The sequence below is a fragment of the Arachis ipaensis genome, chromosome B8 (assembly GCF_059453495.1).
Source record: "Arachis ipaensis isolate K30076 ecotype BB chromosome B8, ASM5945349v1, whole genome shotgun sequence".
NCBI lineage: Eukaryota > Viridiplantae > Streptophyta > Magnoliopsida > Fabales > Fabaceae > Arachis > Arachis ipaensis.
In genome coordinates, this window is record NC_142443.1 from 117509344 (window position 1) to 117581432 (window position 72089).

Consider the following 72089-nt stretch of genomic DNA (forward strand, 5'->3'; position numbering starts at 1 on the left):
TCGAATTATTTTGGATAATTAGCTTTACATGTGAGTTATTTTTTTGCATGTAAATCGTTTGAATAATGATCACAGGTTGAAGAAAAGCTCACATTTAGGGGGAGCCAAGTGAATGAAAGAAAGGGAGAGTTCAAATTAAAGATTATATCATCAAAAAGAAGTTCATTCAACTCTACTCATTTCTTTTATATACAATTTATTTTATAATGTTTGTTATCAAATGGGGGATTATTGAGTTTAAAGAAATAATAGATTAATTGATGATGACTAAACATTATTATTGAGTTAAAAGGCTGATTATGTGTGTGATTAGTTTGATCATTGTGCAGAATTATAAGCAATCAAAACTGGTCCAATAACAAGCTTTAGGCCCAATTGATAATCCAAGTCCATTCACTCACTCAAGGCCCAGGGGAATGGTTGCTAACTAAGAAATGAAACTTCATTTCCATCTGTACCAAATCAAAGCCACCGAACTAGTTCTCTTCTATCTTCTCTCTTCTTTCACCCACGTGAAGAACTCCAAAAGGGAAGCAAGAAAGAGAAAGTCTAATTAGGGGTCAAATCAAAGGACAAAAAGTGGATTACCAAAATCAAGCAAGTCAAAGGCTAGGATTCAGAAGGTAAGATCAAATCAAAAGGTAAATAAAAAAATCTTTTCCATCTTGGTGCTACATTGGTAACGTGTTGAAAACACTTTGCTCCTACACTCACCGAACTGGAAATCTGAGAAAAATGGAGGTTATGAAGCTCTGATGTATATCAAGGTTCAAAAATCAAACTTGGAGCCAAAGTTTCTATATACGGCTCAGATCCTTGAAGAAGATTGATAAAGGATGAAAGATAAGCAGCTAGATTTTGATGCATGTAAGCTTTAATCGCAGCTGTTGTCTTTTGCGCTGCTGTTGCTGTGATATTTGAGGAAGAAAAAAGTCAATTGTTCAAGCCAAGGTTCAAGCTTTGGAAGCTTTACTCCTCTATTAAAGAGGGAAACGGCCAGAGATTGATTTAAGGAGTGAGAACACAGTTTGGGTTTTCATAACTTACAAGCTATCCCTTTCTTCTCCTTCAGAGTTTTACATTAAATTTTTTATTCTTCGGTGTTCATCTTTCTTTGTTTCTTTTCAATGGAAAAAGACATTAAGTGAGGAATTAGTAAAAGCCATTGAGAGAAAAAGCAAAGTGAGTTATCAAGAAAAATCCAGAAAATTATATCAAAGCTCTTTTGTATGTTTTTCTGTTTTGTACACATGATCTTGAGAGGATTTCTTTGCTAAGTTGGGTGAGTACTTAGTGGTTGTAAGTCTAGGAACTAAACCTAGCCAAATCTTGCTTGGGTAGAAGCTAGATTTGCCCCAGATAGGATTGTGTTGAATCATAAGAAAATTGGTGTTTGTAATCTTTGAAAGATAGTAAAAATTCCACCACTATTATAGGAAGACTGGATGTAGTCACATTGCACATGGTGAATAAACTAGGATACATGGCTGTGTGAATCTCTCTTATCTACTCTTCTTCTATTTTTCTTTCATGAGAGTTAAAACAAAAATGTCTCCTGCGTAACACCATACCACACAAGGCCTTACGATGCAGTCGTAAGTCAAAGGTGGTGAGGCATTACGGCCTATATATAAAAATAAAGTACATATGTATGGATTAAAGAAATATAATATAGTTAGGATCCTGTGAAGAAAGATGACAGAACAATAATCGCATCGCACTCGAAACGCCAACGATATACAGAATGATAGAAATATAATTTAAAAGGAGATACATAACAAATACTAGTCTCGACCTGTGAAGACAGGTCGGCTAGAAAGTATAATACAAACTAGAAGTGAACAAAATACAACCTGTTTCTCCCAAAATCAATCTCTAAGAGGGATATACAATTACAAAATACAAAAGTGGAGAACAACAACATCTAACGTAATAATGAAAATCCAAAAGACAGTCTTTGCTTCCAAGAGGAAATTAGCACACTCAACGAGGTATATCACATCCTGCATATGAAAAACAAAATTTGATAACAGGTGAGAACCTGAAGGTTCCTAGTAGGGTAATAATTCCAAATAGAGACTATGTAAAAAGATATGAATTCATTAGGCAATTCTAAACTCCAATCATTCAAGGTTCAATCCTAGGGTCCTTTCTAATCCAAATAGAGTTAAGTTAGTAAGTCTCATCCCTTATCAACTATCTTTAATCCTAATTCTTTTCAACACTAAACTATTAATTCTCTCAATGTCATTATTATTCATTTTTCAATAATAAGCCCTTCCGGTTTCATCAGTCTCTAACAATTATTATTAACAAAATTCAATCTCAATGGTATCAATTATTGTCATTAGTCTCCACAGTTTTAGTAAATCTCAACAATCTCAACACAAGTCATCAGTTATACTAGTACTCTCAATTTCTCAACCCGAAGTAAGTGGGGCGAACTACACCCTTGCATCTACCCAGGGAGCTTAAATCATCTCAATCAATACTCATTTCCATCATCCAATCATTCAATCATTAACATCGCATCAAGAACATCCCTCAGCTTTATCATCGCCAGTATAAAGGATCTCTTAGTTGTTCAAACACATACAAAACAACACAAAGAATACACAAATAGAGGGAACAGATAAAGCAAGTAGTTCAAATAGCATATAGATACAATTATTCAACAAAGCAAGCCAAATACTAGATACACACCCAACCAATACACACAAATGCAGATGATGCATGTCTATCCCTAAACATGCCATGATCTCACGTGTTGGTTGGTTGCCTACACCCGACAACTTCCCTAAGATAGGCATTACGTATAGCCATCCTTATCTCAGAAAATATCCCCTCCATGAGCATTACATATCTCCATCCTTATGGGGGATCATTCATCCAGTCTCCAGTGAGCGTTACGTATTGCCGTCCTCACGGAGCCGTACCCGCAGTCTCACGTGGGCATTACGTATTGTCGTCCCCACTGAGTTGTGCCATCAATCTCAAGTTTAGTGAGTGTTATGTATCACTGTCCCTACTGATCAAATTTGTTTCCTCCATGAACATTATGTATCGCCGTCCTCATGAGAACCCTCCTTTAGGTATCAAGTGGGCATTACGTATCGCCCTCTCCACTGGGTCTCATGCACGTTATCTCAAGTGAGCGTAACATATCACTGTCCTTATGAGATTGTGCTCAACATCAAATCTCAAATCACAATCATGACACAAGAGAGGAAATCCTTCATTCTTAAATTGCCTAATCTGTGAGCGGAAAAATGCCACCATCCTCATCAATCCAGCCATTCAGGCCGTAAACAGTCTACATCCATATCTTTCAACAATATCATTAGTTATTAAACTCATTAACCTCAATTCAGTATCAACTCATCAAGTCTCAAGTTCATTAACTCAAATTCTCTATCAATTTACCCATTTCATTCTCATAAGCAGGATAATATCACCATTCTCATCGCATGCGGGACGAACCACCATCCCCGCAACCACGTCATTCGGTTTAACCAAGCGTTTATTTGGGAATAATTTAATTTAATCCATTCCATATACTCACACTCATTCCAGAGCCCAAAATCTAGGTATCAGACCTTAATTGGGGGTTTGGGTAGGTTACAAGCTTGCCGGGAAAGTCAAATGGTCAAAACCAGAGTTTAATTGAGAAACATAGTTTAATTGAGAAAACTGAACTTGTGCATACACATCATCTTTGTGCGTATGTATGACGACCCCTGTGCATACGCACAACTTGCAAAATTCCTAGACATGCGTATGCATACTCCTCATTCGTACACACGAGCATTTTTCCTTGCTCTATTCCGTGCGCACACACCATACTATGCGCGGGCACACATACCAGAAATTTTGGTTGCTGCATAATCTCAGAATTCAGTTTTTTTTTTGTACCAGTTTTCATTCGTTCATATCTTTCTCTATAAAATTCCAATTCCTTCTATTCTTAAACCATTTTAGAGATCATTTAACTAGCTTTAATTTAAGATAGATTTTACCGCAATCCAAGCTTCGAACACCAAGTTATGGCACACTAAAATTAGTCAAAATTCATTTTTTTTACCAAATTGCCAATTTTCACCAAAACTCCATTCAATTCATTTTCAAACCATTCCAACGCCAATTCCACGCATATCAATACTCATTTAACAAGTCCTACCCATCCCAAACCTAATCAAATAAGCTCCAACATAATAATTCCAATTCCATAAGTTTTCCATCAATAATCAAACTAATAAGCCATTTACATAATCAAATCCTCATTAATCCAACAATAATTCACTCCAATACTATTTCTAAATACTTCAAACACTCACTTATAAATTTCTATCCATTTCGAGTCCAATCATCTCAATTATAACTCATTTAGAACATTCATTCAAATACACCCATTCACAACAACAACATACAACACTTCTTAATTCATCCAAAGCTCGTTAATTTAGAAATCAATTCACACATGGCAATCACCACTTACCATGACTTATCTAATAGGAGATATCTCACCCTATCTCGGTCTCTGGCCCATTTTCCATACCAACGCCTTAATAGGCAATCAAATTACCGTCATAGTCAAGCACACCACAACAATTTAAATCATGCATACTCATACATACATCCATATCAACTAATCACAACAATAACCAATTTCAATCCAATCCTATCCTAGATTTTCACATAATGTTACATGGTGCATATCCAAAACTAAGACCCTTACGTCTTTTACGGCAGTTCACGCCATTGAATTCTTTCCCCTTCTGGCAACTCCAAGCCTCACCCAACGTTAATCAAGCCTCTATAAATACTCCGTAACTAAATTAACCACAAAATCGTAATACAACTCAACCCAAGCAAGCCATCATTCTTCATGTAATCTAGTTACACCAAATTAATTCACATTTCAAGTTAGGATTTCATTTAAAATTATTGATAATGAAGGAATTAGGCTTTCTTACCTTAACTCACTCGAATTTGAGATGGAACTCACTTGGAATCCATATTAGAGTACCCATAAATAACCAAAATCACAAATTTCAACTCACATATATCCCAAAAATGAAAAATTCAAGGGAACAAAAAACTAGGAAAGAATTTCAAGATTTCTTACCACAATGTTTAAATAGAATTAAAGAAGATTCTGAGATGAACGCGTGGTCACAAACGAATCGTCAATTGGAGCTCCGGATCAAAATTTATGGACGAATGAAGATGGTGATAAATAGTGCTTGTTAGGGTTTTCTTCCCCCTTCTCTCCTTCTATCCACCTCTCTCTCTATCAAATGGTGATTTTGTGCTGAAATGGTTTTAAGTGTGAGATTAAATAATGTGGACTTAGGTCCGATGAAGCCCGGTTTAATTGTTTTAACCTGTTGGCCCAACTTTGGGCCAAAACCTTTAAGATTAATGCTTTTATTCTCATCTTAACCATTTTTACTCTCCTAAAATATAAAATTTTAATTTCCTAATCATTTTTACTCTCATTTAATTTATTAATTAATTATTTATCATATTTTTAGGTTTTACATCCTGCATTATCTCAGAAGTCATAGATATTCAAAAAGGATTGCTCTATTTCTGAAAGCGTTGTGTAGAGACAAAATAAAATTGTCTCCTAAATTTCTACTTATCAGACACTTTAGTAACTAAGTCAGAATTAAAAGTAAGAAAAATTATTTAAAAAGGGGTTATAGATTCAACCCCCTTCTCTAAGCCATTCTGAAACTTTCACACAGGTTGAACAGATAGAAATTCCAAATAAGGAGGAGGAATAGATGAACTACTTCACTAACACACAAGACACGCTGACACAGCCTGCCATTTGCAAACCATATGATTGGCTCAATCATTTTTTCATATTGAATCTCGAGGCAATGACTCCAGATTGTTCGTTTTTGTCAAGGAGGCCTCAAAGATGATCCCACCAATGAGTTTGAGATTGGGCAATAGTATGAAAACAAGGAGGAAGTTATTATGGCAGTTAAGATGTATAGTATTAGGAGGGGTGTAGAGTATAATATAATAGAGTGTGACCAATTAAAGTATGTTGTACAGTGCACTAAGTTTGAGTCGGGTTGTCAATGGAACATTCGCATATCGTATCGCCAAAGGCAAGAAAAATGAAAGGTGAGGAGATACAATTATTCTCATACTTGTATGCAAACATCAATGGGCCAAGACCATGAAAGTTTGGACTCAAAGGTGATTGCTCAACCTATATTCACAATGGTCAAAGTAAACCTAACCATAAGCATAAGAGTTCTGTGAGGATCTATTGAGAATCATTTTGGTTACAAGGCATCGTATAAAAAAGTTTGTCTTGCAAAGCAGAGAGTCGCTGCTAGGATATATGAAGATTAGGAGAAATTATACAATGAGCTTCCTCGTTGGTTATTTACAATGCAGATGTACTTACTTGGTAAGATTCATTATATTGCCATTAGTTTCGTGTGCTTAATTAAATAAACACTTATATGTTCTTGCAACAAATGGCAATTAGTTACTTGGGTGCAACTTGTAACAGAGTCTTTCCCTAGTGATGTTGATAGTGTCATGTTTCATCGAGTGGTTAGGACATTCTCTCTTTATGTTGAAGCTTTCAGACATTGTAAACCACTTATTTTCATTGATGGTACTCACTTGTATGGTAAATACAGAGGCATTTTGCTTATGGCTACCGCCAAAGATGACAATTTAAACATATTGTCTATTACATTTGTCGTGGTTGAGGGAGAGACGAAGAAGGCTTGGTTGTTTTCTTTTTTTGTCTTATTTGAGATAGCATATCACACTGCAGCCTCCTCTACTCTTTCAAAACTAATATCTGCATGGTCTCCACTTGTATTTTGGCTATTAGAGGCTCTATCCACGCAAGCCATAGCAGAACCATGCCTAGGATGAGCTCTACCACATCTCCCTCCTCGATGCCGTACCGGTGGAAGCTCTACATCCTCGAGCTGATGTAATTGTAGAGCCCTCTGGTGATGAATCGGTAGATCCTCGGAGATGTATCCAATCACCGTGAAGCAATGGTCGCCCTAACCAACCAACTCTATGTGTGCCTATTGGAAGTACCATCTCAAGTATGGCTGTGAAGGTGCAGATCGAATGCATGATATATCTGCAGTCGATGGTCACCCCGAGCTACCCACATCTCATACCAACCTCCCAAGAATTTAGGTACCACTTGCCTCTACCAAACCGACTATCATGCCTGTGCATCTCGTCATATTCAATGGCCTAATTGGGATGTGTTGTAGCCCATCAAACTGCCTCACCATATGGTCTACCTAGTGCCACTCAACAATAACAAAACATAATAGTCGGCACAATACAGCAAAAGAGGCTTCATCCTTAAGAGCCTCTGTAGAACGATATCTTAGATAAGTGGGTCAACATATAGCGTCTAGTCAATCTGTTTACGGTTACCAAGAAACCTGATAAATATCACAAAAGATTTCAAAACCTAATCCCAATCACAACACTAATAGTATTAAATGCAAGTTTAAACATTACTTACATTATAAATACTGATGCCATTGAGGATGCATCTCTATTGTCAAAGCCTCATCTTTATTCTGTCATTAAGTAGCTCAAACCCCACCCACGTATAATATCATGAGTATTTAGAAATCACACAAATATAATGCTTAACTTAAGAAACAATAAAGCAGAACACATAAGGCAAAACTACCTCTCAATCAGCAAAAATCGGCACTGGTCAAATCCCTCTAGTCGACAAGGGTATATTATGATATGCCCAAGAGATAAGCAATCCACAACATTCACCTATGTTTTGCTGCTTATAATCCGTGTCACGACACATTTGGCGGTACAACCACGCTAGCACAGGTGAACCCTATGACAACCTCCTACGTCGATCAAGATCCTCCAATAGAGGTAGCCACTTCATGTGAACGTGAGAGTCAGACACGTCTGGAAACAGAATGCCTCCAATGATCTGCATTATGTATCCTTCGGTGTACCGCAACAGGCGCTCCTCTATCGGCTCTGCCTCCAATTGTCCACAAATAGTATCACAAAACCATGTGAGGTTGATGGTCCACTTGCTCTATGACTGTTTGTCATTGGGTCCGGGTACGACACCTAGCAGCTGTAGACAGAGGTCCTTAATAAAACATCCATCATAGAACTGCTCCCAACCACCCATGTAGTCGCTCACTGGATCTCCATCAATATTGAGTCCCAACTCATACGCCACATCTTGTAGGGTGATAGTCATCTCCCCACAGGGCAGGTAAAAAGTATGGGACTCAGGACATTATCTCTTGATTAAAGCAAAGACCATTGCTTAGTCATGGTCCTACTCTAACATATATGCCACGAGCTCAAATTCATCACGTCTGAGGTGTGTCCTGATCTCCTCGGACGAATGCGCTGGTAAATTCCTTTTCGTTGGCAAAATCTGAGAATCTTAACAAAAAGTCAAGGAGTCATATAAAATTGAGGTTACAACTAATAAAGACAAATTTTAAACATATAAAGACATAAGTTATAAGATATACTATTCAGCCAAGTCTGCCAGCAATATGGTCAATCCGATCTCGTCTATAAAAGGTGTTTTGTTGCCTACAAGTTTTGTACCATCCAACTACACTATAATAAAATAAACTAGAATAAAATAATTTAAAATTAACTAATATAATTTTTTATCAAACATAAATTAATCTAAATACCTATCATATCATAATTTAACTCTAAACCATAATTGATTCGAATGAAACATTAATCTAAATAAAATTTTGCATAAACATCTATTAATTTTCTAACATAACTACATAATCGTTAATCATGAACTAATTATCTATCTAAATAATTATTTCTATAAAAACTACTTTTATATGAAATTTATTCTAACTAAATAAATATGTTAAAATTATAAAATAATATAAGAATAAAATTACTTTAAAACGAATAGAAGAACAGAATTATCTGGAGTTGACGAGTTACGAGGATAAAAAAGTGAAATAGAATAAAAATGAGAGACATAAGAAACCAGAGGAATTGAGAGAGTGGAGTTGAAAAGTGAAAAGTGAAAAGTAAGGATGATGGGGTGGGAGGACCACGAGTTTATATATTTGGGCAACCCCTCCCCCCTTACAAAATTCGCCGAGGAATACGGCGAACATCACTTACAATGTGAAATTCGTTGAGGGGCGGCGAACCTTGTGAAATTGACAAGGTTTGTCGAGGGGCATGGCAAATTTGCCTCCAACACAAAAAAAATGGATTTCAAAAAATAATGAGATTTATTTTTCTATGAAACTAAAGCATTTTTTATTTTATTTTAAAAAAATTTTCTATATTTTAATGCCGTTTTTGTTGACTAAATAAGGGTTAATAGTCAAACTAGTTCTTAAAAGATGAGACATTCTCCAAATTTGTCCCTGAAAAATTTTATCAATCAAATTGGTCCTTCAAAGATTATGAATTAATCATATTTGTCATTCAGTTACTCTATTAATAATTTTCGTCTACGATTGATTATGTGAAATGTTAATTGATATTAAACATGACACTTAACATGTTTAATTGAATGCTAATCAAATATGTTTATGGAAATCTATTAATTTAGTCACTAAGTCATATTGAAAATATAATTTATATAATTAAAAAATTTAAATTAATAAATTTTCATAAATATATTTGATTAATGTTTAATTAGACATATCAGATATTATATGTAACACCCTACCATACAGAGTCTTATGCTTAAGTCATAATCCAAAGATGGCAAGGTATTACGACCTCTAAAACAAAAATCTAGTACGTATAGTAATGTGAATAAGGATTATAACTAGGAGCCTTTGTAGAAAAAGGGGTAAACAAAAATCGCAACTCGAAAGCGCAACACTCCGATCGATAACGCAACGAGCAAAGGATAAGTTAACGCGAGATTATATATATACAAAAGAGTGTCAAAAACGGGAATATCAAAACTCAAATCCGGATGCGAAGATAACCAGTCCGAGCATAGCAATATATATATATACATATAAGTAAAATAAGGAAACCCCAAAGGAAACCCAAAGGGACACAAATACAGAACCCTATTCTCCAAAAATCTCCTATAAGAGGAGTCATCACAGTTTGTATTACTTAGTGGAGATAAAAGTATCTAAACAAGATATATAAACCAAAACAGAGTCCAGAGAACAAAGGATCTTCGCTAATCCAGAAGTCTCCAGCATGCCTCAGCGAGAAACCTCACGTCCTGCATCTGAAAACCACAAAATCCGCATGGGTGAGAACCAGAGGTCCCCAGCATGGTAACAACTTCCACATATATAATACATAATAATAAAGGAAAGCCGAAGGCAATCCTAGAACTTCCTCCAGATAATATCAAAGCTTATAAACAAACTAAACCGTAAGTGGCAACTGACTAAAGATCCTTCAGTCTAACTAATACTTCCCTTTCCAATTCCTTCAGATCTCCCAACCACCAGCAGGAGTGTAATATAGCAAACACAGTTATATCAGACAAGAGATTTACAAATAAGAACAGATAAGGCATTTAGATAATTAGCAAGTAATATGCAGTCAAATAGGCAATCTCAAACAATTCATATAGTATGTATATGATGAATGCCTGTCCCTAGTGGCTGATGATATCATCTGTCGGTTATAGAGCCAACCCGACAAGTCCTGGTAGCTAACCATTGGACTGTCCCTCTGTCGCGCATCCCCAACTCGAGTTATACTCATCATAAACTTGATCATAATCATGATCTATATCCATCACCCTCACTGGTGAATATTTACGGGGGCGAGCTCATCCAGGCCTTTCACAGTGCCCGGCCACACTTACGACATAGGGTCAAAAGAGCTTCGAGTCTCAACCTGGAGCACGTGGTGGCTAGCCACTGCATCTTCCCAGGGAAACCCTCATCTCCGATGGTGGAAGTGCAAACATTCACAATTCATTCAACAGCATATATGCATTTATACTTAGCCATAATCATGGCTCCGCCGTAACACGGCAATAATCTAGTCATCCAGCTCACGGTTAAATCCATAACCAGCCAATTCATTAACAATTACGGCCCTTCGGCCCATGGCACAACAAGCACTTCCACCGCCATCCTCCGCATCTCACATAATCATCTTTGATCCTCATTGATCATTCATTTTTCCCTTGCTTCACTCGCAAGTTACCACATTTACTAGCCCCTTGCCTCATTGCTAGACATATTATAATGATTTAAGACATAAGTGGTGAGATTGGAGGCTTAGAAGTATGAAATTTGGCTTTTAAAACTCAAAAATCAACTTTGGGATGAAAACAAGGCCACGCGTACGCGCACTCCACGTGCACGCGTGGATGGCCACAAAATCTCATCGACGCGCAAGTGTTATACGCACGGACGCGTGGGTTGAAAAATAGCCAAACGACGCGCGAGCGTCAACCACGCGTACGCGTGGGTGCTCTTGCGCCCCAGGCACAAAACTGGCATAACTCTGGCACAACTCTCGGGAAAATGGCTGGGCATTTGGTGCAGCGCATCGACGCGCCTGCGCACACCATGCGCACGCGTGGATGGTGCTTTCTTGAAGAACGGCGCGTACGTGCCAAGTGCGCCTACGCGCAGAGGGTCATTCTGCTAAAAATTTTCTAAGTTAAAAGCTGCAGAATTCACAGATTCAACCCCCAATCTTCCGACGGACATAACTTTCTCATTTTAAATTGTTTTTCACCCGTTCTTCGAACGGCATGGACATCCCGGGTCCAATTTCATTTCTAAATAGATTTGGCACAAATCAGAGATCCGTAGTCCTAGTTATGCCCCGTCAAAGTATGCCTAAAGACCATATTTTCATACAAAACCATAAAGTGCCATTTTCAAAACAAGCCACTTTCAACTCTTTTCAAAATCAATCAAAACATGCCAATTTCATCCCTTTTCTTTGAAATCAACCAAAATATACCAAAATCAACATCAAGCCATCCTCAACTCACACATTGACATTTTACCAAATTTCCCAAAATTACCATCTAACCCTTTTAACACTTCTCAATCAAATGACTAAAGGACAAACATAATATCATGTCATACATCCTCCCTCATCCTAACTTCCAATAATACCATTTCCAATCAACCATCATTATACATAATCAACATCATACTCATCATCAACATGGTACCACCCACCAATTCAACCTTAATCATTCATCAAGCATATATCACAAGATGCATTTTCTCATATATCACAAAATCAAGGCATCAATATTCATAATCACATATATGATCACATCATATATCTCAACCATTTAACAATATCAACCATTCAATGCCTATCTTAGGGCCTCTAGCCTAAGTATTTCCTACCACATTACATATTAGATACAAGAAACCGAGACCATACCTTAGCCGATTTCCCAAGCTCAACCGGAGCACTTCCAAACCACTTGTCCACAAGCTCTCAATGTATCAACACCTTCAAGAACAGATTTTATCACACAAAACCCTTTCCCAAGCTTTCCAAAATCACCAATCAAGCTCCAATATTCACATATACACAACCTAAGCCATAATCATCATATCCATACACAACATCTCAATACCCAACATCATAGAACAAAAAATTACACTAGGGTTGAGAATATTACCACATCCAAGGTCTAAGGAGACAAGATTAACCTTCTCCTTCAAGAGAGTTGGGTCCTATAACATCAAAGAGCCCAAAATCTCAACATTTCATCCATGAAACTCGAAAACAAGGGCTGGAATTTCGAAGAGCAAAACGTGGCTTATCTTAAGGTTGATTATATGGGTTTTGTAGAGCTCTTCGTGGTGAACGCGTGGCCACAAACGGTGCGGCAATCGGAGCTCTAGATCAAAAGTTATGGTGGTTTGAAGATCAACTAAGGGAGAGAACTTGAGAGAGTGTTCTTCCCACCATGGCCTCCATTTTCAGCGTGTGAGTGTCTCAAGTGAGGAGAGAGAGTGCTGAAACTAGGGTTTTGGTTTAGTTTAGTTGGGCCAAGGGCCCACTTTGGATCCGGTTGGCCCGTTTTGGTCCGTTCGGTCCAATCTTGGTCCGATTTCTATAAAATTGGTACCAAAATTCTCGTCTCAATCTCCTCTATCATCTTTAGCCATAGAAATCACATTTTTGGCTTTCTAGAATAAATTCACATTTATGGGTTAATTAGCCGTTAATTAACCGGGTCTTACATCCTACCCACCTAGTTGGGAATTTTGCCCACAAAATTTGAATTCAATTACCTGAGAATAAGTGCGGATAATCCGTTTGCATCTCCGACTCAAGTTCCCAAGTGTGTTCCAAAGCCAATTTGACTAATGAAACCTCTTTTCCACTCAACCGTTTGATACTAGTATCGTCGATTCTAACTGGAGCCGCTGGAAGCGTCAAATCTTCTCTTAACTGAACCGACTCAGGTTCTAATACATGGCTAGCATCAGGAGTGTACTTCCAAAGCTGTGACACGTGAAACACGTCGTGCATGGTCGAAAGATGAGGTGGTAGAGCCATCAGATACACTACCGGTCCAATCCTCTCCAGGATCTGAAATGGACCAATGTATCGAGGATTCAACTTCTTCGCCTTAATCGCCCTACCTACTCCTGTGGTTGGAGTAACCTTCAGGAAAACATGATCTCCTTCTTCAAATTCCAAGGGCTTCCGCCTCTGATCAGTGTAACTCTTCTGGCGACTCTGCGCCGTAAGCATCCTATCTCAGATTTTCTTGACTTGTTCAGTGGTCTCAGCTATCATCTCCGGCCCCAATAAGCCTTTCTCTCCAGCTTCATACCAACATAGCGGAGATTGACATTTCCTTCCATACAATGCCTCATACGGAGCCATTCCGATGCTCGCATGGTAACTATTTTTGTATGCAAACTCCACTAACGGCATATACCGATCCCAACTCGTCGGTTGATCCAAAACACAAGCTCTCAACATATCCTCTAGTGTTTGGATCGTCCTCTCGGATTGACCATCTGTTTGTGGATGGTACGCTGTACTCAAGCTTAATCGGGTTCCAAAAGCTTTCTGAAATGCACCCCAGAACCTCGAAGTGAAACGAGGATCTCTATCAGAGATTATAGTAGCAGGTACACCATGGAGTCTCACAATCTCCTTTATGTATAACCGAGCTAGCTCCTCAAGGGTGTAAGTCATCCGAATGGGCAAAAAGTGAGCTGACTTCGTCAGTCGGTCCACAATCACCCAGATAGCATTAAAACCAGTCATAGTCCTTGGCAATCCCGACACAAAGTCCATTGCAATACTTTCCCACTTCCATTGTGAAACCTCTAAAGGTTGCAACATCCCAGAAGGTCTTTGATGTTCAATCTTTACCTTTTGGCAAGTTAAGCACTTTGAAACATATTCCGCCACATCATTCTTCATACCTGGCCACCAAAACATCGCCTTTAAATCATGGTACATCTTAGTACTTCCCGGGTGAATGGAGAATCCGCTTTTGTGTGCCTCCTTTAAGATATCTTGCCTCAAAGTGCCAACATCGGTACAATGATCCTACCATTGAATCTCCATAACCCATCTTTTTCTTCCGACACTCTCCACTGTTTTCCTTGCTCGATAGCCGATAACACCTTCCATAACGCTTCATCATTTTCATGAGCCTTTAGGAGCTCGGACTTAAAATCACTCGAGATTTTTAATCGGCTCAAACACAAGGTTCCAGATACTTCTCGAGCATCAATTTTTAGACTCTCGAATCCCTTGAGCAACTTCTCCTCTTGAAGCATCATCCAAGCCGCATATAACGACTTCCGACTTAACGCATCCGCCACTACATTTGCCTTTTCCGGATGGTAATTCAACTCAAAGTCGTAGTCCTTCAATAATTCCATCCACCTCCTTTGCCTCATATTAAGCTCTTTCTGATCAAAGAGATATTTCAAGCTCTTGTGATCGGAGAAGACTTGGAACTTAACCCCATAGAGATAATGCCTCCACACCTTCAAGGCAAATACGACCACAGCGAGTTCCAAATCGTGCGTAGGGTAACTAACTTCATGAGGTCTCAACTGTCGTGAGGCATACGCCACCACTTTATGATGTAACACCCTACCATACAGAGTCTTATGCTTAAGTCATAATCCAGAGATGGCAAGGTATTACGACCTCTAAAACAAAAATCTAGTACGTATAGTAGTGTGAATAAGGATTATAACTAGGAGCCTTTGTAGAAAAAGGGGTAAACAAAAATCGCAACTTGAAAGCGCAACACTCCGATCGATAACGCAACGAGCAAAGGATAAGTTAACGCGAGATTATATATATACAAAAGAGTGTCAAAAACGGGAATATCAAAACTCAAATCCGGATGCGAAGATAACCGGTCCGAGCATAGCAATATATATATACATATAAGTAAAATAAGGAAACCCAAAGGAACACAAATACAGAACCCTATTCTCCAAAAATCTCCTATAAGAAGAGTCATCACAGTTTGTATTATTTAGTGGAGATAAAAGTATCTAAACAAGATATATAAACCAAAATAGAGTCCAGAAAACAAAGGATCTTCGCTAATCCAAAAGTCTCCAGCATGCCTCAACGAGAAACCTCACGTCCTGCATCTGAAAACCACAAAATCCGCATGAGTGAGAACCAGAGGTCCCCATCATGGTAACAGCTTCTACATATATAATACATAATAATAGAGGAAAGCCGAAGGCAATCCTAGAACTTCCTCCAGATAATAGCAAAGCTTATAAACAAACTAAACCGTAAGTGGCAACTGACTAAAGATCCTTCAGTCTAACTAATACTTCCCTTTCCAACTCCTTCAGACCTCCCAACCACCAGCAGGAGTGTAATATAGCAAACACAGTTATATCAGACAAGAGATTTACAAATAGGAATAGATAAGGCATTTAGACAATTAGCAAGTAATATGCAGTCAAATAGGCAATCTCAAACAATTCATATAGTATGCATATGATGAATGCATGTCCCTAGTGGCTGATGATATCATCTGTCGGTTATAGAGCCAACCCGACAAGTCCTGGTAGCTAACCATTGGACAGTCCCTCTGTCGCGCATCCCCAACTCGAGTTATACTCATCATAAACTTGATCATAATTATGATCCATATCCATCACCCTCACTGGTGAATATTTACGGGGACGAGCTCATCCGGGCCTTTCACAGTGCCCGGCCACACTTACGACATAGGGTCAAAAGAGCTTCGAGTCTCAACTTGGAGCACGTGGTGGCTAGCTACTGCTTCCTCCCAGGGAAACCCTCATCTCCGATGGTGGAAGTGCAAACATTCACAATTCATTCAACAGCATATATGCATTTATACTTAGCCATAATCATGGCTCCGCCGTAACACGGCAATAATCTAGTCATTCGACTCACGGTTAAATCCATAACCAGCCAATTCATTAACAATTACGGCCCTTCGGCCCATGGCACAACAAGCACTTCCACCGCCATCCTCCGCATCTCACATAATCATCTTTGATCCTCATTGATCATTCATTTTTCCCTTGCTTCACTCGCAAGTTACCACATTTACTAGCCCCTTGCCTCATTGCTAGACATATTATAATGATTTAAGACATAAGTGGTGAGATTGGAGGCTTAGAAGTATGAAATTTGGCTTTTAAAACTCAAAAATCAACTTTGGGATGAAAACAGGGCCACGCGTACGCGCACTCCACGTGCAGGCGTGGATGGCCACAAAATCTCATCGACGCGCAAGCATCATATGCGCAGATGCGTGGGTTGAAAAATAGCCAAACGACGCGCGAGCGTCAACCACGCGTACGCGTGGGTGCTCTTGCGCCCAAGGCACAAAACTGGCATAACTCTGGCACAAGTCTCGGGAAAATGGCTGGGCATTTGGTGCAGCGCATCGACGCGCCCGCGCACACCACGCGCACGCGTGGATGGTGCTTTCTTGAAGAACGGCGCGTACGCGCCAAGTGCGCCTATGCGCGGAGGGTCATTCTGCTAAAAATTTTCTAAGTTAAAAGCTGCAGAATTCACAGATTCAACCCCCAATCTTCCGACGGACATAACTTTCTCATTTTAAATCGTTTTTCACCCGTTCTTCGAACGGCATGGACATCCCGGGTCCAATTTCATTTCTAAATAGATTTGGCACAAATCAAAGATCCGTAGTCCAAGTTATGCCCCGTCAAAGTATGCCCAAAGACCATGTTTTCATACAAAACCATAAAGTGCCATTTTCAAAACAAGCCACTTTCAACTCTTTTCAAAATCAATCAAAACATGCCAATTTCATCCCTTTTCTTTGAAATCAACCAAAATATACCAAAATCAACATCAAGCCATCCTCAACTCACACATTAACATTTTACCAAATTTTCTAAAATCACCATCTAACCCTTTTAACACTTCTCAATCAAATGGCTAAAGGACAAACATAATATCATGTCATACATCCTCCCTCATCCCAATTTCCAATAATACCATTTCCAATCAACCATTATTATACATAATCAACATCATACTCATCATCAACATGGTACCACCCACCAATTCAACCTTAATCATTCATCAAGCATATATCACAACATGCATTTTCTTATATATCACAAAATCAAGGCATCAATATTCATAATCACATATATGATCACATCATATATCTCAACCATTTAACAACATCAACCATTCAATGCCTATCTTAGGGCCTCTAGCCTAAGTATTTCCTACCACATTACATATTAGATACGAGAAACCGAGACCATACCTTAGCCGATTTTCCAAGCTCAACCGGAGCACTTCCAAACCACTTGTCCACAAGCTTTCAAGGTATCAACACCTCCAAGAACAGATTTTATCACACAAAACCCTTTTCCAAGCTTTCCAAAATCACCAATCAAGCTCCAATATTCACATATACACAACCTAAGCCACAATCATCATACCCATACACAACATCTCAATACCCAACATCATAGAACAACAAATTACACTAGGGTTGAGAATCTTACCACACCCAAGGTCCAAGGAGACAAGATTAACCTTCTCCTTCAAGAGAGTTGGGTCCTATAACATCAAAGAGCCCAAAATCTCAATATTTCATCCATGAAACTCGAAAACAAGAGCTGGAATTTCGAAGAGCAAAACGTGGCTTACCTTAAGGTTGATTGCATGGGTTTTGTAGAGCTCTACGCGGTGAACGCGTGGCCGCAAACGGTGCAGCAATCGGAGCTCTAAATCAAAAGTTATGGTGGTTTGAAGATCAACCAAGGGAGAGAACTTGAGAGAGTGTTCTTCCCACCATGGCCTCCATTTTCAGCGTGTGAGTGTCTCAAGTGAGGAGAGAGAGTGCTGAAAACTAGAGTTTTGGTTTAGTTTAGTTGGGCCAAGGGCCCACTTTGGGTCCGGTTGGCCCGGTTTGGTCCGTTCGGTCCAATCTTGGTCCGATTTCTATAAAATTGGTACCGAAATTCTCGTCTCAATCTCCTCTATCATCTTTAGCCATACAAATCACATTTTTGACTTTCTAGAATAAATTTTCATTTATGAGTTAATTAGCCGTTAATTAACCGGATCTTACATTATATATGTTATTAATTAATATTTCATAGTATCAATTATTGATAGAAATTATTAATAAATTGACTGAAGAACAAATATAATTAATTTTTAATTTTTACTTGACTAATTTAATTAAAAAATAGAACAAATTTAAAAAATATCTCAATTTTAAGAACTAATTTCACTATTATTTCTGTAAATAAACCTTTAGAACTCATATAAAGAGTTTGTATGTTTTTATATTGTAGATAATTAAATAATCCTTTAAAATTCTTTTAGAAGAATTTCAAGTATATTAAACATATTAATATTGTAATAATTTTAATTATTTTAATTATAAAAAATATATGTAATATATATTAATCAAAATTAACCGTTAGAATTATTAAAATACAGTTATTCGGTGTACATGTGAAAACTTTCCAATCCTTTTAAACTCTACTCGTCATTTTTTAACCTCTGTGCAGCTATTCAGCTGAACCTGGCCCGAATCTTATACGAGATAACTAGATAAGACACATATATAAGGAAAGGTGACGCATTCAAGAAACGCATCATATTCAATTCCTCTGTGATTGTTTGCTTCTTGTTATTCTGTGTTTGCAGAGTTGAAAGATGCCGCTGAAGGTGTTGGAGGCCACAGTTTCGAGCTTTGATGGGGTCTTTGAGAAGTTCCGATCAGAAACTTCCAACAACAAAGCCAATCTCATCCTGTTCTTGGCTGATAAGGACCCTGCCACCTCTCTCAGCTGGTGCCCTGGTATGCTATTATTATTCCTCTTCTTTTCTTTTCTTTTTTCTTCTTTTTTTTTTTTATCCGGCGGTCTTTCCAGTTCGTTACCAGATTATGAATTTCATATAACATACTTGTGTTCAACCCAGATGGAATCTTTCAAAGAATTGTAATTGTTTTGTATTTTGTGTACATTCTTTTATTAGGGAAATCTTGAATTTCGTACACACCGATCAAATGTAAAACATAAAAAATAAAAAATAAATCGTGCATTCATAATGCACCGTTTTCCATCTATGGAGCATTTGACACTAGTGAGAATTCTCAGCACAGTAGAGGGAAGTCCTAATAGGTAGAGAAGAAGACAGAATCTTTTAAACCCTAAACCCCCAAAACTGGGAGAAGATATTTTTCTGATTGCTGGGGAAGAAAAGATGCTTTTTGCTTATGGTAATGATCACTATTCGTCATTTACCAATTTAAAATTTAAGATAAAACAAAACAAAATATGTGTTACTATAAAGCATTTGACACCATCGGTGAGAATTCTCAGCACAGCAGGAAGTCGTAAAGGGTTTTTAGTAAGATGTGCCTTTAGGGCACAAGTTAAAGTTATCAATTAAAGTTTTTATAGAAAAAGATGCAAAGTTGAATTTCTATGGCATTGGATATGAATTTATTAAAATAAAAGGTTTGAAAATTTCTTCTAATAGTAACCTTAACATGCTCTTAGGGCACAAAATAGTTAAATCCAATCCTAAAAATGGTAGAAAAAGACAGAATCTCTTAACCCCCAAAACTGGGAGAAGATATTTTTCTGCTTGTTGGGGGAAGAAAAGACTTTTTGTTTATGGTAGTGATAAGTGATTTTCCATTTACCGATTTAAATTTTTAAGATTAAACAAAATAAAGCCAAGATCAGATTATGTTGCTTAGACAAGGTAGATTTCCAAGTTCCAACAAATTCAGGCAGTAGCAGAATTCATGAATGGTGAACACTCACATGCAGTTATTTTCATGTGAAGTTAATAGTTGAGAGTCGTTAGATAATAATTTAGTCAAACATGTCAAATTATCTAACAGTTTTCAACTAATAGCTTCGTATGAAAATAATTGCATGTGAGTTTCTACCTTCATAAATATATATGACTGGTGACCTAGTGAAGTGTTGTATGTATCATTAGAATTATTCTTTTTAATATTTGATTCCGTATTCCTAGATTGTGTGAGAGCTGAGCCTGTGATCTACAAGAGGCTGGAGGCCTCACCCGACAATATTGGGATTCTGAAAGCTTATGTTGGGGACAGGCCAACATGGAGGAACCCGCAGCATCCGTGGAGGGTGGATTCCAGGTTCAAGCTTACTGGCGTGCCTACGCTGATCCGTTGGGAGAATGATGTGGTGAAAGGTCGCTTGGAGGACCATGAGGCCCACCTTGAAAACAAGATTGAAGCTCTTCTTAGTGACAAATGATTGCTTTATTTAGTTGGTATACCATATGATTTAATAACACCATCAAGTTCACTCTTTATCAACTTGGACTAGTTGCTTTGCTGCTGAACAAAATAATAGATGGTTCTAATGGTGGAAATCTTAGTCAAATTTGATAAACTCGTAGTGAGTGGTTCTCATATAGTGCTTATGGTTATGTTGTTGAATTTGAGCTTCAATGCTATGCTAAATATTGGCTAATCATCCATGAGACTCTTCCTGCTCTGCGTGGAAAATCTTTCTGAATTTGAAACTGCTACATAAGCATAGTCAATAGTTAGTGTTCTGAATTTGTTTCATGATAAGCAAGTACAAAAAGAGTGCGATATTGAAGACAGAGATAGAGATAAAGATGAAGACATAAATGATTTTGGCAGTAAGTTTTAACATTCGCACTGCCGCTAGAAGTTGTGCTGCCTCTTCCATCGGGGATTAGTTGGAAGTTGAAACAATGTTAGCCACCAATATTTAGCATTTTGTTTTTATTGTACCCACTTTTCAGTTTTCAACTACCAAAAGTGTTACTGAATTCAATGTCTTTGTATTTTCATGTAACTCTTAGAAAACGTTTTCAAACACTCACAAGCATAATTGTGAGAATCGAAGCTCAACCAGCAAGTCACTAGTTGAATGGTTAACTCGGTTTTATATAAATAAAAAATAAGAAGGTAAAATACTAAATTGATCCCTTTACGTTTGGGCGTAATCCTGTTTTGGTCCTTAAGGTTTAAAGTGTCCTATTTGAATCCAAAAAAATTTCATTTAAGTTCAATATAATCCCATTGTGAGGTCATTGTTAAATAATTAACTGAATATCCTACATAACAGTAGTACAAGAACAAGATTGATAATCTGAAGAACAAATACAAGCTCCGGAGGCACAAAATCAACAGTAGATGTATCAATATATTTATTTATTATTTTTTCTTACAATTTAAATGAAATATTTTATAGAACTAAAGAGAATGATAAATAAATGTATTGATGCATTTACGGTTGATTTTGTACCTCTAGAGTTTGTACTTGTTCTTCAAATTATCAACCTTGTTCTTGTATGCTGTTATGTAGGACATTCCGTTAATAAATTAATCAAAAACTTAAAATTAAAATTTGAAATACACTTCTTCACTAATATTTTAAGAATAATCAAGCCATTCTAAAATAATATAGAACAAAAATAATATAAAATCAGCAGCTATTTTATAAAAAAAAAATAATTTGTGACCAATTTGTCGATATAATTAAATAATTATATAAAATTTTATTATTTTTCTCTATCATAAGTATTTTTTATTTTTTATTTTCTTATATTAAAATAACTATTATTTTTAAATTTTAATAATTTATTAATTAGTTTATACCTATTATATTATTATCTCTTATAAGTATTTATTAAAAAATAATATTAATAAATATCATATAATTATAAAAAAAATAAGTAAATTTATAATTAATTTAAAAATGATTGAATTTATAATTAAAATTAAACTAAATTAATAGAAGTAAACTATTTGATAAAAGATTTTTAGATGTATTATAATTTGTATACATATTAACAAGAAGCATGACAAAATGGTGGTTGTTCATACATGCTACATTCTTAATTAATCGAGACGGGTTCAAATCTAAGCGGAAACATTTTGGAATTTACCCGAGTAGTTCGCTTGGACCATTATCACCGGATTTGACCTATTCATTTTGGATTTGATTGGTTTGTACTGGTTTTTTATCTAAGTGGTTCGATTGGATAATTTTTATCGGATTTGACCGGTTTTTACTAGTTCATATAGGTTCTTTACCCGAGTGGTTCAGTTGGACAATTATCATTTGATTTAATCGGTTCACTCCGGCTTTGGTTGGTTTACACACGGTTTCACTTCGAGTTTGACCAGTTTGTATCGGTTCTTTATCTGAGTGGTTCGGTTGGACTATTTTCACCGGGTTTGACCAGTTCATACCAGTTCTTTACCTAAGTGGTTCAGTTGGACCATTATCACCAGATTTGCTTGGTTTTTATTGGTTCATACCGGTTCTTTATCCGAGTTGTTTGGTTGGACCATTTTTACTGGGTTTGATCGATTTTTACCGGTTCACTCTGGTTTTGATCGGTTTCCTCTGAGTTAGACAGGTTTGTACTAGTTCTTTACACGAGTGGTTCGGTTGGACCATTTTCACCGGGTTTGACTGGCTATTACTAGTTTACTCCGAGTTTGACCAGTTCCTACCAGTTCTTTATCCGAGTAGTTTGGTTGGACCATTTTCACTCGGTTTGACTAGATATTACCAGTTCACTCCAATTTTGACCATTTTTCACCGGTTCACTTCGATTTTTATCGATTTTGATCGGTTTTTATCAGTTCACTACGGTTTGATTGGTTTGATTAGATTCTTTACCCAAATTGTTTGGTTGGACCATTTTCACCAAGTTTGACTAATTTTCATTGGTCCACTCTGGTTTTGAATGATTTCCATTGTTTCACTCTGGTTCTTATCGATTTTCACCAGTTCACACCGGTTTTGACTGATTCGATTCGATTCCTTACCTGAATGTTTCGGTTGGACGATTTTTACCGAGTTTGATCAGTTTTCACCAGTTTATATCGGTTCTTTACCCGAGTGGTTCGGTTTGACCATTTTTACCGGTTTGTAGGTTTGTACCGATTCTCTACCCAAGTGGTTTGGTTGGACTCTTTTCACCGGATTTGATTGGTTTTCACCGATTCATTTCGTTTTTGACCAGTTCGTACCGGTTCTTTACCCAAGTATTTTGGTTGGACCATTTTCACCAGGTTTGACTAGTTTTTACTGGTTCGTATCGGTTCTTTACCCAAGTGGTTTGGGTGGACTATTTTTACCAGGTTTGATCATTTTTACTGGTTTCCTCCAGGTTAGACCGGTTTGTACCAGCTCTTTACACAAGTGGTTCAGTTGGACCATTTTCACTAGGTTTGACTAGTTTGTACCGATTCTTTATCTGAGTGGTTCGGTTAGACCATTTTCATCAGATTTGACCGATTTTCACCAATTCATATTGGTTCTTTACCTGAGTGGTTTTGTTAGACCATTTTAACTGGGTTTGACCAGTTTTTACTGGTTCACTCCGGTTTTGACCGTATTCATCATCAACGTTACTCCTACTATGACTACACCTTGTATCTATCTTCAAATCCACACTCTTGGTTCATATGGTTCCACAAGGGAATTTCTCTATAGTTTCCCAAGTAGTTCCAAGTATGGTTTCAAGAGTTCGGACCAATAGAAGCAATTTTTTCGAAGGAAGCTAATATGACTTATGAATATTTTAAAAACAAAACCTCATTTTTAGATTGATATAAGCTGATTTTCTTCATTTCCATTATGGAAATATGCTGGATAATGACCTGGAAATATGACTCTGCAGGATATGAAGACACTCCAAGCGTGTAATATTTAATTCAAAACATAAAAGTAAAATGGTAGAATAAATTTGACCTTAACCTAATCAGTAAAAAGGGCCATTGATAATTGGATGACTATATCTAAAAAAAAAAAGCAGAACCCCTGAGCCAGAGTTTAGGATTTGAAAAAATATCATACGAGAAAGAGACTCGTTTCTTAGCCTATTAAAAACAAATGATGGCTGCCCTTGCAGCAATAACCTTAAAAGAAGAGATCCATAATTCCCTAAAAGCAATAAAAGCAGAACCATCAGATGAAGATGAAGAAGTTCAATCCAACCCAAAACTATACATACTAGACATCCAAGATCCATTTGTAGATTAAAAAAAAGTCCCAAAATCAGAAAAACAGACACCTGTCCAAAACCAAAAAAGAAGTGTCAAGACAGCTCAGAGATCAACAAAAGCACCGCATGCAGAAAACACCAAAAGTTCATCAGCAGAACACATCAACTCCAAGACAGAGTCTCTGAATCAGCCCACAAAAAGAGCAAACAGATTTGCAAAATCAGGGGTTAAATTGTAAAAGAATAAAGAGGATAGCCCGCTATAAAAGGGGAAGGGGGAGGGAGTTGTAAGGTATCCACATTTACATACAATCTCTCATACCCTGAAACACTTTTAATTAAATTCATCCATTAAAGATTTTAAATTAGTCATTTAGTCCTTCTGTCACTTTCGTTGCTAATGGCATCAAAATTTATTGATATGACACGTTAAGTGACACCACAACTGTAAAACCCGGTCAAACCGTAATTAATTAAATAATAAATTAAATAGGAGCAAATATTGTTAGAAAATCTAGCAATCAGAATTTGATAATTTAAATATGATATTTAGACTCAGTGAATTTTTCTGAGTCGGAAAACATAGTTTTCTGAATAAAAATGCGCACTGAAAATTTGACCGGTAGTACCGACTGCAATCTGTCCAATACTGTGGCTGAGAAAATTAATTAGAAGTGAATAGTTTTAAGAAATAAGAATTTATAATTTGGGAAGATAAAAATATTTAAAATACGATTTAAAACTCTAATCTTAGAGGCTTTGGCCCAAAATTGGGCCAACAGACTAAACCAAGTGAACCGGGCCCAAGTGGGCCCAAGACCCAACATGTATAAACATTAATTATGAGCATTTCAGCTCATTTACCCTAAAAAAAGAGGGTAAGGGCGCTGAAATGGAGAAGAGAGGAAGAAGAGAGAAAATCCTAACTTCATCAAACTTCAAATCATCATAACTTTCTCTCCAAAACTCCGATTGACGAGCCGTTTGCGACCACGCGTCACTCTTCTAATCCTTTATAATTCTATCTAAGTTTTGTGGTGAATAATCTACTGTCCTCTGCCCAGTTTTTGTTTCTCTCTTTAAATTCGAATTTGGTTTGGGTTTTGAGGAAATCTTGTGATTTTGGTTGTTTAGGAGTGCTCTAGTATGAGCCATTGGTGAGTTTCGTCAACCAATTTCGTGGATTAAGGTAAGAAACCACCCTCGTGATTTATCAATTTCATGAACCCTGGGTTGATTATAAGTGTGAAAATTGATTATGTTAGAGTATTTGGTGATTTTGGTGCACAATTGGAAGATTGATATTGCTTGAGGAGCTTTGGAGAGGCTTGGAGCTAAGGGTTGGTGGAGACTCTCAAGAAGAAGATCAATTATTTTGGCTACAAGAGGTACGGTTTAAGTTTCATTTAAGTACCGTGTGGTGTGATGAGAATTCTTAGGCTAGATGCCCTTAGGATTAAGTTTGGATTGTGTAAATGGTTGGTACTAATATGCATAGTTGATATGTAATGTAAATTAATGATTGGGTTGAGAATTGTGTGAATTTGTATGTTTGGTGTGTTGAGAATTTGATGAATTGGATAATGAATATCGGTTTGTGGAATATGTATTTAAATTGTGAATTTGGGCCGGAGGCCGTGAATCTTAGGCCGGAGGCCAAAAAGAGGTAAGTAAGGTAAGTTGATGTGTGTATTGTGTGATGATATAAGAGATTGGATGGACTTTAGATATTGAATGTGTGAATAATTAGTTTGGTCATTGAATAATATGGTTTGAGGAATTGAGGTGTGGAATTTGATAGTTTTGGGTGAGATTATGTAGATGAGGTATGTTTGATTTTGGTTGAATGTAATTATGTGGATGTGGTTGGGTTGTGGCCATTTGGATGAGTGAAAATGAATTTGGCTTGTGAACATTGGAAAAATTGGTAATTTCTATTTTTGGGTACAAACTGATTTTTGACCAATTTCGGCAGTGTGTAACTCGGTCTTCGGAGTTAGGAATTCTTCAAAATTAGATTTTTATGAAATTTTATTCAACGATCTTTCCAACGGTTCAGAAATGGTTAAAAAAGGAATTTTGTAGAAGAAGTTATGTGTGGCGGAAGTTTGAGGTTTAAAAATAAAATTCTGCAGCTTTTTCAGACTTAGTAAAATTTTTAAGAAAACGTACTCCGACGCGCACGCATCGCCGATGCGCACGCGTCATTCACGATTTTACTCTCTCACGCATGCACCTAGTCGACGCGTACACGTCAATGTATTGATGCAAGTGCCCCGTAGAAAATCCAGAGAGTTGCGCTGGTACTGTACTGGGTTTGTGCGAGGAGCGCAAAACGCACCCACATGTACGTGTCACTGACGCGCACGCGTCGCGCTACCTTTCTGCTTTCCATGCGTGCACATGGACGACACTCACGCGTCACTTCCTTTTTCGCTTTCCACGTATGCGCATAGGTGACGCGCACGCATGACCCAGTTTTCAGCAAAAGTTGATTTTGAGTTTTTAAAACCGAATTTCAGACTTTTAAGCTTCCATTCTCACCCTTTAAGTCTTAAAGCCTTATAGAGGCCTAGAAATGAGAAGGGACTAGGAAGGGTGGTAGCTTGAGGGTGAAGTAAAGGGAGAGTAATGATGAATTATGATTAATGATGACTGTATGAGTTGCTGAGAGTGATGATGTAAGTGCATTGTATGCCGTGAGCCAAAGGACTATATTTAATAATGATTATTGGCTTGTTATGGGTTATGTTATGAGCCGGATGGCTATGATAAATATTGATTTATGGCTGGAAATGAAAATATGGCTTTGAATGATTGTTTATCTTGAGCTCTCTTTCTCGAAAGTGCGACCCCAGAGAGATGAAGGAAGGTGAGGATCCCCTTCCTTGTTCCTCCTGGTATTGTAAAATCGCCCCCAGCGAGATGGTGGGAGGTTAGGATCCCCTCCTTGGTTCTTCCTGGGCATATGAGAATGTACCTCTTGGGTAGATGCAAGGGTTGTGGTTGCGCCCCACTTGCTCCAGGTTGGTTAGCATAGAGGCTCCCCGGATGGATGCAAGGGTTATAGTTTTGCCCCACTTGCCCCGGGTTATGACGAGTGATGTATAAAATGTGCAGTCCTGTGATGTATAAGTGACGATATGGTCATGATGAATGATTATGGAATGTTATGAATGAATATGAAATGATTATCTGAGATACGAGTTTCCCTGGATGAAAGCAGTAACTAGCCACCACGTGCTCCAAGTTGAGACTCGATACTCTGCTGATCCTATGTCGTAAGTGTGGTCGGACACTGCGAAAGTTCTGGATGAGCTCTCCCCCGTGGATAAAAACCAATGTGGGTGTTGTATGACTATGATTATGTTTATGTTTATGATTGAGAATTACTTGAGTTGGGATGCACGACAGAGGGACAGTCCAATGGTTAGCTACCAAGACTTGTCGGGTTGGCTTTATAACCGACAGATGAGACTCATCAGTCATAGGGCAGGCATACATCATTTGCATATGTTTGAATTGTTTGGGTTTTCCTATTTGTTTTGGATTGCTATATCATATATGCTATGTTACCTAATTATGTGCTACTTGTTCTACTTGTACTTTAATTGTGTATTACTTGCTTGTATTGCTTGTGTTTGTACAACTGAGAGGTCCTTCATGCTAGTGTCGGCGGACGCTGAGGGTTGTTCTTGATGAGATGAATTGCTGATATAATTGAACAATGATGATGATTATTGAATGAGATAATTTGAGCTCCCTGGGTAGACGCAGTGAAGTGATTTCACTTGCTCCAGGTGAGGATATGAGGTAACGATATAGAATTGCTGAGACAAAATAACTGGTGATGATGGTTTGGCTTATGATTCTGATTCTGATTTGTTGGAGAGTTAGAAAGTTGGGAAGCATGAAGAATATGAATTAGATTTAGCATTCTCTTATGACAGTGCCTGTTTATGGATTAGCGAGAACATAGGGTGAATATTTGGTGAAAGAAAGTTTATGATGCTTAGTGAGTTTTTATTGCAATGCATTGTATTTATTTGGAACTTTTACCATACTGGGAACCCATGGGTCGGATGTTCTCATTCCGTATATATCTCTTATTTTTCAGATACAGATCCAGGTGCTCAAAAGTGAGCTGTGGTTCATCTGAGAGAAGGCGAAGATCTTTATATTCTCTACTTTATATTTGCTTAGAATCTCTTCACCTTTATTTTGAAAAGCTTTATTATGTATTGAACTCTTCTGAACTTGCCTATAGAGGCTCTTATGTTTCTTTTGGGAGATATTAGGAGATACTGTTGTCAACTACTTTCATATTGTACTGTAGTTGGCCTAAACTTCGCGGGTCGCGACTCGCGACTAGTAGCTATTTACTTATATTATATATCTATATACTGTCCTTTTCTTATTCTCCTTTATGCCTTTAGCTGTATATCGCTTTCGACTTCACGTTTTATCTTTTAGTTGTCGATACTTGAGTGATACGACTTCGCGATTTTATTTTTACTCTTTTCAGGCTTCTCGATTAATACTCCTTTCAATCTTACTTATAGTTATGTATTAAAAATTCTCCTTAAGAGTCGTACCACCTTATTATCATTGACTTATGACTCGAACATAAGGATTTGAATATTAGGGTGTTACAACAACACATACCTAGTAGTTCTAATTAGCGGCTAACATGATAAGTTTATAAAACTATATCAAATCAACCTCAAATTGAGGGATTTCAATGTCTCAAGTTCTTCCCTTAATTAAGTTTTGATTTAATCTAATTTTATAAACTTATCATGTTAATAGTCAATTAAGATTCCTATATATGTGTGTATTGTAATATCACTTAACATGTCACATTGACAAATTTTAATATTGTTAACAAAGAAAATGACAGAAAGACTAACACAATTAATTTAAAATCTTTAAATGACGAATTTGATTAAAAAAATCTTTTAAGAACTAATTTAAAAAACAAATGATCTTTTAATGAATTTGATTATTTATCATTTTAAATTATTATTTAAACATAATAATTTCATAAGGTGGTCCTTCACTCTCTATTGTCTAGTTTAACTCCTTCAAACCCATCAAATAAATCTTGTTGACAAATAATTTGTTTAATATATGTTTCCAATATAGTGGCAGGAACTGATCATTATCAATCATTTGGCTAATGTTAATAGTATACAAATTAGCATACTTAATATTATATTATATTATATTTTATACACTACACTTTCTCTTTATATATTAAGTATTTGAATGTTATAATTGTTGATTATTTAACACTTTTGATTTGTAATTTACTTAGATATAATGTTCAGAATTCGCTTTTAGAGCATTGTATTTTTAATAAATTTAAGAAAAATAAAAAAGATAATTCGCTCCTGACAAATTCGTTTTTCAAAAATTAAAAAAATAAGAAAAAGACCATTTGCGCTCTATGAATTTACTTTTTAAAAATTAAAAAAAAATTGTTCCGATGAATTCACTTTTTAAAATTTAAACAATTTGCTCTATTATATGTTAGACTATGTAGAGATTTTTATTATTGTCAATAATTTACAAGATTTTTTTGGTTTTATTGATTTTTTGGTGTTAAAAATCCGAGATATCATATATTAAAAATGACGTGCGGTTGATCTTGAGAGATACACATACAATAACAGATATCATGACAAAAGACTGCAACGAGGATCCTTTCTTTTCTTCTTAAGTAGAGTTTCCGTTATCTTAAAAGGAGTTTAAAAGTAGTATTCAACAAGATTGTCTTTCTTAAACAATTTTTTATTTATTTTTTTAGTTGTTGTTTATTTTCTTTTCAGTCAAAAAAAATTAATTTTCTCTATTAAATTCTATTTGTCTTTGTATCTATGAAAATCACCAATAATTTTTATTTTTTGGAATTTCACCTCCCAACAAATATGTAATTTTTGTTTTTCTGTTAATGTATTCTCCTTTATTGAAAGGGAATTAGTAAAGAGTCAAGTTGGGAGAAAAACAAAGATTGTAACAAAATTTTTTAAGAGAAATGTGCATTGTACATGATAATTTTTATTCTTTTAAATATTTTTTTTATCTAATTTTTTTGTTTATCATAATATTTAATGGTGTTGCAGATTGGATCAGATTGAATATTGTCAAAATCTCGATCTAATCCACATTAAATTTATTGGATCGGATTCAATATTTATATTTTTTAAACTTGGATCTTATTCATACATTTACGGATTGGATATAAGATATTAGATATATTTGTAAAATAGAAAATATATTTAAAAAAACTTATTTCTTAAAAAAAAAATAATTCACTCTTTTAAACATGTTTATTCTTAAAATATTATTAAACCAACTTTCTTAAATAATAAAAATAAAATAATACAACATATATAAATACTAATTATTAATTAAAATATAACATAAATCATATATATTATTTATTTATTATTTGATGTAGATATGTAAATCAAATATGTAGATATAGATATGATATCCACAGTCCGATCTAATTAAAATATGGATCGAATTCGATCATTATGCGGATTGAACTATATTAACAAATTACAGATTAAAGTCAATAAATACCGTAAATTTATGAATATTCTTATCTATGAACACCTTTAATAATATTATTCTTCTAGTTAATTAATAAGTATTTTTACTTATATATGATTGAATAGCTTTCTCTTTTTACATTAAAAAAATGTAAAAATATTATAATGATTGTTGGGAGGAGACAATGAAACACTAATCAAGAATTGGTTATTATAGTGAGCATGAAAATGAAGCCATAAACATTTCTAACAAATGAAAAAAGTTACTTGTACTTTTATTAGAAAAGTTTCTTGTCCTTTTTTTTTTCTTTTTCTTTTTCTTTTATGCACATCAAGCTGACACATTCTTTTTTATTATTGGATGAAACATGAATTTTACATTTCATTCATTAATGAAAAAAGCTTCTCTGGTCAGTGTATGAATAAAGATTAATATATTTATAAATTATAATTACTTAATTTGTTTGGGCTTCAGTACTCATAAGACTTACAAAATTAAGGGGAAAAAAATTGGCAGCGGAAATAGTCTGGACTTTGAATATATATATATATATATATATATATATATATATATATATATATATATATATATATATATATATAACATGACTTTTATGATCTTCCTATTCTTGAATTTCTGGTATTCTTATAAAGAAATCCATATGCAGCTCATATTCAAAGCCAAATACAGCAAAATTAAAGTATTCTTCAATTACATATGCTATCAAACTTATCTAAATTCACTCAATGCTAATGCTAATGCATTTGCCACTAAATTTTAATATCATGTAAATAAAAATAAAAGTAGGAATTTGCAATCTATGATAGTGATAATATTATTAATACATGAACAACATTCAAGTAACCAAATAAAGGGGACCATAGTTATGTGAATTAGCATGGTTTCCTTGGTGAAGTGACATATAAGGTATCTCACTCTCCTTTCTCTTTGTGCCTTTAGAGAAACTTGTTAATGGGCCAGAATAGTAAGATGTTGAACTCCATTTCTTCCCTTCATCAGTGTTTTTGTTTTGTGTTATTGGACCAGAAACATGCCCATGATGCTTTTCACTACTATAATAAGCATTTGACTTAGTACTTTTATTTTTGTTCTCAGATTTCAACCATGAAACCAATGAATTCTTCCATGATTTCTTTCCCTTCTTGTTCTTCTTATTCTCTCTGAATTTTCCTCTTGATTCTTCAGGGTGCACTAATGATGATGAACAACTCTTCAGTTTTGCTTCCTTCCCATATTGTCTTGCTTCCTCCAAGAACTATATATAATCAAAAGAAAAATAATATAAAGTTAGAAAACATGTTATTCATGATATAACCCAAATAAACCTCCTAAGAAAAATACTAATAAATGCCAAAATATTTTGCAGCATGTTTATTGTGATAATCTAACTCAAAAGTTCACCTAAATCATAAAACAGTAAACTCGATCCAGAGATGTAGATGTTTACACTTGTAACAATTTTCAGGTTATCTTAAAAAATTTGATAATTTTATGAGTAACTTTATCAATTAAAACATATATGTTGAAATCTTCAATATATCCAAAATCACATAATCATATACATTAATATATATACAAAATTAAACTAAGAATGAAGCATATATATATATATATATGTTACCTGAGAAAAATCCTCTTGTAGATCAAATCCATAGTCGTCATAGTGATGATTTTCTTCATATCTTGGATGTGATTCATCAGAGTTCATCATTGTAAACAAAAAACTAATAAAAAACTTGAGCACAATCAGAAGAACTTCAAGAGAAAGATGAATTCAAAAATTTTCTAAGGTTGATGGTTGCCAACTTGGCTAGAAAGCTCTTCCTTGAGTGTGCTGCTTCCTCATCCTACCTAACAAGATTTATGTCATATAGTGGAAAGTAGTAGTCCTTCAACATAAAATAAAATAAAATAAAATAAAATTAGCTTCTAACTTATACAGCAAATTTAATTCACATGGGGTTGGAAAATTTACCATCTTTGATCACAAAAAGCAAAGTTCAACAGCTCCTCAACAAGACATCACAATCACAAGGCCAGTTTATGGAGAAATGACAGAAACACTCATGGTGGTGCAATTATATTAAGAAATTGATGTGATTTAGAAGGTGCAATTATATTATATAAATATGTGTGAATGGATATTATATATATTATTGTCTTATATATAACATGTTTCCTAGTACAACAAAATCAAGATTCATCAACAGACCAAACTGTTAGGCTAATAATGCCAATAAGAAAATGGTAAAGATTTAAGGAGACACTACTCATATTATTTATCATTATGAATAAATATAGAGAACTAATTTTTAACTAGTCGGTATTAACTAATTATTTTATTGTAAAATTATTTTTAACCTTATTTCTTTATAGAATTTAGGGTTTAGAGTTAGAGTTTATGGAAATTAAGGATTTAAAATTTAATATAATTTAAAAAAAATTGGTTATATTGACTGAGAAAAATTGACTTCTTAGTTAATTTCAATTATTATTAAGATTAATCATATACTATAAATAATTAAACTTACCATTCAAGGTAGAATTGAAGATCAACAAACAAATTGGAGAGAAGATTTAAATTTTTGAAAGGAACTTGGCATCCTTATTAGTTATTTCCTTGAGAGGAGGTTAGGTAACATCATTATAGTAAATCAATTTATTTTCTCTCATGGGGCCATTATATATATATAATGGCCTCCACTTCACTTTCGGTTAGCTTTTTTAATGGGGTTAGCTTTTTTAATGGGAAAAAACTAGTTTTCAAAAGGAGTTATTTAAAAAAAAAAAAAAAAAACAATAGTTTACACTGTTAAGGCATTCACAATGTTGAAGAGGGGAAAGAATAGGAAAATGAAATTAAACGAAAAATTGACCTTGACTTATATAGCCTTCACTCCCTTCAGATTTCAATGTACTTAAGGAGCTTTTTTTTTTTAATAATTGTATTCACTATTCTTAGATTGTCTTTCTTAATTCAACAATTAAAATTAGACAAATAATTTTGAGTTAATAGTCAATTTCGTCCTCGAAAGTGTCCTCGATTTTCATTTTCGTCTCCGAAAGTCAAAATTAATCAAAAACGTCCTCGAAAGATACCCGTGTTGATCACGTTCGTCCTTCCGTCTTCTCGGTTGATGAGATGGCAAACGGCCGCTTACGTGGCCCGTTAACTGCCAAGTTGGCCAACGCCAGGCTGTAGGATGTTGTTGCTGACAAGATAAGTTTTGGTTAAGCCATCAAATTAGTCCTTCGAGTTTGCAAACCCTAATCCTAACTCGAACGATAAATACATCGAGGTGATCACTTTCGGTGGCAGTAGAGGTAAGTAGGAGGCGTAATCCTGGCTGGCTGCATGGATGGAGAGAGGAGATGGTGGTTGCGGTGGCGGTTTGACACATGCATCGCACGACAGTCATGGATCCAGTGTTTCGATGCGAAGGAGGAGGGTGAATGCTCATGATGGATCATGTTTCTGTGGGCTGAAGACTGTGATTAAGAAATCTGGGACAGCTGAGAATCCGAATAGATTGTTCCATGCATGTCCAAGGTACCGGGTGAGTGATGGTAAAGGAAGTTAAAGCTTTTTCATGTTGTTATATGCTGTTGGGTGTTTTCTCATTTTTTTGTTTACTCGCATCTGAAATTGCAGAAGGGCAGTCACTGCAATTATTTTAAGTGGGTTGATGATGATGAATTTGAAGCAGTGGGTGTGTGTGGTACAAAGAAAGATGCAGGAGTTGATATGGATGTTGAAGGTGAGTATGATGAATGGAGGGTGAAGGTGGCATGGAAGTTGGCACTTTGGAAGTTGAAGTCAGAGCTTTGAAACTGCTAATGATTTTGCTGTTTGTAGTAGTTGTGATACTTTGTTGTTTCTTATGTACTTCTAAATGAACCCAATTATCCTCTATGAACATGTAATGATGTATTGAAATTGTTGAGTTGAATGGGAGTAGTTATTTGAAGTTGGAAGCAATTCACTGTCAAATGTGGATAATTTTATAAAATTTGGCAATTAATTATGTGTTTGCATGAATAATATTGATGCATAAACAAAATGAAGATAGTAAGTAATCTTAATAGCAACTTGTCATTGACATCTAATTGTCACATTGTCTTAATAGAGAAATAGCAGAACAAAGTCATAAAGTTCTTAACTGACAAATACATTGTTCATAGACTAAATTACCACACACAAAAGCAACAAACAGAATGTTGTTTCATACACAAAATGAGTCAACAACTACACATTCCTAACACATCAAACTTTGTCATCAGTCTTCCTTGGAGCCTTGAAGCATGGAGTAGGCACAAAGGTCATGAATTTTTCCAGCCGTTTAGCAGTTCCAGAACTTGTCCCCTTAATGGTCTCAGCAGAAAGAGCCACAGATCCAATTGTAATATGCTTAGGGGAGGACGTTAACCTTGCTTTTCTTTTGATCACTTGCAACTTAGGTGGCCTAGCAATCAATTGATCCTGTATGATCCAGTACCAGATGAATTTGTTACATGATTAGGCTACATTCATATTTTTTTAGGAGTGATGATAGATGATACTACCTTTAGGGGCTCCTGGGTTGGTGGGATGAATTCTGAGTCACTGCTGTCACTCTCTGAGTCAGCCTGAGTGGGTGATGGAAGGGAAGGCATAGGTGCCTCAGCTTCTGTACCAATATCAGTATCAGTAGGGGCAGCGTTTACTTCGGGTTCAGTACCTGCTGGAGCAGGGGTAACAACTGCCAATTGTAGCTGCATCTGCTTGGCATGTTCCTCAGCATCCACAGCCTTTTTCTTTGCGCACCCTCTTTTGTTGTGTCCAACTTCACCGCAGTACATGCACCGGATTGGGTTGTATTTTCTTTTCATTTTTGTCTTTGACCCACTCGGTTGTTCTTCTTTGTCCCTTCTTCGCTTCTTTGTTGGCCTCCCAGGTTTAGGCTTCACTGGGGGTGGGACTAGTGCTGGATGTAGCGTTTTTTCCCATAGATCTTGCCCCTTAACTGGATTGACATTAAAACAATAGGTACGCTTATATGCTTCCATCTTTAACCACTCATGGCAATATTCTTCAGGTCTCTTGTCATTCTTATCTTGTATTGCCGAAATTGCATGCATACACGGCATTCCTTTCAAGCCAAACAAATTGATACAGTTAACATACTATCATTAATGAAGACATTGTTAATTAAGTAAGGGAAGAAAATTGTTACCTGTAAGTTGTCAAAACCTGCAGGTGCATGTGTGCTTGCCCAGGTCAACCACCATATTCGTCGGCCAGCCATGTACTTCGTACAACTCCTCTTTTTCATCACCAGACCACTGAGGAGCCCAATGGCGGGACAGCACTGTCATAGCTTCCAACCTACTTTGCTGAACAGGAGGGAGAATTTCTTGGTAGTTCTGCAACTTCTTTCTGTTATCAACCATACTCTTCATGATGATTCTCCTAACTTCCTCAGCCAGGGTCAGGATAGGCTTACTCATTTCGTGTTTGATCTTTGCATTGAATGACTCACAGGCAATGTATCCCAGCTCCTTATAGTAACCCCTTACAAAAAATACATCAAGTGTGTCTCCCTCAACACCCATCAATACCTCTGTATTATCAGGTTCATAAATCATGTCTCCATCCTCACCCGTCCTAAACAACCCACCATGGTGAAAAACAAACGTCATGGGAGGACCCTCCATCTACAATGACAAACACGAAAACATCATAAACAAACATGACCGCCAACAACTGCTCTGTATCAATCACCACCTAGTACACCCAGTTGGTACCAATCAACCTTTAACCCAAAAAAAAAAACATGCAATCTCTACATCACTAAATTCAAACATCACTGACTATTGTCACAAAGCCATAGAGAGTAACACAATCTCATACACGAAAATGCTAAAACAACACTAATAAACCCTAAATCAGATGAACATTAACACCACCACAGTAACAATACACCACATCACAGAATAAGTAAGAAATCATATTATGAGTTCAATCCTTACCTCTCAACGTCTCAATGCCTTCTTTTACTAGCAATGCTGCTCCACTATAACATCTACTCTGCATTCAACGGCCAAAGCCTTTCCACTGTAATCGTCTAGCAGCACTAACGATCCTTGTCGGGGTGGTGCAGAGCTTCGTTCAAACGCTTAGAGCATACCTTGTGGGAGACGACACGTTTTGGAGCGAAAGACAGAGAGATGGTTGATATGAGACAGGGGTAAGGCATCGCAACGTTTCAAAACCTCTTCAGAAGACAATACGGCGACGTTTCAACGCTACTGGCTCACTCAACCAAAACGACGTCGTCCTGCTTCACTGCCAACTTGGCAGTTAACGGGCCACGTAAGCGGCCGTTTGCCATCTCATCAACCGAGAAGACGGAAGGACGAACGTGATCAACACGGGTATCTTTCGAGGACGTTTTTGATTAATTTTGACTTTCAGGGACGAAAATGGAGATCGAGGACACTTTCAGGGATGAAATTGACTATTAACTCAAATAATTTTGTTACCCTAATGTTGTACAAGTTAATAACATTTGTATTATAGTGAAAACGGAATATCACATTGTATAAATTAATAGGAAAAGTTACAAGGATATTTTCATATTTGATGGAATTCATCATGACCTCTTTTTTCAAAACATCATTTTAGTATTTTAGTATTAGTTAAATTTGAAGAAAGGACAACATATGTTTCTAAAGATAAGGGAAATTGAATTGAATTTTACCAAATTTTAAAAGAAAATGAATATAATTTACCGATAATCCAGGTTGGAATATTAAAAGGTCTTCTTTAGAAGCGTTTGCCACTCGAATATAAAACTTTGGTGTTTTTACATCATACGAAGTATATTAAAAAAAAATTGAGAGAGAGAGCAAAAACCATTTATAAACCTTATACCTTATAACTTGTTTGATAACTATGCTAAGTTTAAATTCTTAGGACCTAATTATTGCCTAAACTTAAAATTACATGAGCAATTATTAGACCAAAAATATTTAATTTACCATTTCAAAATGTAAAGTGCAGATCACACTTATAACACCACATGTAAGAGTGTTTCACCAACCAACACTACAAGAAGATTGAACCTCAACAGATTTAAGAGGTACAGGAGTATCAAAGCTTGAAACTTTCTTATAGCATTTACTACCAAAAGTACCAAGAAACTGGCAACATAGACACAAATGAGAAAATCATCCAAAAAAAACATGACACACTCTCCATGTCCATTATCATCTTCCAAACAAAGAAATAAGATAGGAAATGGAAGGAATAAGAATTTAATTAGAATACAAAGAAGGCACTCACCACGAATGAAAGAAGCCCTATGTGAGTATGCTGCATTCGTAAATTAGAAAGTTTAGGATAGACCATTAGAAAACTGTATAGAAAAGTAACCAACATCTACAACTATTCTCAGATACAGTTTACTTGTGTAAAAGCATATAATCACAATCCAAAAGTTAAATGAATAGATTAAAAAACAAATCACATGACGAAACATCATAACTAAAATCAATCTGACCTTAAAACAGACCACATAGAATTCCAACTTTCAGGATGCACTGCAGGAGCAGGAATAGCAAAACACCAAAATATTAAATCAAAATCAGTATCTCATAACATTAACTGACTTGTGCTATACTAGATAAAAGAACTTACAATAACTCATCGACAAACAAATCTTTTTCTGCTTCATGAACCGTCCTTAGGTGTAATCATGCTACAATATAGAAAGTACACATTGAGTCAATATCATGATAAAAACACATTTGGAAATGAGAATTGACAAGCATACAGTAGCAAGAATGAACAAAACAAAGGTTCAACACAAAAATTTTCTTCTTTTTGACCATGGTATCAATGATATGAGTTAACTCTTGCGCCTTTTTTTGTCTGCTAAAAAATGAATAAAGTGGATGCAAAAACAGCTATGTGAGTTTACTTTTGTTTTGTAAAATAATTAAACCTCAAAGGACCTTCAATTTATGTATGATAATTCTATGTATGTACGCTGCTAGACTTTTCACTTTCTAATTAATGTAATTCTGTTAACTATCAAAAAAGAAAAAACTCAAAGGAGAGAAGAAGTAAATAATTTACTTTAAGAGAGAGAGTCTGGTAATAAAAATTCTAATATAGATCAGATGATGTTGAAGTAAATAATTTACTTTAATCAAAATGAATTTAACCACAGTATAGATAAATAGCCATATAGTATCCAAACTTCAAATGTATTTATGCTGAAAAGTGATTGTTTAAAAGTGGTGAGGCTTTCAAATAACGAATAGGGAGTGAAACTTGTTTTGTATCACTCATTATTAATGCACTCTCTCTTTTAAGAGATTTTGGATTAGATTCTTTTAGATGTTAGAAAAAATAGAACAGAATAACTTATGAATTTACTCAAATGACTCTTATTAACTTAAATTTAGTGTGGACGAAAGAGGTCACGCTCAGAGTATTTTTAATGTTAGTTTTAATTTTAATTTTATTTTGTATATTATAAAAATATTTGTGAGATCATATATTATAAATAGTAATTTGAAATTCAAAGTGAAATTTTCTCCTTCAATATCTAGTCTTAGTTTCTTTAAAATTTTATATTATTTTTAATTATTTTATCAACATAATTATACGAATGATAAAATTTTATTAGTTTTTTATCAAAGTGATACCGTATCTCTAAAGTGATACCGTTTTTATTTTATATATCAATTCCAATGCGATTTCAATTCTAAATTAATTCACTTTTAAAAGTATCAAAAATAATACTCTAAAAAATTCTATTAAAAATGTTCTGACCGAACATTTTATCTCTTACAAAATAAAATTTCTCCTTCAGTAAAAAAAAAAAGGTATGACTTTTTGCAAGAGAAAAAATGACAACAAAAAAGTCTATCTAATAATACTTTAGTGTATCTCTACCAAAAAAAATATTTACTATAACTTAAATTCAAAATTCTTATTTAAAAGAAAAAAAGTTTGTCCCCCACTTCACCAATCCAATGTTGATAAATGTCTCACTGTTTACTTTATAATTGGAAAATATAATGAATTTTACTTCCCAAGAAATTTACTACTTACAGCTCAAATACGTATATTTTATATGGCAACATCATCACGTGCCTAACCACATGACCTTTCTGTCACCATTCCATTTTCACCAAATCCTAAGGTCAGAAAATGTCATAGTAGGGTGCACCCAAATAAAGGTTACACAATGGCCACATGATCCCAACTATATGCACCGAATCCCAAACTAGATTTTTCACCATTTTCACAATTCTTCTTAGAAAACATTTGAAGATACTTGACTCAATGCCACTGTTGAAATCTGATGATGAAAGATGATTAGTTAGCATATGAAAAAAAAAATAGCATATGAACTTTTTGGTTCTTTTTTTTTTCATAGTCAATTAATATTCACATACATTCTCTTTTATATTTTCAAGGCTCTAACTCCTTCTCACTAACCATCAATTTATAATTATTCTTTTTCGGTTTTAAGTCTATTCCTCTTCTAGCCCCCCTCAAATTCAAAGAATCTCTTGAAGTAATTTTGAGTTTACTCTTAAATCACTACAAAAAAAAAAGGTCTATGGTCACGGTAAAAAACCGTGACCATAGCTAGTAAAAAGGGTGACCATAGATCTATGGTCACGGTTTTGGACCTATGGTCACGGTTTTTTACCGTGGCCTATTCTCTCGTGGCCATAGGTCTATGGTCACGGTTTTTTTATCTATAGTCACGGTTTTTATGGTCACGGTTTCAATTTTCAAAATCTGATACTTTAGGCGACGTTTTTTCACCGTGACCATAGATTAATCTATGGTTACGCGTAAAAACCGTGACCATAGCCTTATCTATGGTCACGGTTTTTCGCCATGACCATAGCCTCTATGGTCACCCCACTTTAAAACCGTGACCATAGCCTTATCTATGGTCACGGTTTTCACTGTAGCCATAGCTTATCTATGGTCACCCCTCTTTAAAACCGTGACCATAGCCTTATCTATGGTCACGGTTTTTCGCCGTGACCATAGCTTATCTATGGTCACCCTATTTTTAAATGGTGACCATAGCCTATTTTGTTTTATGAAATCTAATTTTTTTTAAAAACATAATCACATCCCAAAATGATGATAATCACAAAATAAATCTAAGAATGAGAAATTCAATAAATCTAAATCATAAAAATTTTATTAAAAAATAAATATCCATTACAACACTAATCAAAATAAAGTGCAATTTATCCATTACATGTAATATCGGATAAAGTCTCTTATTAAAAAGTAAAGAATATTCGAAGTTGTTATAAACGGTGCCGCAGAAACTAGTCAACTCCTGTTGTCTTTACCAGTACGAAAAAATTATCCTGTACACAAAACAAAGCGAAAACAAATTTCAAGAGAAGGTAAAGAACATTCGAGAATAGGAAAACAAAATAATCAATTAACAAATACTAATCCTAAAAGAAACGAAAAGAAAAAAGCATTCCCTACATAGTTTATCTCCATCAAGATACAAGAACTTAGAACCCAATTGTATGAAAGTAATTAAATTATCCCAATAGAAAAATGAAAAAGAAAGTTTGCATGAAGACTCTAATTTTTCTTCTCTTAGTTGTACTTCAAATAATTAACACTAACACAACCAAATTCCATATAGCAGTCCTTGTTGTTTAATATGATTTCAATAAAATATAATAATCCGATGATGATAACTTTGTGTTGAACTATATATTAAGTATTCAATTTAATTCTAAAAGAATGCAACATTAACTTTTACCTATTTTGACACTCATAAATTACTAAGAATAACTTAGAACAATTTCAGTTATACATAAAAACTTATTAGAAGAAAGGAACGTACAACATTAGTGCTACACTGATACAATTTCACAAAAAACTTAAATTAAAACTAATTAAACCAATAACAACAAAAATAGGAGTTTCCTTGGACATTTCAACTTTCAGATCAGAACCCATTTCTTAGAAAAAGCCTTGATGCCAACAATATATGTAACAAAACAAACAAACAAAATTTGGATAAGAAAGAAACATTAAACAAATCGCATCAACATTCAATTTTTTCGTTAATTAATAGGTAACATCATGCATAATATCAGACCCTGGAATCTTAATTGAAGGATACCATTTAACTAAAAATCAATGTGAGCAAGCATCATAATGCCTTACAACAACACAATTAGGCGAAAAAAGGAAACAGAATATTCAGCACTTACATCATAAACCAACTTATGTTAGTAGATATTATTACATAAGCATAAGCATTCTAAGTAATACAAGCACTCGAACATAGTCTTTCTAACTCTTACCTATTTGTACGGACTCAGATTCACAAGGTCAAAACCACAAATCCCAGATCTCTGAAATCCCTTAACATGAGTCACCCCTTTTACACACAGAGACCAAACCCAAAAAGCTCAGATCTTTGACTATGGTAACACACAAAACAAAGAACCCAAATCTACCCAGTTCTCAAAAAAGTACACTTTTTATATAAAAAACAGAGAATGCTTTCTGGGTATGACAAATGTGAGTGTAAATCTGATAAATCTAAACTTTCAGTGGTGGTGGATGAGAATTGAGAAGAAGATTAACAGTTTTAACAACAAATACACACACATGATAATAGAAACTTGAATAAGCAAAAATATTTTTAACAGTTTCAATTCGATTAAAATAAAATATTGTTTTACCAAATCAACAGAATTCTTAATAATCAACATATTTTATAGCCATATAATTTTAGTAATTTTAAATTATTTATAAACCCTCAAAATTATTGTTTCAGTTAAGAAATCAATTTTAAGAAATCAGTTTAGAAATCCAGGCTTAATCTGTTTTTGGTTCATCAACCTCAATCTCCACAATTCACTAAACTTCTTTTCAACAACAATCAGAACAGCAAGGTTCTCAACCCATTCAATTTAGCGACCAAATTTATTGATAATATAACCAAAATTTACAACAAGCACTCATTCTCTATTCAGAAAACAATCACAATCAAACCATCATTACAATAATTCCAGACCCAGCACAAGCCTAAATCAATTCAACACTCAACACAATATTATCCAGTCAAATTAAATTAACATATCCAGTAACCAATGATTCTCAAACAAGTTTTCAACAATATCCAAATAAATCTCAATTCCACAACTAAATCAAGAAGTCAGCATAACCAAGAATTCGAGTAATTAATCACTTTCAAACAATTAAATCATTATTCATAAATCACAACCTCAAGTCAAAATCAGTCTCAATACCACACCAATCACATTTTTTTACAACCTCAAACAAAGCTTAATTCCGCCAATTAATCACTCATAACAACAAAACCAAGTTGATTTTTATCGATTAATCACACAAAACATTCACAAATTATTTGCAATTACTCACTAAACTTCATTGGCATTCATAAATTTAAACAGTTAATTTTAAAATAAATCCCCTACCTTAATTAACCGGAACTCGAAGAAATCTATAACTGCGACAAATTCCTTTTTTCCCTATCTCGCAGCAGCAGTAACCTCACACAGAACCAGCAACAGCTACAACAGTCCCAAAACAGCATCGACACCAATACTAGTTGTAACAGAAATTTAGAAGCAAAGTGGCGGAACTAAAATAAGAATATATGTGACTATGATTAGAACAAGAACATGGCAGAGGAACAAGTTTGAAGCAGAACAAGGATGAGAGGGTTACAGTTTCAAAAATGGAGGAATCGGAACCAGAACAGCAACTCCGGTGTTCTTCTCCAGCATCAAGGGCAACGTTTGGTTCACCACCATCAGCGGCACACAGCTCGACGGCGGACTCCACCCGCGGTCATGGTGGCAGCGGCGGGGCAACAACGGCAACGACAACGGCTCCTCTAGCTCGCGGTTCCTTCTCTCCCTTCGCAAGCTTCCTCGGCGGCGGCAGAAGCTCCGGCCACGGCGACGCGACGTGGATCTAACGGCGATGATGTGCAGCTCGTGATGATGGCGGCGATGGCTACACGGCGCCGGAACAGCGACGGGAATGGGTGACTCGGCTGCAGTAAGGAGGCAAGGCGGCTGGGTGACAGCGCTGCTTCCTCTTCTCTCTCGAATCACTATCTCTCTTTCGACCTTCCTCTCTCGCGCATGGCTCCACCGAGAAGACGACGGCGGCATCAAGACGCGGTGGCGGTGCGGCAGCAGTTCCCCCTCCTCTCTTCTCTCTTCCCCATCGCAGCCTCACTCTAGGATCGATCTCTCCCTTTTCTTTCTTGCTTCTAATTTCTGTTGCTGTGTGTTGGTATGTTAGAAGAAAGGGGAAGCATGTGGCGGTGGTAAGTGGCAGTGGAGATTAGGGTTTTATGTGTGTTTTAAAATTAGGGTTAGGATTGACACTATTGAGTATTGAGGTAATTTTAATAAAATTTAGGAGTAGGGTAAATTAAAAATTAATTTTAGTCCAACACTAATATTTATAAAAATATTATATTAATTATTAATTTATAAATTTATTTTTAAATAAATATTTTAATTCAATAATTAAAAATAATTAAATTAATTTTTTTTAAATCATAAAATAAAATTTTAAAATTTAATTATTTAAATTAAAACAGATAAAATATTTATTATTTTTTAATTATTAAAATTTTAAATCACTAATAAAAAGATACTCAATTAATATAAAAATCTCCGAAAATATATTATGAAATAAATAAAATAAATTATAAATAATTTAGTTTTAGGGTTTTTGACGTTTGTTTTTTTTTAAAGTACAAAACTTAATAATTATTAAGTTTAAATCATTTTTTAATTTAAAATTAATAATATTCAATTTAATTTTTTATTTATAAAATTAGATTTAAAATTTTAATATTTTAAGGTAAATCACATAAAATTTTTATTAAAATTTAATTATTAAAATTTTTAAATTTCAAATATATAAAATATTTAAAATTATAAAAATATATAAAAAATCGTGACCATAGACCTTTTTAGGTCACCCCCCAAAACCGTGACCATAGACCCCTTTAGGTCACCCCCAAAACCGTGACCATAGACCCTTTTAGGTCACTGTAAAAAACCGTGACCATAGACACCTTTAGGTCACCCCCAAAACCGTGACCATAGACCATTTTAGGCCACCCCCAAAACCGTGACCATAGACCCCTTTAGGTCACCCCCAAAACCGTGACCATAGACCCTTTTAGGTCACTCTTTTTTTAAAAACCGTGACCATAGACCTTTTTTGGTCACTATAAAAAACCGTGACCATAGACCCTTTTAGGTCACCCCCAAAACCGTGACCATGGATCCTTTTAGGCCACCCCCCAAAACCGTGACCATAGACCCCTTTAGGTCACACTCCAAAACCGTGACCATAGACCCTTTTAGGTTACCCTTTTTTAAAAAACCGTGACCATAGACCCTTTATGGTCACTGTAAAAAACCGTGACCATAGACCCCTTTAGGTCATCCCTCAAAACCGTGACCATAGACCCTTTTAGGCCACCCTTTTTTAAAAAACCGTGACCATAGATACTCTATGGTCACCATTTCCAAAAAAACCGTGACCATAGCTTTTTTTTTGGTCACGCTGAAAAACCGTGACCATAGAGGGTCTATGGTCACGGTTTTTTATCGTGACCAAAAAAACCGTGGCCATAGACCCAAAATGTTGTAGTGAATTTTTTAAAAGCATTTAAAGACAAAGATTTGGTACAAATATCAACAACTTGATAAAGTTCTGGGACATGTATAATATGCAATTTTTGTTGATTAACTCTATCCCGAACAAAATGAAGATTGAGCTCAAAATATTTGGTGTGGCTATGCATAATCGGATTTGCAAATATTTAGACAGCAAGAGCATTGTCACAGTAAATCGTAGGGGTGCCATAGACAGGAATATGTAACTCATGCAGGAGATTTTCAAGCCAAATAATTTTCGTAGAAGCATCAGCAACACTGCGAAATTCGGCTTCTGTACTAAAACGGCTGACGGAGTATTGCTTCCTGCTAGACCAGTAGGCCACCAAATTTTCACCAATGTAAACACAGTACCCAGATGTTGAGCGCCAGTCATCCACATCAGAGCCCCAGTCTGCATCAGCAAAAGCAAAAATTGGAAAATGAGAAGAGGGATGAAAAATAAGACCCTGGTCTATTGTGCCGGAAAGGTATCTGAGGATATGCTTAACAGATTTTCAATGAGAGATCAAGAGTTTATGCATGAACTAGCTGACTTTGTTGACAGCAAAATAAATATCAGGTCTAGTGAGAGTACAATATTGCAAGGCACCAACAATAGACCTGTAATGTGTAGGGTCATCAAATGATTCAGCACCAAACTGAGATAGCTTTTCAAAAAATAACATAGGAGTTAGATCAGGTTTCGAATCATGCATGCCAGATTTTAACAACAAATCTTTGATATATTTGGCTTGGCATAGAAGGTAAGAGTCAGATTTTAATTGAAGAGCCTCTATGCCAAGAAAGTAATTGAAGGAACCAAGATATTTGAGAGTAAAAATGTGATGCAGTTTAGTCACTATAGATGTTATAACTGAAGAATTGTTACCTGTGACTAGTGTGTCATCTACATACACTAATATATACACACTATAAGCACTATTTTGTAAGCAAAAGAGGGAAGGATCAAACCTGGTGCTCTTGAAACCGAATTGAGCAAGAGTTGAAGATAATGTAAGATACAAGGCACTAGGAGCCTATTTTAGGCCATAGATGGCCTTATTGAGTCTGCAAACCTGAGAAAAAGGATGTAAAATAAAACCAAGAGGTTGTGTATGTAATATAGACAGTTTCATTTAGAGTACCATTTAAGAAGGTATTATTAAAATCATATTGGTGAATTGTCTAATATTTGGAGATTGCAATAGTTAAAATGACACGAATGGTAGAAGGTTTGATAACGGGACTGAATACTTCAGTAAAATCTATACCTTCAACTTGATAATTTCCAAAGGCTACTAACCTAGCTTTGTATCTCTTCACTTCACCAGAGGCAGATCTTTTAATAGCATACACCTATTTTGTCCCAATAACCTTACTATTAGATAGAGGATCAACCAATTTCCAAGTCTAAGTGCGTTGTAAAGCATTCAATTCAGCAAGCATAGCATCTTTTCAATGTGATAAAGTTAGAGCTTTCTTAACAGAAGAGGGTATGGTTTGAAGATTCTGAGGATCAGAATCAGATATAGAAAGTGCGAATTTAAAAGCCTTTGGTCTAGAGGAGGCAGATTTGGATCTAGTTATCATAGGATGATTATTTGTAGTAGAAGAATTTGGTTGTTGAAGGGGCAAATGAATTTCAATGCCAAAGATAGGGATTGAAGATGAAGAGGGTGGAGGGTGAGATGAATTTGGATCAGGTGGAAGAGATGGAGAAGATGATATTGGGTTTGAAATACAAGGATTTGTTGGTGCGTCTGCAAGATGGTGAGTGTGAGAGGAAGGTACTTGTGAATGGGATGAAGAAGATCCAGAATGGTTTTCAGTAGTAGGGATGTTAGAAGAAGAATGCAGAACAGGCATAGTTAAAGTTGTATGAGAAAATTGTGCAGGAACTTGTTTAGCAGTGTGTGTATGAAATAATTCAGAATAAGAAAAAATTGTTTCATCAAATAGCACATTTCAAGAGATGATAATCTTACCAGATTTAGTTAAGCATTTGTATCCTTTATGATTTGGAGCATAACCAATGAACACAGCAAGATCAGATTTGAAAGAAATTTTTTATCATTGTATAGTCGTAAATAAGGAAAATACCCACAACCAAAAATCTTGAGAAAAGAATAATCTGGAGATTTTTTATGTAAAAGTTCATACGGAGATATAGCACGAGTGGTAGAAGATGGCAATCTGTTTATGAGATAGGTTGCGGACAAAAAAGCATCATCCCAATGAACAAGGGAAATAGAAGCTCTAGCTAACATAGACAATCTGATCTCAACAATGCGTCTATGTTTTCTTTCAGCCCTCCCATTTTGTTGATGGGTGTAAGGGCATGAAAATCGATGTTCTATTCCACTTTTAGTAAGAAATTCTGTAAAAGAGTGGGATAAATATTTCCTTCCAGGATTAGATTGCAAAGCCTTAATCTTAAGACCAGTGTGATTTTCAATTTGAGTCTTAAATTGAACAAATGCTTGAAAAACCTGAGCTTTAGTATGTAGCAAAAAATAGAGGTATACCTAGTAAAAGCATCAATAATTGAAACATAGTAGCGAAAACCATGGAAAGACAGATTTAGGGGAGGACACCATACATCTGTGTAAATCATGTCAAGAGGCTTATTGAATTGAAAATCATCTTTAACAAATGGTAAGGAATGCATTTTTTTCATACAACAAAATCTGCACAAAGTATCTGTTTTTATTGAATTTGATATAAGTATGTTACATGAGTTCAAGATTTTCTTAACAACTATAGAAGAAGCATGACCTAATCTATCATGCCAAACAGAGAAAGAGGAGCATTTCGCACCAAACACACGAGGATCATCAGAAACAGATGGTGAAAAAGAAGAAGTACAATCAAAAATAGGTAAAATAGAAGGAAAAATGTGAGCTACATTGCTGGAGGGAGATGAAAAAGTAGCACAAGTCACAGAATCAGAATCAGTTGGAAGAGAAGTAGCAATTGAAACACGATGAAATTGATATACACCATTATTAGGCACTCCTTGAAGCAGGATCTGATGAGTGCCATGAGATTTAACCACACAATGATTAGCATGAAATTCAAAAAAAAAAAAACAATTGTTATCTTGAGCAAATTTTTGTACGCTTATCAAATCTTCAGACATATCGGGAGCATGAATTAAATTTCTCAATAAAAACTTTTGATTCATATCAAGAGACACCAAATAACTATGACCAATGTGGGAGATACGTGTGCCTGTTCCATTACCTAGCATAACCTGATCTGGACCTGTAAATTCTGATGCAAAAAGTAAGTGTGACTGATCAGGGGTTATGTGATGTGAGGCTCCCCATGTCCGGAAACCAAGAATGTTCAGAGAAATTTGAAGTAGTAGCCATAAAAGATCGTGGATTCTGAAAATTGGACGGGGTGGGAGTAGGAACAGGGGGTGAGTTTTGACCAGAACCAGATTGAGGAAGAAATTATTGATCATACCGGTGAAAGCATGAAATCACAGTGTGACCAAACTACCACAAAGTTGACATTGTGGTCTTGATGAGAAAGAATTTTGAAATTGTAATCCTCTACCATAACCCCTAGTAGTTCCTCTTCCTCTTCCTCTTCTTGATTGAAATCATCTACAAAAACCTCTACCAAATGATGTTTGAGTGAAATTGGATTGTATATGCCCGAGTTCAGTTTTTCGAAATCTCTTAAGCATATCTTCATGCACAAGAAGCAAGGATTCTACTTCCAAAATGGTGATATAATCAGATTTTGACAAAACAGAAGAAAGAAACAGAGAGTAGTCTTCGGTTAGCCCATCAGAGATGGCATCAATGTGCTCATCGATAATAAGTTCATGACCAATAGCAGCAAAAGCATCTACTACTGTCTGAATCTATTTGAGGTATTTTGTGGCAGATAATCTTATTTTCTTGATGGTTTTAAGTTTGAGTTTTAATTGTTTTACCTGAATCTTGGAAGTGTGAGAGAAATAATCTTGAATGCGCTGCCATAATTGATAAGCAAAAGCACAATTAAGCATCTTATTCTTGATTGACGTTTCCATGGACGAGAGTAACCAAGTCATCAAGTAATGATCTTTGGCTTTCCAATCTTTGTATGCTGTAGATTTAGCGTTTGCTTGTCTCTCAGCCTCCATTGAAAATTTTAGAGGAATTTTTTCTAGAATCAGATGATCTTCGAGGGAATTTGCGCTAATTGCATGAAGAGCCAACTGCAGCCATGTTTTGTAAGAGTTCTTATCGAGTTTATCAAGAACAGGTATGGAGTGGAAGTATTTGTTGGTGGAATCGATGGGTAATGGAATGATTTCAGCCATGAATCTGAACAAACTCTGGCATTCCGAGAGATGATTCGGTGTTGTGGGGAAGGGCTTTCTGAAATTTCAGAACAACAGGGCAGAGACGATCGGTGACCAGCGAAGTGACACGACGGAGGTGAACAGGGGCAACAACAGTAAGTGAAGTGAGGGCACTGGTAAGGGTTGGCGTTGGTGACCAAGAAGAGTAGATCTTTCACGATTGGGGGCTTTTCAATAATTCCAGACACAAAGAGAGTAGATCTTTCATGAGAGGTAGACGATTACATGCTTGAAAATTGACAAGTCGCTCCGTAACCTTTAAAAAATGATAAATCGTCCCTGTCTATTTCTTCCAATAGACAGAGGTTGATGTGTCTAACGGAAGAAATAGACAAGGGCTGGTTTGTCTAACGAAATAGTCAATGTATCTAATGGAAGAAATAGATAAGAGCCGATTTGTCATTTTTTAAACGTTGAGGGGCGGCTTATCAATTTTTAAAAAAGACAAGGGCCAAAAAATGTATTTACTCTTTTTGTTTTTTAGTAATTTAAAAAATCGGAAATCGTTAAAGAACTAGTCCAGTTCAATTGGTTTATTGGTTAACCACCAAATCGAATGATTTTTTTGCCAGCCAATTTTTCGTTTCAATTGAACTGATCCAGATCGGTTCTGGCAAATCCAAATGAATTAGTCGGTCCGGTTTAATTTTCAGAACATTACTATTTAGACTTCAAACTTTGCAATTGTGACTCACATTAGTCTTTGGGACAATATTCGACATAAGAGACATTAATGGAGCACTGACATGGGCAGCCAGATATCACGCTGGTAAAATAAAACAATGTTATTTTGGTTTTGGCGCTTAAATATCCAAAAAACGACGTGCTATCACTTGTTATGGGAGGAAAATTTTTAATAAACACCATTTATAATGTTTTTGGGCTATTTGAGTGCTAAAATAAAAACGATGTTGTTTTACATAGTCTAACGTGGCTTGGCATCAGGCTATCTACGTCAACATTTTATTAATGTTCGTTAGCGGTGGCAAAACGGGTCGAACCCTCCGGGTCAAACCGCCAAAAAAGGCGGGTCGGGCCAAGATTTTCAACCCGCCAAATTTTAAAAAACTGCCTAAACCGCACCGCCAAACCCGCGGGCCAAGGCGGGGCGGGGCGGGCTACCATCTTATTTTTTAAGGGCATTTTTGTAAATTTACATATCATATAAATAAAAATTTTCCTTCCCACAACCAGAAACAAGTAACAGCCAGCCCTAATTTGATAATTTCCCTTCCCTGACCTTGAGAGAATGAGAGTTGAGAGTGAGACCCTGAGTCCTTGACCCTCGCCTCGAGGCCTCGACTTCCTTCAGCCTTCAGCCTTCAGCAGCTCATCGTTGTCGGTCTCCCAATCGCCGGTCCCTGTCTCATCATCACGATTCTCGCCAGTCCTCACCGAATCGCACTCCCGGTGGCGCTGTTTGGTCTTGCCTCTATTCTATCCTCTGCTCATCTCTCCTCCTTTGCAGCTCATCGTCGTCAGTCTCTCAGTCGCCGGTCCCTGTCTCATCACGATTCTCGCCAGTCCTCACTGAATCGCACTCCCGGCAGCGCTGTTTGGTCTTGCCTCTACTCTATCCTCTACTCATCTCTCCTCCTTTGCCTCTCGGGCCTCGACGGTTGTGTCTGGCTTTCGGCGGAATCCCGGCGCGCTCCTCTCTCCTCCTCTGCTTCTTGGCGGCTGTGTTTCAGACTTTCAGTAAGTGAAAATTTTTATTTTCTTTTTTTTTAAATAAGGAACTGTGATTATAGTTTACCTATTCTTTGTTTTTGTTAGGGCTCTATCATATAATCATATATTCATGTGTTTGTGGCTGTGGACAGCTTATTTCATGCTTTTCAAATTTTTTGTGAATTTGTTTATAAAATTTGTTTTACTGGACAGATTCTTTCATGCTTTTGTAGACAGCTTCTTTTTCCTATTTTTAAAATGCTAACTAACTTCTAATTTATGAATAAAGTCAAACATCGAAACTAGTTTGGTGGCTTGGTAGCTTGATTGAATATGCTATTGACTGTTTATTCTTAATTTCTTATTTTTGTTGATATGTTTTCTTTGATATGCATTCTATTTTAATTCGTTGCTTTATTGCTTTTTGCCTTTTTGGGATGCTTGGTGTATTTGTTCTGATGTAAAATTATCAAAAATTATTGATAGTTCAGTTCTGATACTTAGCTTCTTTCATACTTGTTCTGATGTATTTGTGTTATTTAGGTTGAGTTGTTGATTTTGCTATGGATAACTCTTTCTCTATGGAAGTTGATGGTGAGAATGTAACACAAAATCCTGAAAATATGGAACATCTGAAACGGCAGAAGATATTAAAAAGAAAAAGACAAAGGCAACAACATCTGATGTATGGAGATATTTCACAAAACTTGGACCTGGTGATGATGGTATAGATCGTGCTCAATGTGATAGATGCAAAAAGAAGTTTAAGTCTGGTGGTAAACAATATGGGACATCGTCACTTAAGCGTCATTTAGACAGGTGCGTAAAAATAGACTTTGAGGATATTGGTCAAACTTTGATAGAAATGCAAAATAAAATGGGAGCTCTCAAGATAGATAATCATGTATCGCGTGAGATGTTTGCTGCCTTTGTGATTGATTGTGATGTTCCCTTTTCTATTATTGATAATAAGAAATTTAGGAATTGGGTAAAATATATCAGTCCAACTCTAGGCCTGATTACTACGGTTGCATTGGAATCTGCCTTTAGTATTGGAGCTCATGTCATTAACAAATATAGAAGTCGAATGTTGCCAGAAAATGTTGAAGCTGTGATTTGTACTCGCAATTGGAATAAAGGCTTTGTTGATGGTAATTAGATTGTTAGTTACTAATTTAATATTTATATAATACTTAAGTATTTATATCTTGTTCTAAATTTGGGTATTCTTCTAATTGTAGGTGAAGATGAAGATGTGAATCCTCAAGGTGCTAGGCGAGGCGGTGTTTCAACTTCCGGATCTTATTCAAATTTTATTGATTTGGAAGTTGATAATTGATTTATGTGGATTGATATAAGGATTTTTTTGGGTGTCTTGTTGATTTATGAATTATGTTGTGTATTTTGTTTTAATTACAGTAGGATTTATGTGTGGATTATATGTTTATTTTATTATTGTTATGCACTTATGTTTGAGACTTTGATACTTATTATTTATGTTATTTTCAATGAAAAAAGTTATAATGGTTAATTATAAATTTTTTATGGATTAATAATTAATTTAAGATATTACTTTATAGTTTATATGTTAAAAAACTAATTCGATGAAATAATTTTATTATAAAATAAAATAATCGTTAGTACTTAGTAAGTTAGTACGTTAGATTGAATTTAATTATAAAAGAAAATAAATGGTTAAAAAATATTAAAAAAAAAGAGGCCGCTCGCCAACCCGCCAGTCCGCCCTTTGGCGGAGCGGGATAGCAAGTTGGACCTATATTAATTTGGCGGGGCGGGCCGGCCCACCCCATATTTGGGCGGGATTTGGTGGAGCGAGCCAGTCCACTTTGCCACCCCTAATGTTCGTACCTCAAAAAATTGTTCCAGGAACTAATATCAGTTATATTCACAAAATTTGGGGACTAAGTAATAGAGACAATTAAAACTTCAGGGATTAAATTAAAGTTTGCCTGCAAATTTAGTGACAAAATTGAGTGTTGAGTAAAGATTTAAATTTGGTCCCTATCCATTTTCACGAAGGACAAGGTGATCCTTATCGAATAAAAATAGACACTTCGACTTTCAATATTTTTATTTTGGGATAATATAATTCCTCTGTTAAAATATTTGTTAAATAGTAATGACAATTACTTTTGTGGGGATTTTAATCTCTTGAATTTTTTTTCTCACAAATTCTTTTCAATAATATGACTAACTATGATTACTACTATTCATAGTTATAAAAATCGAACTAAACTAATCGGTTCAACTAGAAAATTAATGAACCAAACACTAATTTAATCCGATTTAATATTTTAACCGTTTAAAAAAATAAATCAGTCAAAATTAGTGAAACTAGTACAAATTAGAATGGTTAAATAGTCAACATGCATGATCAACTTGAGAAATTGTAAAAAACACGACAAATGGTGAAAGTTAAACTTGGCTCTTCAAATATGAAGAGCAAGCTAACAACCACTATGCCAATCTGTTTTAAATTATTTTTCATGCTTTTAAAAGTATATATTTTATTTAGTATCTATCTATCTATCTATACTTAATGTTATTTATATTCAATATTTTTTAAATTAATTATTTTTTAATAGTATACAATTATTAACATAAACATTAAATTTTATTAACTATCTATAAATTAAAAAGTAAATAAAAATGTTTTTATTAATCCTAAAATACTTTTGCTATTTATAATTGAAGAAAATCTCATGCCCTATGCTGTTTAAGCTGTGATGTTAATAATTTGATGAATCATAAGGGATTAAGAGAGAGAAAAATAAGTTCTTCTCATTGTTAAAGAAAATGAAAAATTCCTTAAAACATATATGTTGAATTATTACATTTTATATACTATGTACTCCTTATGTATTTCAACTAAAAAAAATTACAACAAATAAGCATACATCTATTATTGATAAAAAAAAATCTAGCTGACATTTTTTTAGTCAACTAAATTGGTGTAGTAGTCAATGTATAATAACAACAAGTTCAATGATATTAACCCAACCCTCAACATAACATAAAAAAAAGAACTCAGAAACATCCCTACAACCCCTCAATGCCCTTAATCGGATGGCCTGTAATAATATTTGTTTGCTGTTTTGGAATTGTCATTCTGCTGTTTCAAATTCCTCCTACCAGTTGACCCCAATCATGAGTTCTAAAGGTTAGTTTCTTTTCCTAAAGTTTCTTTTGCTTTTGTTTTTGAAATGGTGAAGGAGAAAGAGAAAGAAAAGCATAAGGTAGTTGAAGTGAAAAAAGACAACCCGTATCACTGGGTACATGATTATGTTAGGACTCATTCTTCGTCGTATGTGGAGATTGAGTCAATGTGTGAGCTTAAGGGTTTGAAAATTGTCAAAGAGGGTTCGGGCATGGTTGTTGAGCTTCTCCACTATTCTGGTGAGGATAGGGTTTATGAGAGGAGGGGGGATTGGCAATATTTCTACATGTATACCCCATGCCTTACTGAACTTCGTGTAACATTTCCTTTTACTAGTTTTGAGTGTGATGTTCTGACCCAACTAAACTGCGCGCCTTCGCCGTTGCATCCAAACTCTTGGGCATTTCTTCATGCCTTTCAGTGTTTAATGGAGTTTCTTTCTTTTCCTTACTCTCTGTTTGTATTTTTCTCATTGTTTCAATCAAAAGGGGTTCGGAAGGGGTTGTGGGTATGTTTGAATAGCTTTCTCGGGCGTTCCCTTTTCCTGTTATACAAATATTCTTTCAAAATTTTTAAATCTATGTTTGTTAAAGTGCGGTCGGTGGAGACCGAGTATCCCTTCTATCTGGACGACGAGCTTATAGAAAGGTTATCTCTTTATTGGTGCTTGGAGCCGATCCAAATTCTCGAGGCTACTGAGCGGAACGAGAAGGAAGACTGTTTCCTAGACTTTTTTGATAGAGAGTTTTGCTGATGGGGAGTGTTTATCTATTCCTGAAGTTCTTCGTTTTCATGATTCTGGTGACAGTGAGGGTTTGAAAGCTTACATAGGTAATGCTGGCTGCTGTTTTTGCTGTTATGTTTTCATTTTCCTGACTTTGCTTTTTGTCTATAGGTGGGCTTGTTCCTTTTCTTGATCCTTCACAATTTCAGTCATTTCTCAAAAAGAAGAGGGAGAAAGGTGCGGGTGGCTCCGAGGCCGTGAAGGAGGGTTGTAACACCCTCACTATCAGAAGTCACGCTTCCGGCTGCGCTACTCTGATAGCAAGAAGTATTATGACTACTTTACATACTAAATATTAAAATAGGAGCCTGTGACTCGCCACTATATCACTGACTTCCTTGAAAACCGGAATAAGCACCTTATCTTAAGAAAAATACAAACAGGCATAGATTCATATACAAGACTCCTTACATAATAACTCATGATATAGTATACATATAAAACATACAATTCCTATCCCTCTTACAAACTTGTAATAACAAAGACGAGGGAAGAAGATAATCTAATTAATACAACAACTTATAAACCAAATGCAGTATAACTCTTCTTAATGCTTCTTCATCCGGTTCCTGAAAAGGTAAAGCTGTAGGGGGTGAGAACCTAACCACACGGTCTCACCACGGAGTTTCAAAGTTGTCATAAGAAGATATTTAATAAGAAAACTATGTTCAAATATCAAGTGCTTTCCAAATTTGTTTTTAAAATCAAATTCTGATATCAAATCGGGTTCAATATCAAATCAAATTTCAATACTAAATCTTTCCTAAAATCAAATCGTTTCCAAAATTAAACTAAATGCCATTATTAAATCTCTTCCAATAACTCTAGAAAAACTACTTTAACAACATCAGTCAACTAATCAGAATATTCAACTTTCTCAATCGATCAATCAATCAATATAACTAATAACCTCATTCATCCAAAACAACTCAATTCAATTCATAAGACTTACGAAATCACCAAAAATGTATTTTACACATTAATATCGATTTATAACAACTCTGGAAAGTAAACAAGTTTAAGAAAAGTGCCCCTACCTCAGTTAATCGAACCCATCGAATTTAAACGCGATGATCCCTTCTTTGTTAATTTCAGCAGTGGTAGCAACTCTAATAGCTCCTTAGTACCTATGATAATTTCATCAGCAAACAGGGAAGGCAGGGCAGTAGTGTTAAACAGAAACATAGGTTTTCCTTACTCAAAATAGAAAAAGACTAAAACAAAATGGAAGAAAAGTAAGGATTGAGGAGTTACATATTCAAAAATAGCAGAATTGGGGTTGAAACTGGAAAAGGGCAGTGCTGATTCGAAGACAAGAACAGAGGAGGCTGTGGTGGATCCTTCTGGTAGCAGCTTGGATGGCGGCAGAGAAACTCGCGGTGATCGTATAACCTGGCACAGACAACCTCAACGACAACTCTCACGGTAAAGGTAAACTTAACAGATAAAAAAGTTGAAGCAAAGTTAGGGCTTACCAACAAACACAGGCTTGGAAGGCGGTTTCCAGCGCCAGCAGCGGCGGCGAGGAGCTCGGACAACACAGCTGCTGCGCGGGCAGAACGATAGTGAGCCCAGCAACGCGGTGGCGACGGTAGCTTCGCAACAATTTCCCTTGCGCGCGATCTCTGTTCGCGACTCCAACGTCGGCGGATCTGAAGACGGTAACACACGGTGGTTGCAGCGGCGTTCAAGCTTCAGCTACGGCGTGGATGGACCCTCGACGGCCATGGTTTCCCCTGCGCAAAACTGACAGTGTGAACGGCGGTGACGCATGGCACAGTGGCGACGCGAGACAGGGCAGAGCACGGTGGCGTGATTGGACGAGTTCGACGGTGACGTGGCTTAACGGCGGGGTCTCCCTCCAAGGCTTGGCAAGGATGCGACGGTGGCGGCGACACCCAGCAGCGCCGGCGCGTCTCCTTCCCCTCTTCTCTTCTCCCCCGTCGTGGCTCTCTCTCTCTCCCTCCTTTCTCCCTTCTGTTCCTTCGTTCCCCCTCTCTTTTCTTTTCTTTCCTTCTTTATTTAGTTTTTGCCAAAGCTGATAAGTGTTAGTGGCTTAGTGCTGTTAGGAAGGGAATGGCAGTGGGGAAAAAGGTGAGTGACGGTGAGGTGGTGGAAATTAGGGTTTGTGGGGTTTAATTTAGGAATTAGGGTTTAATTTGGGATAAAAGTAAAATTAGGAATTTTGGGTAAATTAAAATTTGATAAATTTTAATAAAATTAGAGTATATTGTATAAAATTCTTATTATTTTACATTTGCTAAAGTTTATAATTTAAGTATAGAAAATAATTCGATAATTATAAAATCAGATAAAACCTTAAATTACTTTAAACTCAATTAATCAAAATTTGCTTTAATTTATCTTTAATAAAATAATTTCTGAGGTTAAGGTACTTAATGAATAAATAAATCAAAATTAATTCTTAATAATTTTTTTCTAAAATTTTTGGGTCTTACATCTTACCCACCTTATAAAAATTTTCGTCTTCGAAAATTAAAGTAATATATAAGGTAATACATACTCTTTGCACTCTACTTTTTAAACACTTTATAGAAAAGTATGAAATCTTAGTATGCATATATAAATATTCAAAACTTTACAAAAGCTTGGAGGAACAAAATAGGGTGCAAATCAAGATAGGCGTTCACAAAACAAAACAGTAGCTTGTGTGGCAAAAAAGGCTACAAAATAGGCTGGTATAAAACAACGGATATAATGCTCGCTCACAGATCTCTTACCCATTTCAGAACTTCAACTCTCCAATTCCATCAATCATTTCACAACTTCATAACCCGTCACAATCCTAACATCTGCAAACTTTTACGAGAAATATACTCCTCATAACATTGCACATTTACCAATCCATCTTTCATGTTTACGAATAGCATTTTTAAAGTTTCGTTTGCTACCCCTAAAAGTCATACGTGATTCTAAGGCAATCCTCGAATTTATTCAAAAGAATACAAGACCTTGGAAAAAGACAAGCGACAAAATCCTCCAGGGCTTGAAAGGATTGTTGAAATTACAAGTAGTCAGGAATGCATAAAGAATGAAGAGTGTCGGATAGAAAATTAGTTTGGCAATCTCAAGAATGATTCCCAAATCAACAAAACCCGATAGGAATAACAAAAGGAAAAGTAGTGCAATAGTGTGAAGCAAAATTAAGTCGAATCAACACTACAAGAAAATGGAACATTTGTAACAAAAATTTTGTATCAAATTTAAAATTGTTACAAAAAACCAATTTTTTGTAATAATAGTTGCTGATTGTTACAAAAAAAATATGTTTTGTAACAATATTACAAATTGTTACAAAACATCCAGATATTTTGTAACAATCCATTTTATTTTGTTACAAATTATGGTAGTTTTCGTAACGCCGTATTGTGTTGTTACAAAATATTATAATATTTTGTAACAAAAAGTGAAATAGTTGCAAAAACTCGTAGTATTTTGTAACAAAATAGTTTTTTGTTTCAAAAAATCCAAATATTTTGTAACAAAATATTTTTTTGTTTGAAAAACTCAAATTATTTTGTAACAAAAAATTAATTTGTCACCAAATTCAATATTGTTTGTAACAAGTTTTTTTTTGTGTCACAAAATATATGTATAATTTATAATTTTTTTTCAAAATATTAAAAACTTTAAGAATTAAAAAAATTGTCTATATATTTTTTTAAAATAATTGCTTTTTGTTTCAGAAATTAAAAAAATTGTTTATATAATTCTTTTAAAATATATTTCTTATATTATTTTTTACATATTCATTAATTTTTAAATGATGTAAATATTAATTTATATGCCTTTATAAAATTAGTATATAATTTTTAATAATCAGAATTTTAAGATAACTTAAAAATAATTTGTGAAATGTAAAATTTTTTTTATTAATTTATAACTATAAATAACAGTAATTAAAAATATTCCAAAAAAATTAAAAAAACAAAATACAGTGTAAAAACCAAGAGGTAATATCTATAGTGAATGTAAAAAGTAAAAAAACCCTAAGTTCCCCCATTCCCCCACCTCACTCGAAGCCTCATCACACCCAGCCACTCTCAACCCATCGCGCTGTCCAAACCCTATCTACGAGGGAAAATAGAGCTGCTGCCGGAGGAAGAGTCGCCGGCCTAGCCCCTGGGAGACGTCTCAGGCGGCGTCGTGGTCCTCCAGTCGCTCCTCAAATCTGCTTCGTCTGCGCCGCTGCTCACCTCCGTCCGTGTCGTCCTGGCCGTCTAGGCTCCCCTGCGTTCCGCCTTCTCCGCCTCCGCGTCGTGCCTCTTCTGTATCTGCTACCTCCGTTTTTGTGGTCGTCTTGTTGGGTGACTCCTCTGCTGGCTATGCTCTGTCCGTGCCGAAGCTCTGCTCGTGCCAAAGCTCTGATCGTGCTGTCAGCTGTCCTCGCCTGTGGCCTGCGTCTTCGACGGTGGAACGGCCCCAACCTGTTGCTGAATGTGGTTCTGCTGCTTACATTCTTCACTGTAGAGGTGATTTTTTTTCTTATATGTAGTTATTGTACACTAATTTTGTGGACTTCATTGTTGCTGTTTTATTGTAGGTTTAGAAGAGAAAAATTGATGCTAATTCCTAACTGTATCTGTATGTAAAAGTAGATGATTTAATATGTTATTCTGTTTGTTCTTTTTCCTTTGTTGAGGCTTGTCTACTATAGTTGGAAAACCTGAGTTACATAATAAAGCAGAAGAAGCTTTTATTAGCACTAATTTGTTTGTCTCCTAGCTTGATAGTGAAATGATGAAGATTTAATAAAAGGGTCTTCTTCTGGTGTTGTGTTGCAGTCTTTAATTTCATCTGGTTCTGCCGTGCTTCGTTGGTCTGCTGCCGGTCTGCTCCGATCGTCTCCTCTGCTGAAGGTAAGTCCAGTTTAATGTAGTATTGAACCTTGATTCTGCTGATGTTGTGACTGAAGATATTAGTTTTATATCTGTTGGACTATATTAGTGTTATTAGCTTTTGCTTTCTTTTAACTCTGTTCGATTCTGTTTTTTTTTTTTACTTTTGTGTTTGTGAATTGAGTAAAGTAGGTAACTATTTGATCCTTAGTAACATAGAGATATGGATTAAATTTTGTTAATAATGTTGTGTATTTTACATTGCATTGAATTAGGATAGTTTATGCTGTTCTGCTCATCCGGCGTTGTCTTTTGCCTCTGCTGGTCTGATTCGGGTGTCCTTCTTCTCCTGCTGGTCTGGTCTGGTCCGATTACGTTTCTGCTAAAGGTAACTTCAGTTTATTTGAGTATTGTTAAATATGCTGTTATCTGATAATCTTAGCTGAAATATTGAACCTTGATTCTGCTGATATTGTGGTTGAAAATATTGTTGGTTGATTATGCTGATGTTGTTGTGGTTGAAAGTATTGGTGTGTAACATGGTTGATTATTTGATTTTTAGGTTATTGGAAGAGTTGATATTTTTGTTCTATTTTTTATTTCTGGGTTTTATTATTTTGGTTCTATTTTTTGCACTTTTTTTGGTGATTTTGAAAGTGATAGTCCCGGTGATGCTATGTTATGTCATGCTGCTCTCTTTCTTTTCACTCTTTACATCCTTCTATCCATTCTCGTCTCCTGCAGAAATTAGTCCAATGGTCAATTACCAGAAATATTGGGTTAATTTTAATAGGCGTACTCCTGAGTTTAGAAAGTGCCTCGATGAATTATTTTTGGATATTGCCTTCTCTCAACCCGGTGTGAAAAATCAAATACGTTGTCCTTGTCCCAAATGCAACAATTTTATGTTCAAATTTAGAAATGAAGTTCATCATCATGTGCGCCAATGGGGGATAGTGACCTCTTATAAAACACGGGTGCATCATGGTGAGATACTTCAAGATACATCCACTATAGATGTGTCTGATCTAAATAAAATTGATTGTGAAAGGGAGAATGATTCTGCCACTTATGAGATGTTGTATAACATCTTTAGAGGAGAAACACTAGGGGAGACGCCGAGAGATTTTGCTACCAACGTAGATGAAAATATAGAAGAAGAACCTCATCAGGGGGCAAAGAGGTTCCAGAGGCTAATGAGGGATTATGAGCAAGGCTTGTATCCGGACAGTGGGATATCAAGGTTATCTTTCATTGTCAAGTTGTTTCAAATGAAATGTCGCTATGGATGGAGCAACAATTCAGTTGATGCTTTGTTGCTCTTTCTAAAAAGCATATTTCCAAAGAAAAATTCTTGTCCAACTTCATTTTATGATGCTCAAAAAGTGATTTGAGATTTGGGATTAGATTACGAGAAGATAGATGCTTGTGTGAATGATTGCATTTTGTTTCGGGGGCAAGAATATGCTGATCTTGATGAATGTCCAAGGTGTAAGCAATCTAGATGGGTGAAGGGGAGGGGGAATGAAAAGGATAACCTTCGGAAGAAGGTACCCCAGAAGATACTAAGATACTTTCCATTAAAACCTAGGCTTCAAGGATCTTCATGTGTGAAGAAACAGCGCGAGCAATAAGGTGGCACAAAGAGAAACGACTTGACGATGGAGTCCTAAAACACCCAGCAGATTCGATGGCGTGGAAGACATTTGATGAGGAGCACGAATGGTTTGCACGTGATGCTAGAAATATTAGGCTTGGAGTTGCTAGTGATGGATTCAATCCGTTCGGCAATATGAACATTTCCTATAGTACTTGGCCAGTTGTTCTCATTCCATATAACTATCCTCCTTGGATGGCTTTGAAACATTCAAATTGGATGTTATCTCTACTTATTCCAAGCCCTAAATCCCCTGGCAATTCTATTGATATATACTTAGAACCGTTAATTGAAGAGTTGAAAGAATTGTGGGAAGGGGGTGTTGAAACATTTGATGTGGTTCAGAGACGGAACTTTAAGTTGTTTGCTGCAGTTTTATGGACAATAAATGATTATCCAGCCTATGCTATGTTATCCGGTTGGAGCACTAAAGGTGCACTAGCATGTGCGTGTTGCCACAGAGAAACTAGTTCTAAGAGGCTGAAACATGGACACAAGCATTGCTATATGGGTCATCGCCGCTATTTGCCGCATGATCATCCGTGGCGAAGAAATAAGAGTTCTTTCGACAATACCAGGGAACTTGGCGAAGCACCTAAGCCACTTTCTGGTTATGATGTCGTAGAAGAATTCAAGACTTTTGAACAAACGGAGTTTGGGAACAATACTAAAAAGAGAAAGAAGTCTGAGCATGACAATGTGGCTGGAAATTGGAAAAAGAAAAGCATTTTTTTTGAGTTGCCTTATTGGAAGACATTATTGTTACGTCATAATTTAGATGTAATGCATATAGAGAAGAACGTGTTCGATAATATACTGGGTACACTATTAAATATAGATGGAAAGACAAAGAACAATCTTAATGCACGGCTTGATCTTCAACTTATGGGTATCAAGAGAGACCTTCATCCTCGTAGAGTGGGCAACAAGTTTGTGATGCCGATAGCCAAATATACTTTGTCAAAGGCTAGAAAGGAGAATGAAAGGCAACTTCTTTGTCAGTTCTTGAAAGAACTAAAGTTGCCTGATTCGTATTCATCAAATATTGGAAGGTGTGTGCACATTGAAGATTGCAAAATTTATGGCTTGAAGAGCCATGATTGCCATGTCCTAATAGAACGGCTGCTACCACTTGCAATTCGTGAGCTTTTACCCAAAGAAGTTTGTGAACCGTTGATACATCTAAGTATTTACTTTGGAGAGCTTTGTTCCAAAGAATTGAAGGTGGACGTTCTAGATAAACTTAAAACCCAGATTACAATCACATTTTGTAAATTAGAGACCGTTTTTCCTCCGGTTTTTTTTGATGTGATGGTTCACCTAACCGTTCATCTTGCCCATGAAGCTAAGTTAGCCGGACCTGTTCAATATCGCTGGATGTACTCTGTTGAGAGGTTAGCCCTTTAGAATTGACAACAACTTAGAATTTGACTTATAGTATTGTATATGTAGGTTTCTAACATTCCTTAAAAATTTAATTTTGGATATTTGCGCACACTAAAGAGTTATGTGGGAAACAAAGCACGTCCTGAGGGGTCAATATTTGAGGGTTATATCTCTGAAGAAGCAATGACCCTTGTGGGGAGATATTTGGATGAAAATTCTAAGAATTCTGACCCTGGCGAAAATGAACCTATGCGAGGCATAGCTGTGTTCAAAGTACTTTGCCAGTTTAGTTGTAAAGGGGCATACAAGGAACTTAGTATCTTAGAGCATAGAGAAGCTCAATTCTATGTGCTGAAGAATTGTGAAGAAGTTCAACCATGGGTTGATGAACATATGGCAGTTTTAACAAGAGAAAATCCAAGAAATCTACAGAAAAGGCACAAGGATCAATTTGTGAAATGGTTTGAAAGGAAGGTAAATGAGTAAACTTTGATAATTGTAGAATTGAAGAGTCTCTTGGTAGTATTTAGTTTTAATTGCAATTCGTTAATGTAGATTTCAGATCTACACAAAGTAGGGAGTGCACGGGTGAATAATCAACTGCTTTCTCTAGCAAGAGGTCCTGATCGTCTTGCACATTTCTACAACACATGTGCTGTCAACGGTTTTACATTTCGAAGCAAAACCCATGAAGCATCTTTGAAGACTCAAAATAGTGGAGTAGTTGTGAAGGGAGATGAATTGACCGGGGGTGTGGATTATTATGGCGTGTTGACTGATATTATTGAGTTAGATTATGTCGGAAAACATAAAGTGATCTTATTTAAGTGTGAGTGGTTTGATGTTCCTCCAATAGGCCGAAATCAAAGTAGGGGATATTGTAAAGATGAGTATGGATTCATAAATGTGGATGTCACATGTGTTAGATATAAGGATGAGCCTTTCATTTTAGCATGTCAAGCTGAGCAAGTATACTATGTAAAGGCAATTAAAAGGCCTAATTGGTGTACTGTGGTCCGAGTAAAGCCTCGCAATACATATGATGTGCCTGAGCAAGATATCATGCAAGAAGAGGCATACCAACAAGCTGAAATGGGAAGCTTTAATTAAGTACCATATTCGGGTGATATCAATTTTTTGATGGAATTGGGTAGAGGTGACATAGAGGGATCAAGTGTGGACGTCCCTAAGTCTATGGAAGAAAAAGAAGGAGAAGGAGAAGGAGAAGAAGAAGAAGAAGAAGAAGAAGAAGAAGAAGAAGAAGAAGATTATTCAAATGATAGTGATTGACTTCTTAGTATTTTTATTTTGGGGATTACAAGATCTTTGCAATTGCTAAATTATCCATTTTTTGTATAGGATGGTGATTGACTTTAAAGTAGTTAGACTTTACGCTCTCACATCATATTTGCATTTGCTAAGTTATTCACTCTTTGTTCCACTTGTTTAACTTTTTTGAAAAGTATAATATATTTTGAATCATGTCCAACTTTTATTGATGTACTTTCCTTTGTGTAATTGTATATTAAATGATGTAGATATTTTATTATTTCATTTCTTTAATTTTATCTCTGTTAACTTTATTGTAGATTGCGTAACATAATGGCATCACGGAGATTGACAAGGGCTGCTGCATCTGGTTATACACCACGAGCACCTGCCCCAGCCCCGGCAGCCCGTGCCCCTGCCCTAGCCCCAGCCCCTGCAGCCCCAGCCCCAGCCCCTGCAGCCCCTGCCCCAGCCTTGGCAGCCCTACAGCCCCTGCCCCAGCCCCAGCAGCCCCTGTCCCAGCCCAGGCAGACCCTACTTCAGCACCACCCACTGCCCCTGTTGATAGGCGTATTGGTAAAAGGGGACCTTCGCGTGGGATTGCAACAAATAGGGTTATCAAAACAAAGACAAATGGGAAATTGGAATTGCCAATCTCTATGGAGAACTTAGCTCCTAATGGCATCCATGCTGATCTGTTTGCATCTAAAGTGGGTATTGTTACAAGACAAAATGCTCCTTTGGATGTAGAGAAATGGAGCCAAGTTGGAGATGATGTCAAGCAAAAAATATGTGACATTGTTTTGGTAATACATATTTATATTTTCTGCTATTATGTATATTATAGGGTTTATTTCTGCTAACTAATTTTGATAAATCATATGTAGGAAAAGTTTGATATAGAAGATACGCAGGTAATGCGCAATATGATTTTAGCTAAGGCTAACATATGTTATCGAAGTTGGCGCTCAAGATTGCGTGAGCACTATGAGTTGTATCAAACTGATGAGGAGCGCCTTCAAAATCCACCAAACAATGTTCTACCGGAGACATGGGAGAATTTGGTATCCTACTTTGGAAGTCCTTCTTTTCAAGTTTGAATTTTTCATTGTGACAACCATTGAGGTGTTCTTATGTTGTTTTGCTATTTTAGGTCAATGCAAATAATTATACCTTACCTCCTTTTGTCTTTTGTGAGTTTGGTCTTCTATAGGAAAAAAGTTTAAGAAACAAAGATAATAGAAAGCATCACGTTGTACCACATATTGTTGGTCGAAGGACATTTCAAGTTGTTAAACGTGATCGGGTAAATAGTCTTAAACTGTTTAATTTGGTCTTATATTTTCTGCTATGCCACGTTTGCACTTAACTACATGCTATATTTTAAACTTCCAAAAAATTTGCAGCGCCATCCTAGAACCGGTGTCGAGCCTGACATTCAAGAATTGTGGCAAATTACTCATCAAAAGAGTAATGGAGAATGGGTCAATGAAAAAGCTAAACAAATTGATGTAACATTACTAACCTTTTCCTCTTTCAACTGCATGGAAGTTAAATTTTATCTCCATTTTCAAATCACAAATTGGATTGTGTAGGATGATATTAGCTCTATGCTCGATGAATCCTATGATTTGGAAAATCCTCTCACTCCAAATGAAGCTTTTCTACTTGTGAGAGGTGATAAAAGTGGTGCAAGTTATGGCATAAAGGCTACAAAGTCTAAGTTAAGGATTCAAGCACAACTTCAAGAGGCAATGCAAGACCGTGAGGAGCTAACAAAGGAAATAGATGTGCTCAAAGAAAAACTTGAAGAGCAACGAACACGGCAAGAGGAAGAATTAGCTCAAATGAAAGCTCAATTGGAAGCTCAACAAGCTGTTGTGAACTCTCTCATGGCGCGCTTTGACAATGAAACAAACTAGACCCTAAAGGTACTCCTAAAGTTGCTTATGGCTTTAATACATTTTCGTAGATGATTCCCATTTTATATTAGTATACTTTAATTTGTATATGGATCTATCTATCACATTTTACTTGTGTCATGGTTGAAAAATGACAAATGTCCTATTATTTGGTTTGATAAATTTGGTTGGGTATGGCTGAGACATAAGTTGCGAATTGGTTGTGTTTGTTGGAACCGTGGACGGTGGAAATATCCAAATTTTAGGGGAGGTTCTGCCGAAATTTTTCTAAACATTTTGGATAAAACTTAGTGGAAAAATTATAATTAGTTTGGATAAAACTTAGTGGAAAAATTATAATTAGTGTTATATCTTGTTTCTAACTTCTTTGTTTCGGTTTTTCTTATTTATAGGAGTGCTGAAATGGTGACCATATGCTACTTTGAGGGCTCAACAATGTTTTGATGCATAGAGACACTAATCTATGTTAGAACTTTTATGTTTTGGTTGAACTTTGTATGTTAAAACTTTTATGTTTTGGTTGAACTAATCAATGTACTCACTAGCTAATGTTATTTTATTTCAAGACAATTTTAGCTAAAAAGATCTTGTTTGACTTATGTATGTTTTTGCATATTATATACATGTAAACTTGCTTATTATCATTGTTAATATATTAGTTAATTTAAAAAATAATTTAGTAAATTATGCATGTGATTTGTAATAAAAAAAAGTAGTTACAAAATAATTAATTTGCTTTCGTAACTAAAGAAAAATATGTTACAAAATCATGTTACATTTTGTAACAAAATTTTTTGATAGGAAAAAAATTGACTGTCACGAAAAATACCTTCAAGATAAAAAATTGTTACCATTTTTGTAACGGCTTATGGTTTTTTGTAACAAAAAAAATTGTTACAAAAAATACTTTTGAATTGTAACAGTTCCATTTTTCGTTACAAATACTTTTTGTAACGGGACTTACTGCAATGGACCCTTTTTTTGTTACAAAAAACTTTGTTTCAAAATTTCGACGTTTTGTAACAATATTTTTTGTTACAAATGCGCCTTTTTCTTGTAGTGCAAGGAATATGAGGTTTACAGAAAAAGAATGTCTAAGACCAAAGACAAGGCTCATAAATCTCGAGTAGAAGTAAGAATACTTCGAATGAATTACTCATAGAGAATGAAAAATATGCAAAATCTGTTTCACATTTTCAAAGGAAAAGTGCGCATCAAACTCTTTGTAAAGGAAATAACAAAAGTATATTTGTGGCATTACGTCAATACAATTCCATATTGAAATAGATTATGTAGAGTTTTAAAAGAAAATAAATACCGATGCGACTAAGAACAAAAATATTCCCTCAAATATTTGAGAAAAAAATAGTTAGGTGCACCATTTTACCAAAAGTAGGCATAAAACTCATAAGGAAATCAAATTACCTCTTGTCAAAATAATTTACAAGTTAAAGACAAAATAGGTGAGGTTTGAAAAGGGAAAGTCAATTGGGTTAAGGCCAAAACAATTTTCCGAAAATTTTAAAAGATATTTAGGCATTTAATCAAATAAAGGTATACAGTGAAATCATGGCAAGGTTGTAAGAAAATCAAACATTTGTTTAAAAAAAATTCTCAAAACGATATTGTCTGCTTTGGCACACAAGGCCTCACGGTTTTGCTTTTGACGATAGGGATGATAGCCGAAGCCCCCCACACTCACTCGTCAAAACGCGTCATGCTAGGGAGATGTATCCACACCCTTATAAGGCATGCTTCGTTCCCCTCCCCAACCAATGTGGGACCTTACAATCCACCCCCTAAGGGAGCCCAGCGCCCTCGCTGAGACATCGATCCGGGCTCCGGCTCTGATACCATAATGTAACAGCCCAGACAACCCGCTAGCACGATATTGTCCACTTTGGCACACAAGGCCTCACGGTTTTGCTTTTAACGATAGGGATGATAGCCGAAGCCCCCCACACTCACTCGTCAAAAAGCGTCATGCTAGGGAGAGATATCCACACTCTTATAAGGCATGCTTCGTTCCCCTCCCCAACCAATGTGGGACCTTACAAGGGTGGGGGGATGCCGCTCAGTCTGTTGCCCAACCGGCATCATCTTTTAAGAGGAAGAGGGACGATACGGAGAAGTATCTTGAGGTGATTTCGAAGGGTGATAAGGATTTTGTTGGCGGCAATAGATCTGCTTTTGAGAGGCAGAAGATGCTTCATGGCTTCATTCCTGTGACGAGCTCGCATTCATTGATGAGTGAACAATTTCCCTTTGCCGAGCTTTCTGACAGGGTTTCTCAGTACCCTAGAGATATGCTGATGACTCGTCGGATTGGCATGGAGGGGATGGGAAAGTTTATTCAGGTCAGTCATATATTTGTTTATTTTTTTTTATGTCTTTGTCATGATTATTGTTTATGTTTTATTGACTTGTGTTTTCTGTTGCAGATTGTTGCTTTGCGTTTAATGTGTGTAGGTCGCACTACTGAACTGCTCGGGGCCAAACAATAGGTGACTATGGATATGGTCTCTGACTTAGAGAAATCATCAAAAGAGAAAGATGACATCATTGTGGATGTTACGGCGAAAATGAAAGAGTTTGAAGAGGAGCTCGTTCTCCTTCGGGATCAAGTCCAGCTTCTGCAGGCAGAGGTGAAAGAGAATGATAAGACTAAGGGCAGCTGACCTCTAGGGTTCATGAGTTGGAAGAGGAGGGGATGGAGAAGTTCTCCTCCGAATTTGATCGAGCCGTCAGTCAAATTGCTGTGTTAGCCCCCGAGTTTGATTGTGGTCAGCTGGATGTGACCAAGATAGTTATCGGCGGGAAGTTGGTTGTAGATGGAACTGTGGAGGACCATGATGAGAACGTTCCTCCTTCTTAATTATGTATATTTTTGTGGTTTGTTTATTTTGATGATTCTTGTCCTTTTGGATTTAAAGTAACTCTTGTTTGTTTTGACCAAGGTTGGGTCAGATTGACATTTTAATATTTTGATAATATATGTAGCTATGCATCCTTGGTTTAATGTTTTTTTTTTAAGTAGAATATGAGAATAGAGAAAGTAAGGAACAGATCAGTTATTCATATGTCGGTACATTGTCTGACTTTGATAATTTGACATATTGGGCATCCGGCCTCATTAAAACCCTCCTTAGGTAGAACCCTTATTTGGGAAAAAACCTCTAAGGGGGAAAAAGAATACCTTCATCCGCGAATTATACAATTTATGATCTATACAATTTTAGAGAAGAGATATTCCAATTTCCTAATAATGAGTCGCCTTGTAGTATTTGTAGTTGGTAAGCCCCCATTCCGAGCACTTTTGAAATTCGAAATGGTCCCTCCCAATTCGCGGGGAGTTTACCGTGCGATGGAGGTTGTCTTGCTTCCTCTGTTCTTCTGAGGACTAGGTCTCCTTCGTTGAATGTTCTGGGTACTACTTTTTTATTGTGTCTTCTTTCTACTAGTTGTTTCATCTCTCTTTGTTTGATAGCGGCGACGTCTCTGTCTTCCTCCACGAGGTCTAGCTCGGCCCTCCTTGTATCGATATTGTGGTTTTGATTGTATAGCTCGGTCCTTAAGGTGGGAATGCTGACCTCGATCAGTATCAGTACTTCCGTTCCGTAGACTAATTAATTTGAATGGGGTCTCGCCTGTAGTAGTTTGTATTGTCGTGTTATAGCTCCACAGTATTTCTGGGATCAAGTCCCGCCTATTCACCTTTTACATCAGTGAGCTTTTTCCTCATTGTCTGCAAGATTATTCGGTTAGCAGCTTCGGCCTGCCCACACTACAACAAACAAGGCTTTTCGCAGTGGTCAAAAACTATTGCCGTAGATTGAAAAACCATTCTCTAAAATTTAGGCAACGCTTTGGCAACGGTTTTTTACCTAAGGCAACGGTAACCAAAAAACCGTTGCCAAAGTTACTAGTATAGGAAACGGTTTTGAAAAAAAAATTTTAAACAACGGTTTCAAACCGTTACTCGAGAAGCAACGGTTTTAAACCGTTCTTTTTCATGATACAACGGTTTAAAACCGTACCTGGATAGGCAACGTTTTAAACTGTGGTAGTTTTGTTATCCACAACAGCAATAGTTTTAAAGCATTACCGTTGGTTTTGTACCGTTGCCATTTTATAGTTGTCTAAGACAATGGTTTAAAAGCGTTACCATTAGTTTTTTGGCAACGGTTTTTTGTAATATATAATTCTTTATTTACAATAGTAGTTTTCTCTCGTGAATGAAATTAATTTCATTTTTTTAATTATTTAGAGTCAATAAATAATCTAAACTATTTGAATAAAGTCACTAAAGAAAAATAATTGAACATTTTCCATCAAATTTGACTTATAAAAATTGTTGTAAGATCCATAATCACATTCAAAATACCACAATACTATCATGACAACCTCGAACTATATCATCTAATGTTGCAAAAAATATAACAAAGAAGAGTTGAAATATCTAAGTAGCAAATAGATTTATCATCATGTCCACAAGTTCATGATTTTTACTCTGTAACATTTGCTCTTAAAAATTTGACCTTAATCAAGTTTGATTTCCCCTTCAACATAGTTTTCCTGTAAAAAAAGAAAAAAAATCAAATATAAAACTACACATCTTTAATACTAATAATGTCTACTAAAAATGTGTGAGAGAGAGAGGAGAAACATATATATCATAACATTCTCCTATTTAGATACACAAAACAATTGAATCAACATCAACATAATCAACCATTATTTAGGATATGATAACATGCATAAACTTTAATAATAAATAATACCTCCTCATGCGCATCATTGTTCGGATTGCCTAAAGTGCTTCCTAGTTGAGCAGCTAACATCTCAAGGTCCACTCCTGAACTTTTTTGTTGCAGCATCATCTTAACAAGCAATTTTAGTTCATCTACTTCTTTTTGCATCACATCAACTTTACCCTCTAATGATGCTTTTCTCAGCTGCATGTTGCTGCTTAAGGGTGGAAATTTCTTCATTTTTCTTCAACAAAGTTGGTGTGGTAACTCTTCCATGATATCGCACTCTTCTTGCCTTCACTTTCCCAAATATGGATTGGAAAGCTCTAATTGCTGATTCTTTAGACTTTTTATTCTCAGCTTGCAGATGTGCCTATATTAATGTGAAGAAAAATAATAATTAAAAAAAAGAGTAACTACACACTTGGACTCAAAACATATATCA

General features: G+C 35.8%; 3 protein-coding genes across 7 annotated transcripts; 1 reads left to right on the top strand and 2 right to left on the bottom strand.

Annotated features, from left to right (window-relative positions):
* The first annotated feature begins 18976 nt into the window (after positions 1–18976).
* LOC107613830 (Thioredoxin superfamily protein) lies at positions 18977–20984 on the top strand. Its single transcript, XM_016315996.3, has 2 exons — positions 18977–19315; positions 20509–20984. The coding sequence occupies exons 1-2, from the start codon at positions 19171–19173 to the stop codon at positions 20760–20762; spliced, it is 399 nt and encodes a 132-aa protein (XP_016171482.1). The 5' UTR covers positions 18977–19170; the 3' UTR covers positions 20763–20984.
* Positions 20985–31863: 10879 nt separating this feature from the next.
* Positions 31864–33726, bottom strand: LOC107612199 (uncharacterized). 5 transcript variants are annotated; one of them, XM_088497270.1, is made up of 3 exons: positions 33618–33726; positions 32708–32937; positions 31864–32341 (listed from the first exon to the last, which is right to left on the bottom strand). In XM_088497270.1, exons 2-3 carry the CDS (start codon positions 32795–32797, stop codon positions 31922–31924), a joined length of 510 nt encoding a protein of 169 aa, XP_088353396.1. In that variant the 5' UTR covers positions 32798–32937; positions 33618–33726; the 3' UTR covers positions 31864–31921. The 5 variants fall into 5 exon arrangements, with proteins under 5 accessions (XP_088353396.1, XP_088353397.1, XP_020965332.1 ...); XM_088497271.1 differs by having other exon boundaries at positions 32708–32933; positions 33618–33721; XM_021109673.2 differs by lacking the exon at positions 33618–33726 and adding an exon at positions 33062–33235 and having other exon boundaries at positions 32708–32933.
* Positions 33727–43613: 9887 nt separating this feature from the next.
* Positions 43614–44292, bottom strand: LOC107614328 (uncharacterized). The gene is made up of 2 exons (XM_016316539.3): positions 43841–44292; positions 43614–43683 (listed from the first exon to the last, which is right to left on the bottom strand). The coding sequence occupies exons 1-2, from the start codon at positions 44290–44292 to the stop codon at positions 43614–43616; spliced, it is 522 nt and encodes a 173-aa protein (XP_016172025.2).
* Between the last annotated feature and the right edge of the window lie 27797 nt (positions 44293–72089).

Excerpts from the sequence above, each read along its gene's own strand:
- LOC107613830 (XM_016315996.3), top strand. The coding sequence starts at position 19,171 with ATGCCGCTGAAGGTGTTGGAGGCCACAGTTTCGAGCTTTGATGGGGTC. Across the intron at positions 19,316-20,508 it reads CTCTCTCAGCTGGTGCCCTG|ATTGTGTGAGAGCTGAGCCT; the intron begins GTATGCTATTAT and ends CCGTATTCCTAG.
- LOC107612199 (XM_088497270.1), bottom strand. The coding sequence starts at position 32,797 with ATGATGAACTCTGATGAATCACATCCAAGATATGAAGAAAATCATCAC. Across the intron at positions 32,342-32,707 it reads TACAAGAGGATTTTTCTCAG|TTCTTGGAGGAAGCAAGACA; the intron begins GTAACATATATA and ends GATTATATATAG.
- LOC107614328 (XM_016316539.3), bottom strand. The coding sequence starts at position 44,292 with ATGCCGCCGTCGTCTTCTCGGTGGAGCCATGCGCGAGAGAGGAAGGTC. Across the intron at positions 43,684-43,840 it reads ATTCCTCCATTTTTGAAACT|CTGTTGCTGGTTCTGTGTGA; the intron begins GTAACCCTCTCA and ends GGACTGTTGTAG.